This window comes from Prenolepis imparis, unplaced genomic scaffold (genome assembly GCF_030444845.1).
Source record: "Prenolepis imparis isolate NDT839.2.m4 unplaced genomic scaffold, iyPreImpa1.0 SCAF_21, whole genome shotgun sequence".
In the NCBI taxonomy this organism is placed as follows: Eukaryota; Metazoa; Arthropoda; class Insecta; order Hymenoptera; family Formicidae; genus Prenolepis; species Prenolepis imparis.
In genome coordinates, this window is record NW_028141179.1 from 24077 (window position 1) to 96165 (window position 72089).

Here is a 72089-nt window from a genome sequence, read left to right on the forward strand (position 1 = left end):
ACCGTACGCGTTGTCAATTGGATAATCGCTCGTATCGAATCTAGCGATATCGTGTTTCATATTTTCATACACGTCTTCGCATTTAATATGGTATATTAAACTGTCGGTGTCAGTGTACATTATTCGGCATCTTTCACGATAGAGCGGTGACATGTACTCGTAGTGAAATTCGTACAGACACACTTTCGATATGTCGAGTATACACATACCAACATAGATTGGTTTGTTAAATTTTACTTCGAGTTTACGTAATTCTACGGCAATTAAATTTTCCGAAAAGATGCTTCTACTGTGAAAATTTGGTTTAGCAATCATCGCCTCTGCACCGTATCGTCCGTCCCACTTTGTCAATAATTTTACATCTACATGATTTCGAACGTTTTCCATCGTTTTGCCAAATACCGCGTTGTTCATCAATTTGTACAAATTTTTCTCAAAATCATTTTTCGCATGTGTTCTAAATTTTGTATTTAGTTCAATGTAATCGCGGAGCCATGCGGATTGAGTGAATTGTAATACGCGATGTATTTTTGTAACGCGAAGGCCGTGACGCGTGCACTGTTGCAGGTTGCGGTAGTGTATGACATAACGCTTCTTATCATATAGCGTTGCGAGAAGCTTATCTTCCCGCTTGCCGGGCGGCTTGTCGCGCGTCGGGCAAAACGGTAGGTCAGTGTGCATGTCGTGAAGATGTTGCGGATATTCTAAATCTACTTCGAGGATATAGCCTGTAGGTGAATCGAGCGCTATTGACGAGATGTCAAAATTAGATACATCGTCGACCCATCGAAAATCGGCATAAGGTAGTGGTTGACACATTGCCCATCCATACAAATTATTTACATCTAAATACATTAAATATGATGATGGTTTCGACGGATCATACGATTGCATGTACTTGTTATTAGCATGGGCGTATCTTCCTGAACATTGACTTAGACCACCGCGTATACCCCGTTCAATAAACATAACCATATCGATATCGGTAAGCAGTTCGAAATTTACGCGTGTATGTTTTAGCATCGCGTCCCATGTATACCCAGGAAGAGTATAATAATACGCAGGATCGAGTCCGTAACTCGCGATGCAAGTGTCGCGAAAGTTTTCAAATATATCTGCCAACAACAAGACATCAGTTTTTAAGTACAGATCGCTGTATTCACCCAAGGTTTGAATGGAGAACTGCTGCCACACGTTGACGGCATGTGCGTAGTCGTTCTCGGATACAGTGTCACTGGTTAAAGAACTGTAAAACGATTCGCGTGGTGGTAAACGCGTGTCCTGCAGCCTGTCCACGCAGTCAATGTACTCGTACGGAAAGACACCTTTTCGCGTTAATAATTCAAAATTGTTGGTGGATAATGCGGAAAAATTGGAACGCAAAATTTTTAACTTATCCTTATTCAAAAAAGATGCCAATTTGTCAAGACTAGCACTGAGAAATTTGTATGAATCGATGAATCGTAATTTCACGAAAGTTTTCCAATCTTTGTCGTCGTCGGTACTATTGACAGTCTTCGTAAATGAAATGTATTTTTCTTTTGTTATTGGAAGCACATCTACGCGTCCTTTATACGCGGTAGCTATTTCTTTTATGATGAAATGTGCGTCATAGCCGGATAGATTATGGAAAACTACAGGAATGACATAAGAGTCTTTGTAGTTTAGATTACAGTTTGAGTGCGCGGAACCCCTGTATCGCCCGGTCAGATGACAATGATCGCGTACGCGTGTATCATCCGGCCCAAACGGTTTTTCGCATATATGACAATGCGTGGCGCTATGAAATTTTTCCCATTCATCTTGCGTTAATTTTGTCATGGGGACATTATCAGACAAAATACCCTTTACACGATGCGCTAAATTTTTAAGTTCTTCGGCGAACCATGAAACGCAATCGATACTACGGCGAGAATTATACGCGGATAACGAGTTGTCGTACGAACATTGCACGTAATACCCAACGCTAAATACCTCGTGATGTTGGGAGTATGACGCATGTTCCGGCGTCTTCTTCAGCACACACTCCAAGTCGGCGTACACCACGAAGGGAAATCGCTCCTTTCTGTTGTAGTTGTCGAAGTCGAGCCACTTGTCTTTATCGCTTGGTAATCGGATAGCGCAGTCGTTCATTTCTCGACAGTCCGCAATGTGAGCCTCCAATTTTTCGCTCAAATTAAAGAAGTGCAAGCATCTGTGAAAAAAAAAATTACAATTTTATTTACAATTTTATTTAAAATTATTATATAGTTTGCAATAAATATACATACCGATCGCAGATATATTTTTGACCATTGTGTTTGCTCAGTTGCGTGCTGACAAGCCGAGATAGATTTTTTATATACGCGAAATGCCCAACGCTGTCGTCCTCCTCCACATACAGCATATTTACATGTTTTTCTCTCTTCCGATCGGTGAGCTGTATCGGAAGAATAGATAATTCCTTCTTCCTCTCAATGCCGTAGACGTTGATTGAGATGTTATTTGCCAGTTCAAACTTTTTAATTTGGTTTAACGTCATCGGAAACTCAATGTCCTGAAGATTTAACACTGTCGTATAGTGTGGATATGACGATGTTCTCTCACTATATTTTGCAACTGGATGCAGAGCGGCCACCACTGACCATGCGAAACATGCATTGTCTTTAGACTGCACGTTCACCACTGCTCTCTTCGTCACAATTTCTCGCGGCAAGTTTAAATAACACCCAGCACGCATAGGATTGCACTTGTTGACGTTGACCGTAAGATCAAGGATTCGTGACAATGCCCATCCGCTATCACGTTCCTGAAACTCTTCGAGAGACGCCAATGTGGATTCGATGACATGCCGCTCATACCACTCGTGTAAATCGGACGTGCGAAAGAGTTCATAATTTCGCGTGTTAATGCTTTTGTTGGAGCGCATATCACCTGTCACAAACTCACCGTTGAACACGGTATTTACTTTTGCACAGTTGTGTATTTTTATAACATCTTGCACTTGCTCGAGAACTACACTACTAGCGTCTTCCAAAAATTGTCGCGGTTCGATATAGTCTGCGTTAATCACCGCACCTGTCAATATCCGATTTTCGAACGCGGTATCGATCTCTCGCCAAACGAGTCTTCCCGTGTTATTATCGCCACTGTAATTACCACCACTGGGTATAAACTGTCTCTGCAATCGAGTCTTTGCACCCTCGAGTCGCGCGATTCTAGCAACCAAAGATTGTCTATATCCAATCGAGAGTCGCGGACGCTTGACACGACTGCGTTCTTCGAGCAAATTGATAAATTCCTCGCAGAGCAGCGCCCATTCAAAATATTCGCCCAAGGTGGTGACTTGGCGGGACCGCTCCAACAGGTCGCGTTCGTTCTGCTCGATGTTTTCCATTATTTCTTTTATTCACTATTATACCACTAACACTTCTAATACAAGAAAGTAACCACTAAACTTTTTTCACCGCTGCATCTATGCGCTTTCAAATCGTACTATGGTTTGACGCGCTCTCATCCTCCTTATATATATTTCACCTAATTCTATCTTCTTTTCTAACATTTGGCGTATCTCAAAAGATAGTTTCCCGAGATATCGGTTTTATGGATAGAGGAGTAAGGACACAAGCTGCCGAACGTTGGCGCCGATACGTTGCATTCTTCCTTAAAAAATATTAAGGAAGATGTTTCGCTCTCGTTTTTATGGGAGATTTTCCGCGAGGGTACAAGCTGCCGAACGTCAACGCAAATAGGTAGAGGCCTATTAAATCACGTTTAGACATGTTCGTCGCAGCGTCGGCTTAAAATCTTCATTCCTTTCCTAATGATAAAATGTCCATAAAATGAAAAACATAGTTTTAATGAACTCTAGAACGCTCCGTTGACGAGCAGCCGGACATCGGCGCTTCCGTAATAAAATTATATTAACGAGGGTACAAAATTGTTAATCATCGGCGCTTGTTCTTTTTGGGAAAATGTCTAAGACCCCTCATAAAAAAGTCGTAAAGATACCATCTATAAATATTGCACTCAGAAAACTCCCCCTCCTTTGTCGAAACATCCCCCTCCACCCGCGTGACGTCAGCCCCCGCGCCCACGAGATACCCCCACCCCGCGTGATGTCATACCCCTCGCCACGGAGAACCCCCCGCGCCCCGCACCCCCCTCAGAGCCCCATGGGTTAGAACTCTCATAGTATACCTACTTACATTAAATTGTTCGGCGATATCGAGTCCTCCCGCGCTCTGCGCTACCGCGCTCACGAGACCCTAAATATCCTCGTGAGACAAGTCGCGCACCGGACGAAAAGATAAACCCGCGGGACCGTGCGATAAATTCGGCGAATCGAACGATAATCCAACATAATCGCTCGGTTCACTCGAATTTGTCGCATACGCGTGAATTTCTCGAAACGCGTTCTAAGGAACGATAAATATCCCCGCCTTCGGGTAGCGGACGTATCGCGAAACTCGCTTCTCTGCCGATTACCCCGAATCTTCTAAATCGACGCGCATTTTCCCTAAGCAAAGTTATATAATTAAAATTATCGCTAACCTGATGTTGCTGTTGTCGCGCCTGCTGTTGCGATTGTCTATGCTGCTCCTCTTCCACCTCCTCATCACTCTCTTCCGCCTCCGACGAAATATTATCCTGTTCATGCTCTTTCCTCGCGATTTCTTCTCCATTATTCTGCGAGTGCGATAATAATACTCTCTCAGGCGCGTCGCTTTGCTCACTTCCTCTACCACCTCCATCACTTTGTACTATTAAAAAAAGAAAATTGTTAAATCGAATATACATTATATAAAATACTAAGATATTTTCTTTTCTTTTATGCTCGAATTTAATCTTCGCGCAACTGCTAGCGTTATAATACAACGAGATAACTCACCTTTTGGTGGTAATCGGTGTATCTCGAGCAACGCTTCCCGCTCCCCGCCGCTAATATTCCGGAGAATAGTTAACCGACAAGCGACGAATTGCTAAAAATTTAAATCCGTTTAAGATTAAATTCGAACATAAAAATTTGAAAAAAGTAAAATAACTCCGTTACCTTCTACACAAGGATCGTATTCATCTTCTTCGTCCTCCTCGTAATTTTCTTCCTCCATTTGTTCTTCCTCTTCATAATTTTCCTCTTCCTCCTCCTCGTCTTGGTGCTCGTATTCCTCCGGTTCCTCTTCCCGCTCCATTTCTACTATTTTAACATTTGAAATTTTGTTATAAAAATAATATATAATATATAATTTAAAAGTTTTATATTGCTTTGTATTTAAATTTTTGCAGAGCTATGTAAACTTATATTTTCTAAATATCGTCTTACCTTGTGTATACAACCTCGCTATCCGCTGAGCTCACAGCAGTTATAGAAGCGGCGTCATCGTCGTCGACATTATTATTATTATTAATAATATCATCTTCGTCATCTAAAATAATATATTTATATATTATATTAAGATTACTAATTTTTTATATTTAAAAAAATATTTTATTATTTTTAAAAAATGTTAACTTACCAGATATATCGATAACAGCAATCGGCAAGTTTTCCGGCGGGTGTATTCGTGCTCTTCCTGAAAATATTTAATTTTTTATCAGTAACTGTAATTTTACGAATAATTATTATATATGTTTAACGTTTGTAAACTTACGCGAAGGTCCTGCCTCGGGCTCTTCTTCCGCTCTACGCCTTCGGGTGGGGTGTACTGTCGCTAATTTTACAGGAGTGTTCCTCGCTACGAATAATTAATAACGATTAAAAATTTAGGCTTATAATATAATTACTGTTTCATATTTTTTCTCATCGAAAGGAATAAAATAATTACCTGTTAATTGTTTTCTTTGATAATCCGCCAGTAGATAGGCTGCATATCCACCTACATCCTCTTCTTCGTGTTGAAAAGCCTCACGCATTAATATTATTTCAGCGGCGGCGTTTAATAATTCTCTATCGCCGCCGAAATGCCCCAATCTATATAATACTCCAAGTAACGAATTGGAGATCAAGCCCGCGAATTTTCTAAAAATATTATAATTATTACACGGCTCTTCCATCAGCCGTGATAAATACGACGCGGCATTTATCGTCGGCGACAAATTCGCGGCCAAAGTTATGCATTCAGAAATTAACTTTTTCTGAGCTGCCATTTTTTATTTGCACTTAACGTTTGCACTCACAACACTAACGCGATACGTCGAAACGTGTACGTCCACGAGACTGAGTAGCTAGGACGATGTCAAACTCAAAATGCGGATTTTCTATTACGCTTCGGAGAATTTATACTTTATATCCACGCCCACCAAAAGAATGAAGGCGTCGAAAAATTCAACATTTTTTTCGTTTATATTTTAAAAGAGTGGGAGTTTCGGAAAAATTTTCAATTCTCCCGCTAGCGCTTATTTTGTTTTTCGAAAAGGAGGCGGTCATAGAGCATACGCACATTTCTTAGTCTACTTTACTTACCTATCGAATGGTGCTTTTCTTAACAACTAGGCGTGGCTGAAAAGATTTTTAGTTATTTAATTGGCAAACGTCGATTTTCTTTCCGACGAATATTCTAGATGGTGTTTGAGTTTTACAACTATTTTCCTAGCCGGGTCGGGGAAAATCATAAAATCATTTTCTCTTATTTCTTCAGATACAAAAAATAGTTGTATAGAGTATAAGCCTGCTTTTTTTTTATCCCATCATATAATGTTACGAGGTCTAAATCGCCGATCTTGCTTTTTCTTGTCCGCAAACATTTATTTTACTTTTTATTACAGGGTTTATTACAGAGGATTATTACACGCTATTCTTCGACCTAATCCGGCGTTTTTGAATTCGCAAATCCTTATTACTATATTTTAGAGCAAAAAATATTTTCAAATCAAATATAATCTCTCACGAGTTTTCTTTTTGTTTAAACATAATTCGATTTTACATAAAAAATTAATTTTCCGTTTATTCACTTACGTACACAAATTTGTTGTCCTCTTCTCTCGTGTTACGCGATCTCAAATCTCATCTCTAGAAATTTCTAAATGTTTCTAGAAGTTTTTTATTTACACAGGACTGAACATGAAAAATCCTGATTTTTCACATATAAATTGTCTTCCCCACTTTGATTTTTTAAATTTTTGCGAGAGAGGGAGATTGGCAATATAAGCACGTCGACAAATCGCTCTTCCGTATTCATTCGAATTCGAGCATACGAAAACATAAGTTTGTGCTACGAAGAAAGAATTCCACGTGATTTCGCCATTTTGCTGCGTGTCGTGACTATTCGTGTGATTTTACAAGTGAAAACAATGGCCACACGTAAGGAAGTAACTAATTTTAAATCTGAACGCGATCGCAATATTCGCAAGACGGATAATAACGACAACATCGACATCGATAACGCTGGAAGAAATGAGCAACGTTATTTATTGTTATCTACAACGTATGGACTTAATTCTTCGCACACTAAGAAGATACACATTGGTTTGCAATCGAGGAACGACGGCAGTGGCTTCGTACCGATTGTTAAATTATCAGGCAATTATGCCGATGGAATTTGCTTCGACGTCGACACGTGGCAGAAGTTTCAAGCCAATATGGAGCATATGAATCTATACTTGAATGAGACTCAAAAGATTAAACCTGATCCCATTATTATCGAGAATATTTCGATCAACTTCACTACTGCTTACGGAGCGAGGGCTGTACTAGTGACATACAAGGAAAACAAGGATTATGTTGCGAATGATAAGGTGGAAGAAGAATCGCAGCCGGCGTTGAAGAAACGAAAAACTTACTCCGTTGCGATAGTGATGCAGAAAACTACTTTCCTAGGCTTGGAAAATATTAGAAAATGCGTGGATGCGCATTTGACGCAGTTAGTTTCTATAGTCGATACTGTTAATGTAACTGCAAGATATTTAATTAACGAAATAGAATTAAAACTTCCCTTGTCTTACATTGATCGTGAAATTATAAAACTTACTGTCAAAGGCAATTATCAGGAAATTGCACGTAATGTACAAACGCAAATAAATGACTTAACATTTTTAGACGTTTACTTTGACATTGTATTTGTAGAATTACTTTCGCTTCGATTTAATGAAATTGTTCGTATTATTTTGCTAAAACGAGAATCTTAATTTTATAAAAAACAAAAATTATTATCAATAATAAATGAAATTGTTTCTATCTTCAATCAGAACATTTTCTTTTATCCTCCCTATAATATTGCCTCCTTGTGTCTACTGCGAGCGTAGAACATTGCGACGTAAATCATAGTTTGATCCTCGAACGTTAAACGAGCTTATCTTTTCCGTCACGAGTGAGCGGCATGGAGAGCACCGCGTACATCTATCTATATAAGTTCCGTCCGTCTGTCTGTCTGACCGCGAACTACTTTCACATTTGTGGACCGATTTTCTCGAAATTGGTACCAAAGTGTTGCAAATTTTTCGGGGATTGCTACTAATGTGGTTTTTTTTAGTTTCTACCCACCCACGCACACCCACCCACGCATTCACGCATTTATTGACCGATTTTCACGAAATTGGTACCAAAATTTCGCAAATTTTTCGGGGATGGCTACTATGTTGTTTTTTTTAACTTTTGCCCACCCACTCACCCACCCACGCACCCACCCACATATTCACATATTCATTGACAGATTTTTATATAATCTATATATAAAGTACCTTTGTGGTTTTTTTTTAAGTTTTATATCCCCATTCATCCACCCACGCAGCAGTTCATCAATTCATATATTTGTTGACAGATTTTCTCGAAATTGGTGTATTCACATGTTCATTGACAGATTTTTATATAATCTATCTATATATATAAGTACCTTTGTGGTTTTTTTTTAAGTTTTATATCCCCATTCATCCACCCACGCAGCAATCCATCAATTCATATATTTGTTGACCGATTTTATCAAAATTGATATTAAATTTTTTAAAAATTTTTGGGGCTGACTACTGTTTTTTTAAAATTTTTATACTACGATCAACCCACCCACGCATCTACCCACGCATTCAAAAATATATTTACTGATTTTATAGAAATTGTTAAGAAAATTTTCCAAAATTTTTGGAGGATGGCTATTATGTGGTTTTTTTAAGTTTTGCTCAAATGCACCCATCCATCTATATATATAAGTTCCGTCCGTCTGTCTGTCTGACCGCGAACTACTTCCACATTTGTGGACCGATCTTCTCGAAATTGGTACCAAAGTGTTGCAAATTTTTCGGGGATTGCTACTAATGTGGTTTTTTTTTAGTTTCTACCCACCCACGCACACCCACCCACGCATTCACGCATTTATTGACCGATTTTCACGAAATTGGTACCACAATTTTGCAAATTTTTCGAGGATCGTTAATTTGTGGTTTTTTAAAGGTTTTTTTAAGTTTACACCCACCCACGTACACCCATCCACGCATTCACGCATTTATTGACCGATTTTCACGGAATTGGTACCAAAATTTCGCAAATTTTTCGGGGATGGCTACTATGTTGTTTTTTTTAACTTTTGCCTCACCCACCCACGCACCCATCCACGTATTCACATATTCATTGACAGATTTTTATATAATCTATATATAAAGTACCTTTGTGGTTTTTTTTAAGTTTTATATCCCTACTCATCCACCCACGCAGCAATTCATCAATTCATATATTTGTTGACAGATTTTCTCGAAATTGGTGTATTCACATGTTCATTGACAGATTTTTATATAATCTATATATATATAAGTACCTTTGTGGTTCTTTTAAGTTTTATATCCCCACTCATTCACCCACGCAGCAATCCATCAATTCATATATTTGTTGACCGATTTTATCAAAATTGATATTAAATTTTTTAAAAATTTTTGGGGCTGACTACTGTTTTTTTTAAATTTTTATACTACGATCAACCCACTCACGCATCTACCCACGCATTCAAAAATATATTTACTGATTTTATAGAAATTGTTAAGAAAATTTTCCAAATTTTTCGAGGATGGCTATTATGTGGTTTTTTTAAGTTTTGCTCAAATGCACCCATCCATCAACTCATATATTTGTTGACCGATTTTATAGAAATTGGTACCAAAATTTTTAAATTTTTTCGGGAATGGCGAAAATGATGGTTTTTTAAAGTTTAAAACCCCAAATCACACACCCACCCACGCGCGCCCGCATTTATGGACTGATTTTCACCAAATTGGTATCAAAATATTTAAAATTATTATGTTTGCGATGATCGATGAAAAATTTTGATTTTTATAAAATTTTAATTTTAAAAAAATATGTATATTTTTTTGAAGATTTCTACATCATTGTGTTTAGAATTTTCCAAAACATTGAAATATAAAATTTTATTAAATACATGAAATACATGAAATACATGAATATGCAACTTTCATTAATAAACATGTGGTCTCCGACGACGCCTGTCGACGCCAGTAACTTTATTATTTTTCCTTCACAAAAAATGCAATCACAAAAGATGCTCGAAATGGCGACCTCCTAATTCAATGCAGGCATTACACCGCCGCACCATACTTTGCCGAACTCGTTCGAAAATGCCTGGTGTATGCTGGACGACCTCACAAGCATTGAAGATCCTCGCAGTCAGGTCCTCTACTGTTTCTACAGGAGTGGCGTACACTAGGCTCTTTACATGACCCCAAAGGAAAAAATCCAGAGAAGTCAAGTCTGGGGAGCGAGGTGGCCATGCAACTGGACCTCCTTTGCCTATCCAGCGACCAGGGTAGGTTTGATCAAGATAGTCCCGCACTGCTCGGGAGAAATGGGCCGGCGCACCATCGTGCTGATACCACATCTGATTACGTACAAACAACATCACATCTTCGATTAACTCAGGCAGGATTTCGCGGAGGAACTGCAAGTAATTGTTCCCGTTCAGGCGAGGTGGCAACACGAACGGGCCGATCAATTGATCACCTAAGATTGCAGCCCAAATGTTTACAGAAAACCGTTGCTGATGGGTCCTGATGTGTTTCGCGTGAGGATTCTCGTCATTCCAAAGATGGCTGTTACGGCTGTTGAAGAGGCCATCCTTTGTGACTTGCGCTTCGTCAGAGAACAAAACCATGCTACCAAAATGTGGATTGTCTACGAGGCGATTAAGGTACCACTGACAGAAATTCACACGAAGCGGGAAGTCAGCTGGGCCCATTGCTTGCACCTTCTGTAGATGGTAGGGGTGTAATTGTTGTTCGTGTACGACTTTCCAGACAGTATTGTGGGCGACTCCCATAGCATGGCCGATGGCGCGAGTGCTAGTGGACGGTTCATTTTCAAATCTTTCCAGAATATCCTCCTCAAAATCAACAGTCCGGACAAGTCTTCTTGCTCCGGTGTCTAATCTGTTCACCGTCATCGTTCCCAGTTCCCGCAAGCGACGATCGATGGCTGCAAATGTTTTCCGACAGGGGTGTCGCCGATTAGGAAATCTCTCACGGTAGATCCTTTCAGCAAGTCTTGTATTGCAGCGAGCCTCACCGAACACAAGATGCATGTCTGTCATCTCCGCAAATGTAAACATGTCGATTTAATTTCCGAAACAAAACGCTGAACTGAGATCAGTGTGGACTAGGCGTTCGCTGCTTTGCGTCGCAGAGATGCCAGTTTCGAGACGCTGCCACCACGAACACAAGGAAAGAGCCTCGTATGTGTGCGCAGGCGCCGCTGAGCGCGGAGCGCCATCTCTGCTTTGCAGTCGTGCATCGTTGACAGGCGTCGTCGGAGACTACATGTTTATTAATAAAAGTTGCATATTTTCACCTACCCTACAACCCCTCAACGGTTGGCACCGGAGTTCCCGAACACCCTGTATATAAGTAGCTGGTTTCACATATTAAATGTCATCATTGATCAAACGAATACAAATCAATTTGAAAATACAATCATGGAAGAAAATAATATACCGAAAGAAATAGAAAAAGAAATTGAAGAATTTCTAAATGGTAAATATAAATAATAATTAATTTATTTAAATAAAATAATATTTTTTTTTTAATTTGTTAATTGTTTTATTTAAATTAATATATTATCACATTAACATATAATCTAATATATTTTTTAATTAAAAAATTTCAGTAATTGAAGATGATCAAATAAATACAAATGAATTTGAAAATTCAATTGTGGAAGAAAATAATATACCGAAAGAAATAGAAAATGTTCTGATAAATAAAACAAATGGATTTGAAATTAAAAATATAACGATGAATCAATTAAATATATCAACAGAAATTGAAGAATTTCAAAATGGTAAAAATATAAACAATAATTAATTTATTTAAATAAAATATTTTTTTATAAATTTGTCAATCGTTTTATTTAAATTAATATTATTACATATATATAAAGATATAACCTAATCTATATATATAAATAAAAAATTTCAGTACTTGAAGATGGGCTAGATCATGTATTAATAATGCCATTAGAAGAATTTGATATTTAATAAAAATTATATATTAAAAATTTTTATTTGTTAATTATTATTTAATAAAATTCGCTGCTTTTTAAATTTCTATACGCTAATTTAATTATTTTTTCAAAATTAATAGAATAAATATTACAACTTTTGTTTGAGATATGCCCAAATATAATATTAATAATTAAATTTTCTACAATTTGCAATATGGGATACGTAACAATAACAGTAATATTATATGTAAAAATTATAGTTTACAAAACTTAATTTAAAAAAATTAATAAACTAACATCATAAATAATAAAAATAACAAACAATAATAAAACTAAAAAACTAATAAATAAATAATAAAAAAAATAATATTTATAATATTAATAACAATAAAATATTTATTTAATAATAAATTAATAATAAAAAAATAATATTAATAATATTAATAATAATTTATTTACATAAATAAATAATTATTTATTTATGTAAATAAATTTTTGTTATGTTTTGTGGCGGGAGAGAGAGAGAGGAAGAAGGAGGCTAAAGGGAAAGAAGATATATATCTAACCTAACCATATTATCTTTTTCTCTCTTTCTCTCTTTCTCTCTCTCTCTCTCTCTCTCTCTCTCTCTCTATCTATCTATCTATTTATCTCTCTCTGTCTCTCTTTGAAATTAAAATTTACTTACATTATGCTCACTGGTGTTGCACGCATTTTCGTTTATCTCTTTAGACATCTTGATTAATTAGAAGCCGATTTATACAATTATACGTAGTAATTAGAGATGTGTGACATTAACTACAAAGAACAGTTGAAAGAAATGTGGTACGCATAAAATAATAATATTGAAGATAAATGTTACTATAGTCAAGGCATACAAATTAAAGGTTTATTTACACGAATTGCACACATATGCAAAAACACATACACAAATTTTTCAAAAATTACTTCTTGGTGTAATTTTGTAAAAATCACACCTTAGGGATGAGTTTCGATTTTTTAACGTGAGTCATTTAATAAATTTATCTATAATAAATTGCTGGTTTCAAATTAAATTACGTTAAATGTCATAATGGATAGGTCAAATAAAATAGAAAATGTTATAATAAATAAAATCCGCACAACAAAGAAGGAGTCGAAGGTGTAAAATTTTACGAGAAAGGAAATAGTAATAGACGAAGTTATAACGTTGAAGAGGGAGAGTGAAGGGAGAAACGGTAGATATTTTACATATTTATATATATAGAAATTTGTAATAATTGTGTTTAAATATTTGTAATTAATATTATTTAATAATTACACTTTTATTATATTTTTCTTATATGAAAAAAAGATTTCTAAGATATTAAAAATTCAATTATATAAAAATTATATAAAAAAAATTTATATAAATTATATAAAAATCTATATTATAAAATTATATAAAATAGATATAGATAGATAGAAAAATATATAGAATTATATAAAAAGGCTGCTGTGCGCCTGTAAAAAAAGGCTGCTGTACGCCTATAAAAAAGGCTGCTGTGCGCCTGTAAAAAAAGGCTGCTGTGCCCCTGTAAAAAAAGGCTGCTGTGCGCCTATAAAAAAGGCTGCTGTGCGCCTATAAAAAAAGGCTGCTGTGCGCCTATAAAGAGAGGCTGCTGTGCGCCTATAAAAAGAGGCTGATGTGCGCCTATAAAAAGAGGCTGCTGTGCGTTTATAAAAAAAGGTTGTTGTGCGCATATAAAAAAAGGCTGCGGTGCGCCTATATAAAGAATTAATATAAAACATAATAAGCACGAAAAAGAAAAGATTCAAGAAAATCGATGAACTAATGAATAAATAATTCTTGGTCATACAGAAAGACAAATAATATTTTATATATATAGAATAATATATATATAGATTATTACGGCACTTATATAGCTCTATATAGATAGATATAATTTTTTTATATAAAATTAGGCAATAACATATATTTGAGAACATATATTCAAAAATTACTATTATACATATTTAAAAAATACTCTATTGTTATTTAACAATTCGTATAATATACCTACGTATACGTCGTATACGACGTAGACAAGTATGCCTCAAAAGAGAAAAGGCGGAAATTTGCATAAAGTGAGTCGCGAAAGCAAGCGCTTACGACAAATACGAATAATTGAGAGTTTTGAGGAAAGGTCTCAACGACTTGAAGCTAATGTTCAAAGAAATTCTCAGGAGAGTATCAATGAAAATGATAACGCAAGGTCTCAACGACTCGAAGCTGATGCTCAGAGACATGCTCAGCAAAGGACCCACGAAAATGATGACGCAAAGTCTCAACGACTCGAAGCTGATGCCCAGAGACATGCTCAGCAGAGGGCCGACGAAAATGATGACGCAAGGTCTCAACAACTTGAAGCTGATGCCCAGAGACATGCTCAAGGAAGACAAAAAGCTAAACAATTAAATCATTACATTGCGCTAATTGCCAAGGACCATGAAATAAATGTGCCAGTTTATACACTTGGCCAAATGAATGTAGAATGCCAATTTTGCAAATCATTAAACTTTGCATGTGAAAAATCTAAAGATGGAAAATTCACATATTGTTGTCAAAAAGGCAAGCTTCAATTAAAGCCAATAATATGTCCTGATTTTCTTAAAAAATTATATAATGGAAATGATTATAAATCAAAAAATTTTATGAATAATATTCGTTCATATAACAGCGCTTTAGCTATGGCTTCAATGGGTGCGCCGGGAAATAGAAATCCATTGGATGTTGTGAACAATGCTCCTTATTGCTTAAAGATTCATGGGCAATATCATCATTTAACTTCAACAGCAATGCGCCCAGCGGATGGGCAAGCTCCGCGATTTGCACAGCTTTACTTTTTAGATACAGAAGAAGCTGTAAATCATAGAATGAATAACAAAGCTGTGAGAACTTCCAATTGCCAAATACAACTCCAATAAATATTTACGTAACAGAGTATAATGTGGATGAAGAAAGAATACGTGGTGATTATTTATTATCGACACTAAATGCTGAGCAAAAGCACGTGTACGATATAGTCATGCGAGCAATTGAAAATGAAAATGAAACTCAGAGGTTATTTTTTATTGACGGGTTTGCAGGAAGTGGTAAAACATACCTATTTAACACATTTTTAAGTGTTATTCGAGGAAGAAACGAAATAATTCTTCCATGTGCTTCAACTGGAATTGCAGCCACACTTCTGAAAGGAGGAAGAACTTATCACTCTCTGTTTAAGCTTTCAATCCCAATTGATGATGGAGCTAAATCAAATATTAGAGGAAATTCTCAAGGTGCACGAGAATTGATTAATGCCAAATTAATCATATGGGATGAAGTGAGCATGACTGTTGGACATGCTTTAACAGCAGTTGATAAACTTTTAAAGGATTTGATGAAGAATCCTCGACCATTTGGAGGAAAAGTAATTTTATTTGCAGGAGATTTCAGACAAAATCTCCCAGTAGTGCCTCATGCACAAAAAGCAGCTATAAATGAATCGATTGTAAAATACAATCCTATATGGAGGAACGTAACTCAAGTTAAATTAAAACAAAATATGAGAATTGCGGAAGAAAAAGAATTTTCAAATTGGCTAATGCAACTCGGAGATGATAAATTATCAAATAAGGATGGACTACATCTCGATACAATTGAAATCCCCAAAGATTTTATATCAAAAGAATCTCTTATTAATGAAATTTTTGGTGATAGAATCACCATGGAACGGATTAGAGAAAATCCAGATCGAGCGATACTTTGTCCTAAAAATGAGGATACTTTTAAAATTAATGACACAATCCTTGTCAAATGGAAGGAGAGGAAAAGGAATATCTCTCAATTGACTTTATTGTAAGTGATGATCCACAGGAGCAATTAAATTTTCCAACAGAGTTTTTGAACTCTCTGACACCTTCTGGAATGCCAGTTCATCGACTTAAAATAAAAGTCAGTGCTATAATAATCCTATTAAGAAATTTAAATACTAAGAAAGGACTTTGTAATGGAACAAGATTTATTGTAACTAATTTGAAAAATAATCTAATTTATGCGGAGGTTCTAACTGGTCCTGCTCGAGGACAAATTGTCATCATTCCAAGGATAGATTTAAACAAGTGATTTGGAATTGCCATACAGTTTGTATGAATTAAATTGTATTATCCTTATGTATCCAAGAGTTGTGCGAATTGTCAAATCCCAGCCATTTCACGTAAACCTCGTCACCCCTCCTGCGCAGTACTTTCTCCACGAGATATACGTCCGGATAATTCGCGCTATGCAACTCGTGCTCGTAAAACGCTCCAGCGACAGATGTTTTGCGATAGTCCTCGAGTAGATAGGTTACGGGATTAGTATGCTGCACTTTAACAATCTTAAAAACTTCCGTCGTCCAATTTGGCGTGTAACTCTTCTCGAAAAGTTTCTTGTACTTGCTAACGCGTACCGGGTCACCTACTTTGAATTTCGCCGGAGCGGCAATCTTTATGTTACTATATACTGTTTTTAAAAGTTTATCAGCGATCGCGGGGGTGACGTCGACGGGTCGCATGCTGATTGTTCGGTGCTTGCGCGCGTTATAATCCGATACGAGCCGCGGCAACGCGTCGATCCACTTGTAAGTTCCATTCAGCGTAAGCATCTTCCACATGTCGTTCTTCAGCATGCGATTGAATCGCTCGACGACCGATGCCTTCAATACCGAATATGTAGAATAGTGATTGATGTTATGTTTCCGTATAAGCCGTTGCACGTCGGCGTTATAAAATTCTTTCCCCATATCGGTTTGCATATTTCTCGGGGATCTCTTGCTATCTCGAATTATCTCGGCGATAGCGTCAGCCGTCTCGCTTCCACCTTTACTCTTGAGTGGTATGGCCCACGCGTACTTGCTCAACACATCGATGATGGTGAGTATGTAGTGATAACCTTTGTTGAAACGAGAATACGGACGCATCTCGACGATGTCGGCTTGCCACAGATCATCGTATCCCCGCACTATGACGTGTCTTCGGGGAAAATTTTTTCTCGCCGGCGCGTGCACTTCGTTCACCAACTGCCGTCTCTCCAAACTATGTTGTTTCATCGCTTCGTCGGTTTTTCTCGATCGCCGTTTGTCGCTGCTTGTTTTAACGCTCATTTCCGTTCTTGACCCGTTCGTAGCCGTTTCTAACCCGTTCGTAGCCGTTCTTGATCCGTTCTTGAGCCGTTCTTGAGCCGTTCTTGAGCCGTTCTTGCGTTGTTTACTTCCGTTCTTGACCCATTCGAAAATCGTTCTTGATTCGTTCGCAGCCTTGTTCACAGTCGTTTCTAACCCGTTCGTAGCCTCTCCTGACCCGTTCGCAGCCGTTACTGACCCGTTCGCAGCCCTGCTTAAGTTGTTTGTAGCCTTGTATGTAGTCTTTAATGACTTGTTCGTAGCCTCGTTCGCAACCCTGCTTGAGTTGTTCGTACCCTCGTTCGCAGCTGTTGCTAGGCCGTTCACTACCACTACCACTCATTGTAGTTAGATAGCAGTTCGATAATCCTTCGTAGCCGTTCGATAATTGTTCGTAGCCGTTCGATAACCGTTCGATAGCCGCTCCTAACCCGTTCACTGCTTTTCATTCAAGTTGATAGCCGTTTCTGAGTTAGCGTTAGCCGCGCGTTGAAGTTCGTTTATCACAATCTGTATTGCCCGCACATCCTTCTCGAACGAAGTCAGCTTCTCATCTGATTCTTTCTGTTGATTCATCAATCTTTTAACGCAGGATTCCACATACAGTTTGTTGACGGCATCGGTGTCAGCTTCAGGTTGCGCTACACGACGAATCTTGCGCGATCTTGCATCATAGTCTGTAGCGACACGACACAGCGTTTCCGCGCACGTAACTTTTCATCAATCTATCCCAATGATCGCTTGTGCCGGTTGCATCATTTCTTGGTTCGAATAATCCAAATTTGTTGATAGGCATTTTTTTTTTTCTCCCGATACAAGTGACGCTGATCGACTGATTAGATTTGTCGACACCATTCAATTTATAATAATGCCTGCTTCGCGAAGTTCCTCGATGATCGACAGGATTTCATTGTCGTGAGCGTTGTGGCCAGCTCGGCGCGAAGCGTCCAGCAATCGTACCCGATCCACTAGCTCGTTGGGGTCATCCCAGTGTATGTAATCGATTTTATTGTCGGTTAGTGCCATCGCGTGAGGCATGAATACTCCCTTTCCAGATTTTTTCTTTTCAATCGATATCAATGGTGCGATTATATGTTTGTACTTGTATCCCCTGTTGCTTCGTAATTGGCCTTGTGTGTCATAATTGCGTTTATGTGCGTTCGTCGCCAATAATATGCTCTTGTACTTATACATATCATCCTCCGTGTAAATGTCATCATCGGGAATTCTCTTGAAGATCAATTCGTATAATCCTGGTGTACCAATGTACTTCACTTCGTCTATAATTATAGAGTCATGTTTGTCAATGTCGAATCGTTTGTTACCGAGACGCATTTCATCCTTGTCGAAATAGACACCGTACACGTGATCGATTTTCCTTTCTTTGTCGCCACCGAGGAGAGTGCTCATGTACTCTTGTCCCAGTGGTCCCAAGTGCTGTCGCAACATTTCTTGATCTTCCAGCGTTTGTAATGTGTTTCGAACAAACGATGTTTCGAGCGTGCTGCCCGAGGTTTCGAAAACATTTTCGTTTGCTAGTGTTATCATAGGTTGTACGATTCTCGTTGTCGCGAACGGTGTAGAGCTTATCATCAGTTCATCCAATAAAGCATTCGATGTACGCGGTGTCGATGAGCGATTCGGGTTTGACCGTTTCCTCTTTTTCGGTGTCGCATCATCCTTCTCCTCTTCCTCCTCCTCCTCCTCCTCCTCCTTGTACCGCTTGATGGGTAAGATTTTAATCTTTGCGGTACTTTCCGGCTCGTTTTTCATCGCGATCGAGTTGTCGATAATCTTTTGTAGCGGCTCAATAATAGGTCTAAAATGGGTCTTGACCGCGATATCGTCATCGATCTTACCGGTCTTCAAAGCGCGATGTTTCTTGCGGATTGCTTCACTCGTTTTCGCAATCTCCTTCGCTATCTTTTCACGTTCGCGAATATTATCGTTCTCAGCCATGTCGGTAGAGTGTCGAACGCTCGTGTTTCACCTCTCTCGACAGAACATCGGCAACGACTAATTGTTTTGCGGTATCGCGAACACGTTAAATCCGTTTCTGTATCGACCGTTCGTAAGCGAGCTATCCTTATCTATCACTAGAAATCCATACTTTTGCTGCCAACAAGTACGACATAATTCACTGAAATCCTCATATGACATGTCGGTATTCACGTGATCGTTGTACACATGTTTCAAGTTGGTACCGTCCTGTTTAAACATGATTAGCAGGTTTGCGTTGTCGCGTATAAGATGTTTCGGTATTCTTGCGTATGTCTGACAGAGATAGAAGCAGTCGACGTTCGAGTGGCGTCCCATTGAAAAGTACTCTCTTATCGTATTTTGTTTGTCACACGCCACGTCATCGAAAACGAAAATCGAGTTTGGACATGCTTCGCTCGGTGGAATGACGTCACTGTTATTGGAGAATGTAAAATAGCCGATTTCATCGATCGACGTCAACAAATTCTCCAGATACCGATATTTTAGCTGTTGCAGCGACTTTGAGTACACGTACACGTTTTCAAAGCGGACGCCGTGCGGGCTTTCTATCAAACTAATCAACACGTTAGTTTTACCGCAATTCGAGGGGCCGCAAACGATTGCGCGTATAGTAGTCGGCAGTATCGTACCGTGTCTACGCATCTCCGCGTTGTCCCCCATCGATCGTAATCTGGCGTCGTAATTCGTCACGCGTATCGCGAAAGGTTGTCGCACGAAATTCATGTTCACACTCCTGACTGGATCGAACGTCTGCCTATTTATAGCTGCGCGGAACTGCGAATTGCTCAGTAACGAAAAAATGTTTGTCTTGCTATCAAGCCCTTACGATATTTGTAATTTGAGCGCCGAACAGCTACAATTTGTGTCGAAAACAGTTTTATTGCGAATGTGCGGCAATTACGTTCACTGCGTGTGGGACAAGCTTCCGGAACATATAAAGGCGGATTTGGAGGTTCAAACTTATCGCCGCTGTTTCGAACATTACAATCGACCGTGGCAGCGAACGCACATTGACGGTCCAGCACCGATGATAAAAGATTGCAGCGAATGTCAACGAAAATAGGTAGAAGCCTATTAAATCAGGCGATAAATGCACTTCCGATCGAATTCCATATCCCCGGCTATCAGTTTTGCGGTCCGGGCACGCGACTACAAAAGCGATTAGCCAGAGGCGATCGAGGTATCAACCCATTGGACGCGGCGTGCCGTGAACACGATATAGCGTACTCTCGAAGCAACGATCTCATCGAGAGACACGCGGCAGATAGGATACTCGCCAAAGAAGCGCAAACTCGCATCGTTGCGAGAGATTCGACTCTCGGTGAGAGAGCCGCCGCCACAGCTGTCTGGGCAGCGATGAAAGCCAAGACGAAGTTCGGTATGGGCCTGAAGACGACAAAGATGAAGACGAAGAAAAAGATGGCGAAGAAACGAATACTTCCGGTAGCGAAACGTGGGGGTGTATTACCGATTCTACCAATGTTGGGTGCGCTCGGATCTCTGGTCGGTGGAGCGGCTGGTGTAGCGAAGATGGTGAACGACGGAAAAGCTGCACAACGTCAGTTGCAAGAGATGCTACGTCACAATCGCGCCATGGAAGGTCACGGATTGTATCTCGCTCCATACAAACACGGACGAGGAGTTTCAACGAGAAAAAAGGGGAAAAAAAAAAAAAAACGTCAAAGAGACGCTAAAAATGCCTCAGGGCGTAACTACCAACATACAATTGCTACAACTGGCAAAACGTATGCACATTCCGTATTTTAGAGGTGTTTTCATGCGTGATTCATTACCAATCGGTGGTATATATCGAAACGAGAGCGGCATCGTAAATTTGGATAACGCTAAAGGATCGGGTACTCATTGGGTAGCGTATACAAAGAGGGGGGATCGCGCTATATATTTTACAGTTTCGGCAATCTTCGACCACCGAATGAATTGGTGCGATATTTAAATGTGACAAAGATACAATACAATTACACACCTGTTCAAACTTACAATCAAAGCATCTGTGGACAATTGTGTTTACAGTTTCTCCGAGCGGTCGATGCACATGAATTTAAAGACTGACATTACGCTATTTAACTCAGTATTCGTTTAACAGTTTTGTCAACATGTCTATGACATTCACACTGACTGGAAAGAGTAGTGTTCTCGCGGTAAACTACTTTCCCACCGTAGATTTGAGCGACGATGAATACGAGCTAGGTCTAGCGGATTTTGAGACTTATCATACGATATCGAACGTGAATTCCTCGAATAATAAATTTTACTTTGGCAAAGATGACGCGGAAATTACGATTCCCGAGGGATCGTACGAGCTGCAAGCGATACATGAGTTTTTGAAACATGCAATTTCACGAAAACGTCCGCGACACGCTGTTCGTGACGATGATAAAAAACACGCTGACACCATGCATATTCGGACGAATGAGGACGGTGACTTTGAAGATGGAGAATATCCGATAGTGCTCCGCGCTAATTATAATACGATGAGGAGCGAGATGAAATGCGCCTACAGAATGAATTTTAGCAAGCCTAACAACATTGGATCGCTGCTAGGATTCTCGAACCGTATACTGCAGCCGCGAAAATGGTACAAGTCGGACATGCCGATTAATATTATCAACGTGAACATTATCCGCGTAGAATGTAATGTGACCGCGACGTATACAGCAACGGCAAACTCGTTCATACGATACATGAATTTTCACCGAGGGAACCACCTGGATATAAGATATCGGAAACACCAGCTCACATCATTTACCTGCCGATCATCGTGCGGAGGATTTAACGTTACGCGTTGTCGACCAGGACAGACGATTGCTCGATTTTCGAGGAGAAGAGATCACCATTAGATTGCACGTACGACGACGACAGCGATAACGTACGTGTGTGGTGTATGAGATGCTCGTGTTGAACGGATCGAAAGACACGAGAAATAACACAATCTTTACGGAGCCAGCGACAAGAACAACAACGTCGACATTCACTAATATCCAATCATCCGGTTGCACTAAGAAAAAGAAACTGAACGCATCAAACGTTGCGTTTTTACAATCTTTGGGATTCGCGGTGCGAAACATCTGAACAATGACCGACATCCTCAACATTGGAGACGAGCCAATCTTCGACGATCGCATCGTCAAGATCGAGACTCACACGTACAACCCGTTCGCTAACACAACATTCGGACACAGTGATGAGATAAGAATACTCATACAACAACAGGATCTGTATACGTTGCCGTATGAAAGCTTCCTATACATCAAGGGAGAACTAAAGATAAATAAACCAGCCGAAGGATCTGCTGTGATACTGGGAAATAATTGTGTCGCATTCATGTTCGATGAGATTCGATACGAACTCGATGGCGTGGAGATTGATCGCAACAGAAACGTGGGAATAACAAGTTTGCTCAAAAACTATGTAACGATATCATCTGATAGAAGCGTGATTATGAGAAACGCCGGCTGGACTGATCCGACTACTGCAAATGGAAACTTCAATTTTTGCGTACCGCTCTACATGTTATTGGGATTTTGCGAGGATTACAGACGAGTGGTGATGAACGCTCGTCATGAGTTAATCTTAATACGATCGCGCAACGACAACAATTGTCTGGTTGGAGATTCGACGCTGGAGCCTGTGATCAACATATTCAAGATACAATGGCGAATGCCACATGTGTTATTGAGCGAGATTAAGAAGCTGTCGATGCTGCGCGCTCTGGAAAGCGGACATTACCTCAGCATGGGTTTTCGCTCGTGGGATCTGTATGAGTATCCGCTATTGCAGCGTACAACCAAGCATTCATGGGCCATTAAGACAGCGACTCAGCTGGAGAAGCCACGATATGTTATCTTCGCTCTGCAGACAGGTCGGAAAAACATCATGTCTGAAGATATGAGTCGATTCGACGATTGCAAGATGACCAATGTGAAACTCTATCTGAACTCGGAATGTTATCCGTACGACGATATGAATCTGGATTTCGATAAAAACAGATGGTCGATTCTGTACGATACGTATGCGCGTTTCTGCAAGAACTATTATGGATACGAGTATCTCGAGCCGAGTCTCACCGTCTCAATGTTTCTACGTAACGGTCCGTTCGTGATCATCGATTGTTCTCGACAAAACGAATCGGTCAAGAGCGCAACCGTGGATGTGAGATTGGAGTTCGAGTGTAAGGAGAATGTGCCGATGAATACCACTGCGTACTGTCTCATCATACACGATCGCGTGATCCAGTACAACCCGTTGACCAATGTTGTGCGCAAAATCACTTAAACGCATCAACAATTTAGAGAGAGGGGGAAGCATAGCAGAATATAAATCAAAGTGTTATGAGATGGTTGTCATTCTTCTTTTTTAACTGATACATCGAAGAGAAAGAGATCTCGTCATGTCCGTACCAACGTTTATGGTCTACAGGGGTTTATCCTCAATAAACAATTCATTGTAAAGGAAGCGGCAATCCTGAGAAGAGGATTTATTTTGTCACATTATTTTTTCGCATGTCCTGTACCATGGAGTGTACTCATAAAATCGGAGAGACACCAAGCCTCATGGTTGACTCGAAATCATCATGGATTGCAATGGGAAGATGGAAACGTTCCATACAGCATGGCTCAGCGTTTGATTACAACAGCTATCGTTGGTGGACCACATGAAGAAGAAGAAGAATCCATTCTCGTATATGTAAAAGGACTTGAGAAGCGAGAATGGTTAGCCGATATATTGGATGATGCGGGAAACGGTTTCATTATTGAGATCTTGGATGCTGATTACGATGATATCGAGTCTCTAAATAATCTAGATGTTAAAAACACTATGCGATGTGGAAAACATGTTAAGAATTGCGCATTACAAAATGTATTCAAAATATTTAACTGGTGGTCGCAACGCCAGAAAGAATTGCAAGATTTGGAAAAATAAAATATTTAAACATTAATGTGTTTTATCTCTTATTCCCCTTCCCCAATCCTTTCCTCACGAATCGTTTCTAAGAATTCTTTTTATCCGAGCGCCGTTTCCCCTTCTCCTAAATTTCATAGCGCCAATAGTATTCTAGAATCTCCCACCATATTTACCCCACTACTTTTTAAAATAAGCGTCACGTATATTCTTAATTTTATACGATCAGTGTAGCGTTAACCGTTCATACTGGTGGTTCACTTTTAAAATCTGGAAATATGTACTACGCTAAAAGAAGCAGTGGCTCCGGCAGACGTGTGAATAATTACGTCCCGAGTCGTGATGACACTCCATCGTTTGAGAATAAATGTGACGAGTAAGTTTAACTTTTTCTATTTTTCTATTTTTATGTCTTTATATTTTTACAAATTGTATTATTTTTCAAACTAATTTCATTTTTACAGCATTTCGTTGGAGCGTCGTGCGGTTCGTATACTAGGCAGACGATACGCATTGACAGCTACGGAATTTAAATTCCTCGAAATTGGTATCAAAGTGGATCCACCGAGTTACGTGGAAATCGCCATAGGAGATCATCGAGGAAAGGAACTGATACTATCTCTCGAAGCGTGGAAAGGACTCTACGAGCAACGTCACAATATTCAGAATCTGCTTCGAAACGATTTTAAAGATGCCTACAGTTTTATAAGCGTTGGACCGTTAACAGTGCGAGTTCGTACGATTAACGACGCCAAGTTAATAAGTCTTGAATCTTCAAATGTATGCATGATGATGATCGAATCGACGTTACACCGTATGTTCGATCTCGATCCATGCATTGATGTAACTTTTGACCGATTGGTTAAAATTACCAATACAGTCGATATCAAGTTTACGCAATTTTCAAATATTGCGTCCAATGTAACGAATCCTAAAGAAGTATCAAATGTAATACGCGCTAGCGACGCCTTCAACAAGCATCAGCTCATCGATTGCGAGCTGACAGCTTTAGTTTTTTAATCCATAATATGTAAGAAAAAAAAAAAAAAATATTTAAAAGAAGAATAAAGAGTTTTTAAGTCTAAATTATGATGTAATTTCTTTGCATGCATTTCCATTCCCAATCTTTCTCCCACCCGTAAGCAGTCCCAGCTCTCATACGTAGCTCGTTGCTTGGTCCTTGCGGGGGATGACGTCATGCGGGGAAGAGGGAACGCCAGGCTAGAGACCGAGAGGCTAGGGACTGAGAGGCTAGGGACCATGAGAGAGAGATGACGCGAGGCGTAGCGAGGAGAGAGAGAGAGATGACGTGAGGCGCAGCGAGGAGAGAGAGATGACGCGAGGCGCAGCGAGGAGAGATAGATAGAGAGAGAGAGAGATAGCGTGAGACGCAGCGAGGAGAGAGATAGCGTGAGGCGCACGCGAGAGAGAATTTTTTTTTTAATAATATTTTAATATATAATTATTTTATAATAATATTAATATAATAATTCTTTTATAATAATATTCTTAATATAGATAGAAAGAGGAATTATTCTAAAATAAACTATATATTTTTTTTAATATTTAAAACAGAGCTGTCCACGTTTTGCACTTTTCGGCCGATTTCCGAGGCTCACCGCCTAGCGGCCCCCACTTACGGTCGAGACCTTAGCAACTACGGTTATCGGGCCAACCGGGTAACGCGTTGCTAAGGTCTCGAGCGTAAGTGGGGGCCGCTAGGCGGTGAGCCTCGGAAATTGGCCGAAAAGTGCAAAACGTGGACAGCTCTGATTTAAAATAATTTTTATTCTTAAAATGAGTATGCGTAATATTTATAATTTTGTGTGTGTGTGTGTGTGTGTGTATGAATGTGAATTTAAAATTTAAAATATAAGAATATAATAATATAATATGAATATAAAGATAAGAATATAAACACTAAGAATATAAAGATAAGAATATAAACACTAAGAATATAAAGATAAGAATATAAATATAAGAATATAAAGATAAGAATATAAATATTATAATATATAAAAATTTTTAATGCGTCGGCGGCAAGCGGAGGAGCAGCGGCTGAGCAGTGGTGGCGGCAACGGTGGTGAGGTGGTCGGGCGGCTGTGCCGACGATGGTGGGGGTGGCAAGACGACGGCCGTGGGACTACTGCGAGGGGCCCCTTCTGTGACAGAAAAAAAAAAAATTTTTATTAATTATTTTAACAATTTTTAAATTAAAAAGAAATACTTACAACACATCTCTTGCTTGAGGTTTTTGCACATCAAGTTCGCGATTTCTTAAATAATGCACAATCGAAGTCACTGGAATGTTCTTCAATCTTTCCTGAGACGCCATCTTCACTTTCAGAATTCTCACTTTAAGTGTCCCAGCACAATCTCCCAAAGTTTATTGTGTGCAAATAGGGCACATATTGCATGGAATTATTATATACAATGGATTTCTACAATTGCAGCACGATCGACTCTCCACTGCGTCGTGTAATTGAATCACATGCTTCCGAACAGAATACATGTGTCCGAAGTCTTGAATAGAGATCATACTCGTACATGTAGTACATAGAGCTTGATCAGTACCCGTCGAATAAAAAAAGTATATTGTACAAACTTTTGTACGTCCGTTTAGCGCAAGGATTTGTGAATTGTCTACTACCTTGTCGTCAATATCCGTAAGGTCCTCACTGCAATTACTAATATAATTACTGTCATCCGACAGCGCGTGATCTTCGTCAGACGACTCGTCTAATATCGCTTCGAAATTATTATCATTTTCCATTTTTTTTTTCTCACTATTATGCTACTAACACTTCGCACAGGACACTTAGCTCTTTACTATATGAATACTGACAAGGAGATGACGCCAATTGGAAAATCGCTTTTCCAACGAGTCATGGTGCGTTCGATAGCTTGTAGCTAGCTAACGAAAACCCTAAAGGCGTTTGCGCCAATGGGCCTTTGTTTAGTAGAAATTACGAGACAAAGTTAGAGTCACGCAGCTACGTTTCTCATAAGCAAGGATACTATGATCCTTTTCGAGTGAGCGGCGTGGCTGCGAAGACTAAGGCTCTCGTTCATTGTTTTTTGCGCCGGCGGCGAAGGTTCGAATCCCGCTGACGACTGCTTCGCTTCCTTTTTTTTTTTTTCAATATTGGACATTAAAAAAATACTATATTATTATTTATTTATTATTTTTTATTTATTTATTTTTTTTACATAAAAATAAGTACATTTTTAAATGTTTGAACGCAATAAAAAACACAAATCATGTGAGTTGATTATTTTTTTCATGCAACTTATATCAAAATAAAATATGTAAACTTTAATCGTCTATATTATAAAAAATTTCCATTGCTTCGCAATGTCGTGGATGAAAATCAATATAAAAACATTTGAAACATAAAATTTTGTCACACCACGAACATTTTATAAAGGAATTATATTGTCCACATTCGCATTTTTTATTAACAATAATAGGGGGAAAGCATATTTGATTTACATTTAAAAAGATGTTTCTATTGTCAGCTAACTTTGCAGCATACCATGCGTATTGAAGCATATTTTTAAATTTTGGTGCTGATAATAAATAATGAATTATTGATTGTATGCGAATTGCATCAGTACGAGTATTTAATTGTTTGCTTTCGTCGCTTGCAATGACATCTGGACAATTTTGTATTTTTTTAATTATAATTTTTACTTGTCTGTAAAAATATACATCACATGGCTGACAAATCGGAGTACATTTTGGTGGTATAATTTGCAAATTACATGTTGGTTTATTATTTTTGTTGCGGAATATTTCGTTATATGTTTGGATGTTTTTTTGTCCTCCCCAGGAATCAACAATAAATAAAAACAAATTATCCCGGACATACGGTTTAACAACATTTTTCAAATACTGTTCGTATAATGACGTTGTTAATTTGCCCGATTTGGAACATACAACGACAACATTTTTACATAATTTTAATAACTCATCTACATCTTTTTTTACACGTACTCCAAAATAATCAGAATATTCTTGCAAACAAACAAATACTTTATTTAATAACTTCCCGGATTTCACGGATATTTCACAGTATAGAAATATCTCAAAAATGACATTATTAGTGGCACTGTCCGTTCTTAGCACTCTTCGCAAAATCTTGCGAAGGGTGAGCCCCCTCACGTCAGGGTGGCGGACAACGAGGGGGGGCTTCTGCGACCTAGGTTTGATATATTTTTATTTGTAGGGATACAAACATAACAAAAAGCGGTACAAACGTCTGCAGACGATTACAAAACAACATTCGTTACAGAATAAAAATATCTTAAAAAATGACACTATTAGCTGTAACATCACTTTTTAAAACTCAGTATTTACACCTGTAGCGGTACAAACGAAATGGAAAGCGGTACAAACGTCTGCAGGCAATTACAAAACAGCATCCGTATACAATATTGAAATATCCCAAAAATGACATTATTAGCTCTAATATCAATTTTGAACATTCGGTATATTTGCACCTGTAAGGGTATAAACAAAACAGAAAGCAATACAAACGTCTGCAGACGGTAACAAAACAGCGCCCGTTTACAGAATTAAAATATCCCAAAAATGACATTATTAGCTCTAATATCAATTTTGAACATTCGGTATATTTACATCTGTAAGGATACAAACAAAACGAAAAGCAATACAAACGTCTGCAGACGGTAACAAAACAGCGTTTACAGAATTAAAATATCTCATAAACTGACACTAGTAGCTGTAACATCAATTTTAAAAATTTTGTATAATTACACCTGTATAGATACGAACAAAATGGAAAGCGGTACAAACGTCTGCAGGCAATTACAAAACAGTACCCGTATACAAAATTGAAATATCCCAAAAATGACATTATTAGCTCTAATATCAATTTTGAACATTCGGTATATTTACACCTGTAAGGGTGCAAACAAAACAGAAAGCAATACAAACATCTGCAGACGGTAACAAAACAGCACCCGTTTACAGAATTAAAATATCTTAAAAAATGACACTATTAGCTGTAACATCAATTTTAAAAATTCTGTATAATTACATCTGTATAGATACGAACAAAATGGAAAGCGGTACAAACGTCTGCAGGCAATTACAAAACAGTACCCGTATACAAAATTGAAATATCCCAAAAATGACATTATTAGTTCTAATATCAATTTTGAACATTCGGTATATTTACACCTGTAAGGGTGCAAACAAAACCGAAAGCAATACAAACGTCTGCAGACGGTAACAAAACAGCACCCGTTTACAGAATTAAAATATCTTAAAAAATGACACTATTAGCTGTAACATCAATTTTTAAAACTCGGTGTATTTACACCTGTACGGGTACAAACAAAACGGAAAGCAATACAAACATCTGCAGACGGTAACAAAACAGCGTTTACAGAATTAAAATTTCTCATAAAATGACATTATTACATAACAGGCTGTAACATCAACTTAAAAAATTCTGTATAATTACACATGTATAGATACGAACAAAATGGAAAGCGGTACAAACGTCTGCAGGCAATTACAAAACAGTACCCGTATACAAAATTGAAATATCTCAAAAATGACATTATTAGCTCTAATATTAATTTTGAACATTCGGTATATTTACACCTATAAGGGTACAAACAAAACGGAAAGCAGTACAAACATCTGCAAATGGTAACAAAACAGCATCCGTTTACAGAATTAAAATTTCTCATAAAATGACATTATTAGCTCTAATATCAATTTTAAAAATTCTGTATACGTATTTACACCTATAAAGATACAAACAAAACGGATAGCGGTACAAACGTCTGCAGGCAATTAAAACAGCACCCGTATACAAAATTGAAATATCCCAAAATTGACATATTAGCTCTAATATCAATTTTGAACATTCGGTATATTTACACCTGTAAGGGTATAAACAAAACAGAAAGCAATACAAACGTCTGCAGACGGTAACAAAACAGCGTTTACAGAATTAAAATTTCTCATAAAATGACATAATTAGCTGTAACATCAATTTTAAAATTCTGTATAATTACACCTGTATAGATACGAACAAAATGGAAAGCGGTACAAACGTCTGCAGGCAATTACAAAATAGCACCCGTATGCAGAATAGAAATATCTCAAAAATGACATTATTAGTGGCACTGTCCGCTCTTAGCACTCTTCGCAAAATCTTGCGAAGGGTGAGCCCCCTCACGTCAGGGTGGCGGACAACGAGGGGGGGCTTCTGCGACCTAGATTTGATATATTTTTATTTGTAGGGATACAAACATAACAAAAAGCGGTACAAACGTCTGCAGACGATTACAAAACAACATTCGTTACAGAATAAAAATATCTTAAAAAATGACACTATTAGCTGTAACATCAATTTTTAAAACTCAGTATTTACACCTGTAGCGGTACAAACGAAATGGAAAGCGGTACAAACGTCTGCAGGCAATTACAAAACAGCACCCGTATACAATATTGAAATATCCCAAAAATGACATCATTAGCCCTAATATCAATTTTGAACATTCGGTATATTTACACCTGTAAGAGTACAAACAAAACGGAAAGCAATACAAACGTCTGCAGACGATAACAAAACAACACTTGTTTACAGAATTAAAATTTCTCAAAAAATGACACGTCTGCAGGCAATTACAAAACAGCACCCGTATACAAAATTGAAATATCCCAAAGTGACATTATTAGCTCTAATATCAATTTTGAACATTCGGTATTATTTACACCTGTAAGGTATAAACAAAACAGAAAGCAATACAAACGTCAGCAGACGGTAACAAAACAGCATTTACAGAATTAAAATTCTCATAAAATGACATTATTAGCTATAACATCAATTTTAAAAATTCTGTATAATTACACCTGTATAGATACGAACAAAATGGAAAGCGGTACAAACGTCTGCAGGCAATTACAAAACAACATTCGTTACAGAATAAAAATATCTTAAAAAATGACACTATTAGCTGTAACATCACTTTTTAAAACTCAGTATTTACACCTGTAGCGGTACAAACGAAATGGAAAGCGGTACAAACGTCTGCAGGCAATTACAAAACAGCACCCGTATACAATATTGAAATATCCCAAAAATGACATTATTAGCTCTAATATCAATTTTGAACATTCGGTATATTTACACCTGTAAGGGTATAAACAAAACAGAAAGCAATAAAAAGCGGTAAAAACGTCTGCAGGCAATTACAAAACAGCACCCGTATACAAAATTGAAATATCCCAAAAATGACATTATTAGCTCTAATATCAATTTTGAACATTCAGTATATTTACACCTGTAAGGGTATAAACAAAACAGAAAGCAATACAAACGTCTGCAGACGGTAACAAAACAGCACCCGTTTACAGAATTAAAATATCCCAAAAATGACATTATTAGCTCTAATATCAATTTTGAACATTCGGTATATTTACATCTGTAAGGATACAAACAAAACGAAAAGCAATACAAACGTCTGCAGACGGTAACAAAACAGCGCCCGTTTACAGAATTAAAATATCTTAAAAAATGGTACTATTAGCTGCAACATCAATTTTTAAAACTCGGTGTATTTATACCTGTAGAGGTACAAACAAAACGGAAAGCAATACAAACGTCTGCAGACGGTAATAAAACAGCGTTTACAGAATTAAAATTTCTCATAAAATGACATTATTAGCTATAACATCAATTATAAAATTCTGTATTTACACCCGTATAGATACGGACAAAATGGAAAGCGGTAAAAACGTCTGCAGGCAATTACAAAACAGCACCCGTATACAAAATTGAAATATCCCAAAAATGACATTATTAGCTCTAATATCAATTTTGAACATTCAGTATATTTACACCTGTAAGGGTATAAACAAAACAGAAAGCAATACAAACGTCTGCAGACGGTAACAAAACAGCACCCGTTTACAGAATTAAAATATCCCAAAAATGACATTATTAGCTCTAATATCAATTTTGAACATTCGGTATATTTACATCTGTAAGGATACAAACAAAACGAAAAGCAATACAAACGTCTGCAGACGGTAACAAAACAGCGTTTACAGAATTGAAATATCTCATAAACTGACACTATTAGCTGTAACATCAATTTTAAAAATTTTGTATAATTACACCTGTATAGATACGAACAAAATGGAAAGCGGTACAAACGTCTGCAGGCAATTACAAAACAGTACCCGTATACAAAATTGAAATATCCCAAAAATGACATTATTAGCTCTAATATCAATTTTGAACATTCGGTATATTTACACCTGTAAGGGTGCAAACAAAACAGAAAGCAATACAAACGTCTGCAGACGGTAACAAAACAGCACCCGTTTACAGAATTAAAATATCTTAAAAAATGACACTATTAGCTGTAACATCAATTTTTAAAACTCGGTGTATTTACACCTGTACGGGTACAAACAAAACGGAAAGCAATACAAACGTCTGCAGACGGTAACAAAACAGCGTTTACAGAATTAAAATTTCTCAAAAAATGACATTATTAGCTGTAACATCAACTTAAAAAATTCTGTATAATTATGTTACGTCCTGTGGACTGCACGATTCTTTTCTCCTCCCCGATTTACGCAGATTCGCGTTCCGCGAACATATTAATTATAAGACCGAAATTAGTTGTAAGAATTAAACGGAGAAAGACAGTGATTGTGAAACAACTCGACCGGTGAGATTACGAAACCTACACTTTGATCAATAAGTCATAGGTAATGTTGAAATATCACGATCGACACACGCTATCAGTAGACCAAAGATCGGAATTAGGAAAGAACTCTTCATACAAGGAAGCAATACGTTGCGCAAAGGGGATTAAACACCGAACGTATGACTATGAGTCACAAGAAAAGAGGACGCCCTTTGCCCTATAGGAAGGGCAGACGAATAGTATAAAAGCAGCGAATCTTCCAAGAACGTTCTACTATTAATTCCGCCTACGTCGTGGCAGTTACACACTTCTGGATCCTCGCATTAAACATATATTGTGGCCATCGGGGCTCAACAACCAGCTACCAGTCAACCTACACCTTCGCCCACACCACTCGAAGGAACCATCGATCCTGAGGATCAACCTATAGCTGCCAACCCGCTCACCAAATAATATACAGCCAACAGTGAGTACTTTCATTCTTCTACGATCACGGAAGTGAATAAATCCCCGGAATCGCGACTAAACTTAATAAGTAGTGGAAATCGCTGCCCGTCGAGCATTGAAACGCGCTCTCCGATTGAAACGGGACGATTAAAAGCCAACGCGAATCCTCAACCGCCTCATAGCACATCAACGTTACACACACACTCATATATAATTGTTTATACATGTCCACAAATTCAAATGTCTAATTCTCCGAATATTATTAAGATTTTATTTTTTTGAATAAATGATAATTATTTACATTACGCGAATTTAAAGTCTTATTTAAACCCCTGCGTTCCTTCATATATCCCCCGAGATCGCACAAGGTCCTATCCCGCGTAAAAGGGATTTAATTCCCTTACCGAAAAGGACCGACGAACGGATCCCTGAAATAAGCCAGGTAAAAGCGACTATCCAGTCGTTGACCTGCAAAAGGGCCAGATAGTCCGTTCGACCCGAAATCACTCCGATTTCGGGAAAACGCTGTTACGACCTTTCCTTCGTGCAGGCCAGGACGTAACATACGTTTAATTGGGGGCTCGTCCGGGATTGAAATGTGCGATCTTTGGGAATAGGAATGAGTAAAGGGACTAGAAGCACAACAGACAAAGACGAAATAGATGAACTTTACAAGACCGCGTTAGAAACACCACACAGAACACGTGAATCTAAATCAAAATTCACAGCATCTACGCCTCGACACGTACATTTTTTAGGAGATCCTAATTTAACCGAAATAAGTGAATTACCCGACGAATCCGACCAAGTCGAATTTATTGACTCAAAAAATCAGATTTTCAAAATTAATATCGATAATTCTAACGGCGAATCCGGAGGTCCATCAATAAACATGGCTAACGCTAATCCTTTCGCCACTTTAAAATACGCGGTCGAAGCCGTTCCCTTTTTTGACGGTAGTAACACCCCACTAAATTATTTTATTGAGGGATGCGAGGAAGCAAAATCTATGCTCCCTAAAGAGGCAGAGTGTCAATTCGCTAAAATTATAAGAACGCGAATAGTGGGGGAAGCGCGTCGTACTATACAAGATCAAGATTTTAATACCGTAGCTGCATTAACAACGTATTTGAAGAAAATTTACGGTCCCTCCAAAAATGTCTATCAATTACAAGGAGAATTAGGTTGCGTTTATCAGAAAAATAATGAAGATGTCGTCACTTACGCGAATCGGGTTAAACTTCTCGGAAAACAAATACTAGAGGCATATCGAAGCTCAGGGAACGCCATGCCTGAACAGGATATAAAAGCTACTATAGAAACAGATATGTGTAAATGCTTTATTAGAGGACTAAAACCCGAAATAGAACAAAGAATAGCGCGAGACTTAAACGTACAGGAAACCGTGGCCGACGCGTTAAAAATAGAAAGAGAGCTTCAACAAATGACAGATTTACGACAAGGCGCTAAATCAAGTCAAAATTCACCGCTACCTGTTAATCTATCTCGAGAAGTCTGCCAAATCTGTTATAAAGAAGGGCATGCAGCAAGTAGTTGTCGAAAGCTCACTCAACTTTCACCACAAAATCAAAATCCTTTCGGAAACACCGGAACGGAAATTTTAATCTGTCAAATTTGTAAAAAACGCGGGCATAGCGCAGATAAATGTCGGTTACGCGACCCACGATCTCGACAATCAATTAACGTAATTCAGGAAAAGGTCATTACTTGTCAATTATGCTCTAAGATTGGTCATAATGCAAAATCATGTCGACAGAATAACTTTAATCAACAAACAAATAAATCTTTAGTAATTTGCCAATGGTGCGATAAATCCGGTCACTCGGCTAATAATTGTTGGAAGAAACAAAATGAACGCAATACTAATATCGTGTGTCAAACTTGTAACAATTATGGCCATATCTCTAGAAATTGCCGCTCTAAAATCAATCCAATACCAACACATAAAGACAATTTATTCTGCCGATATTGCAAAGAACAGGGCCATCTTCTCGATACATGTCAATTACGAATTACGAGTAACAATCGCCGCAAAGAAAAAGAGCAGGGAAACTACAACGGACCCTCGACATCGGGTGTAAAATCGGGGGCCGAGCGAACATCACACCCATCCGTGCAGCGGCAAGCCAAGTAAATAACTACGAACCCGAAATCAGGCCTGTAACTGTAAGCCTCGACAAACATAGTCGCGTGCCTACGGTACAGGTTGAAATCGATAAAATTACCACTCAAATAACCTTTATGTTAGACACGGGATCCGGACCGAATATAATTAAAGAAAATTTTGTGCCCAAAAATACAAGTATTAATTATTCGAATATTTTAAAATTAAATGGCATAAACAATTATCCTGTCTATACCCTAGGAGAAATTACACTAACACTTTTTGAATTACCGGTATTATTTCATATCGTTGCCAACGATTTTCCGATTCCACAATCCGGAATATTAGTAAATGATTTCTTCAAACAAACTTTTTCAAAAATAGATTACGCTCAAGGACATTTAGATATTTCCGGAATTAATGTGCCCTTTTTCTCCCCGGAAACCATAATAGTATCTCCAAGATCAGAATCGCTATTTTTTGTGAGGATAGAGAACCCTGAGATTAAAATAGGATATATACCGAAATTAAAAATAGAACATGGAATTTTCCTAGGAGATACTATCGTAGAAACTATTTCTGGAAAAGCATATCTAAATGTCATAAGCACTCTAGATGAAGAAATAGAAGTTCGCGTACCGACACTCCGTTTAAAACCACTGAACGAACTATTTAACGACGATATCGAAATTATTGATAACAAGAAAGAGGGGTCAGATAACGACCAGACTAACGTTAACACGGACCATGAAGATAAAGATACGATGATATTTAGAGACAATGAGGATGAATTTTCAATAATGATTCAAGGAAAGAACAAAATTAAAAGTAAGAGAGGGAATAAAAATTATTTAAACGAAAATTATAATAATCCAAAAATCCTTGGAGAGGGAAGTTACCAAACCTCTCCTGAAAATTATAATAATCCAGAAATCCTTGGAGAGGGAAGTTACCAAACCTCTCCTGAAAATCATGATAAATCAAAAATCCTTGGAGAGGGAAGTTACCAAACCTCTCCTGAAAATTATAATAAATCAAAAATCCTTGGAGAGGGAAGTTACCAAACCTCTCCTGAAAATTATAATAATCCAGAAATCCTTGGAGAGGGAAGTTACCAAACCTCTCCTGAAAATTATAATAAATCGAAAATCCTTGGAGAGGGAAGTTACCAAACCTCTCCTGAAAATTATAATAAATCAAAAATCCTTGGAGAGGGAAGTTACCAAACCTCTCCTGAAAATTATAATGATCCAGAAATTATTGGAGAAGAAAGTTATAAAAATCTCCCAAAAGAAAAAATTCCTAGAATTTCGAAGGAAAAATGTCAAACCTTGTCAGAAAATTCTAGCTCCGTCGATTCCGAAGAGGGAAGTTACCAAACCTCATTTCATAATTCGACACAACCTTTTTCCAAAAATTCAAAGGATCGTTTATCCCTTCCAAAACTTACATTTCCAAAAACTGGATTATCTGTTAGAAATAATGAAAATGAATTAGAAACCTCTCAAGTTACAATGGAAAATCTTCTAAAAGAAGCTCAAGAATATAATAAAGATATTGAAAAAATAAATAATAAAACAGTCAAGAATAAAAAAGGACCGTCTCCAAAAATCTCAGCATCCTTATTTGACAAATCTCAAGAAATTATAAAAAATTTCCCACGAAAACGAAAATTAAATCATAAAGAAAAACACCAAATTAATGTAGAAAATATCGATCTACATAACTGCCTAGTAGTTTCCGAACAACCAAAGGAAACTCGATTTACTCAAATTATGGAATTACTGCGGTTAGAACATCTAAATAAAGAAGAACAAGAGAACGTATTAAAATTAATAACAAACAGTCAAGATCGATTTCATATTCCTGGAGAAAAACTGACCGCTACTCATGTTTTACAACATCAAATAACCACTATAGACGATCGACCGATTAACACTCGTCAGTATAGATTCCCGCAATTACACAAAGAAGAAATAAACAAGCAGGTAGAAGAACTGTTAGAAGGAAGCATCGTAAAACCGTCTCAATCACCTTATAATACGCCCATATGGATCGTGCCAAAGAAAGAAGACTCGAAGGGAAACAAACGCTGGAGAATGGTTCTCGATTTTCGAGCGTTAAACGACAAAACTATCGGTGACGCTTATCCATTACCCAACATCGTAGATATATTGGATCAATTAGGAGGAGCACAGTACTTCTCAGTATGCGATCTAGCTTCCGGATTCCATCAAATAAAAATGGATCCTGCCGACAGTCATAAAACAGCATTTACCACTCCTTTCGGTCATTATGAATTCGACCGAATGCCTTTCGGATTAAAAAATGCACCTGCTACCTTTCAACGATTAATGGACCTAGTATTGACTGGATTACAAGGCGAGGAATTATTTGTCTATATGGACGACATTGTTATTTATGCTACCTCTCTAGAAGAACATGAACGAAAATATAACGCATTAATAGAGCGACTTCGTAAAGCCAACTTAAAATTACAACCAGGCAAATGTGAATTTCTAAAAAATGAAGTAACATATTTAGGACACGTAATTAGCAAAGATGGAGTAAAACCTGATCAAAAAAAATTAGAAGCAGTACAACAATTTCCGAGACCCAAAACACCGAAGAATATTAAACAATTTTTGGGACTTGCAGGTTATTATAGACGATTCATACCGAACTTTTCTAAATTTGCAAAACCACTTACTTCTTTACTGAAAAACGACACCCGCTTTGAATGGACAGCCGTACAAGAAGAATCATTCGAAATTTTAAAACAAAAATTATGTGAAGAACCTGTATTGCAATATCCTAACTTTTCGAAACCATTTATCTTAACCACAGACGCATCAGGAATAGCAGTAGGAGGAATATTATCACAGGGAGAAATAAATAAAGACCGACCGATCGCGTACGCTTCTAGAACCCTCACCGATAACGAAATAAAATATGACACATACGAAAAGGAAGCTTTAGCTATAGTATATTGCGTCAAACATTTTCGACCGTATTTATATGGGAGAAAATTTACATTAGTCACCGATCATAAACCATTATTATGGTTTAAAAATGCTCAAGACGCAAACATGCGAATATTACGCTGGAGACTAAAATTAGCCGAATACGATTACGATGTCGTATATAAGGCAGGAATAACTAACGTAAATGCAGACGCATTATCAAGAAATCCAATAAATCTAGAAGAAATCGATTGTAAACTAATAAAAGAAAGAAAAACCTTAAATCCAAACAACCCCGCAGATGCAGAAATAATTTCAAAACTGTTAGAAGAATCAGATAGCGAAGAAGAAGAAGAGGAAGACGATTTTCATTTATATCTCTCAGATAACGAAGAACCCATACCTGAAGCTAATTTTGTCAAAAACAATAACGATTCTATACCTTTTACACTCGAAGAAATAAATGAACCGACCGTAATACAAACTACAGAAAAAGTATTAATACACGATCCACCTAAACAAGACAGAATACAGACAAGAAGCCAAACTGCAGGACAAGGTAATAAACAAAAAACCACTAAGGAAGAAGATAATATTGAACAAAACAAAGAAAAAAACGACACATCAGACAAGGACCTCGACACCGAAGAGGAAGAAGAAGACGAAGAAGACATTATAAATCAAAATCTAAAGGCAAGGAAAGCGAAACCCAGAATTATCGAAAATAAAATAATTAAAAGCAACATCATAGATTCTCGCGAATTATTATTCCTACGAAAAGATAACGTAGCATATTTTGTCGACACCCAAGGAAATCCTTTAGACTCAGGATCTCAGAAACTTTTCGAGCGAAACGAACTACCAAATTTAGGATCTCTTACCTTGGGCGAAGCCAAGGCCATAAAATACAAACACTACTATCATATCGCGCTACCTGTTAACGATGAACAACGAGTAGGCCCTACGGCAACTCTAGATCACATCTTAAAAACCTTGAAAGATTTAAATAACGTTATCAAAAATTTAAAATTAGAAACAATTAGCATTGCAAAAACCGATTTCATTAATAACGTTCCCTGGAACAATATCAAGGTACAACTACAATTGATATTTATTAACTCAACTACGAAAATAATTATTTGCAATGGACAAATTAAATATCCACCGAAGGATTTGCGTTCTGTCATAATCGACGAAATGCATTGCTCACCAACAGGAGGACACCGCGGAGTAACCAAAACATATAATAGAATTAAACACAATTATTATTGGGAAAATTTGAAATCAGACGTTCAAAAACACATACAACAATGTTTACAATGTCAACTGAAAAAACTCGTTCGAGTTAAAACAAAACAACCAATGATAATCACAGACACGCCTGGCACTTCGCTTGATAAAGTAGCTATGGATATCGTAGGCCCACTACCTAAGACCGAAAGAGGCAACGAATATATCTTAACACTACAAGATCAGCTAACAAAATATTGTATGGGGATACCGCTACCTGACCAAACCTCAGAAACCATTGCGGAAGCCTTTGTAGACCGTTTTATTTGCGTGCTCGGAGCGCCAAAAGCTATACTTACAGATCAAGGAAGAAATTTTATTAGCGATTTAATGAAGAAAATTGCCAAATTATTCAAAATACGAAAATTTCGCACAACAGCTTTTCATCCTCAATCAAACGGATCATTGGAGAGATCACATCACGCACTCAGCGAATACTTAAAACAATACGCAAACGAGCAAAAACAATGGGACAGATGGATCGGATTAGCTATGTTCAATTATAATACTAGCGTACACGAAGCCACAAAACACACTCCGTACGAACTAGTTTTCGGAAAAATAGCACGAGTTCCGTCAAATGAACTTCTTCCATCTGAAGATAAATTAGCAAATTATGAAGACTATTTAATAAATCTTGTCACACAACTTCACACGATTCAACGTAATGCTCGCGAAAACGTAGTAACAGCAAAAGTCAAATCAAAAAAATATTACGACAAAAAATTAAACCCTCAGACCTTTAAACCCGGAGATCAGGTATTCTTGTTAAAAGGACCGAAACCAGGTAAATTCGGAGACCAGTATACCGGACCTCATGAAATTTTAGAGATATTAAATAAAAATAATGTAAAAATCAAAATAAAGAAAAACAGCCGCATAGTACATCCTAACCGTTTACGAATATCGCACATCAAACCAATATCTAATAATAAATAACCAACTTTCAGATGGACCCTCGACTCAGGAGATTAACCGCACTATTAATTATTCTATTGCAATATTTACCTCACACTATTGGAATAATAGGATACGACTGCGGTTCATCATCTGCTAATCTGACAACGTTATCCTTGCTAAATACCGAAGAATGCGATATACCTCAGAGGAAAATAAATTCAACTCAAATTTACGTACAACTATTGCAGATCAATGAATTCGAAGCCGTTCAAGTCGTACAATGTAAAATCGAAATTGATAGACTAATCAAAAAGTGCGGAATGTTTTCTCACACCTTGGATGTACTTAACGGGAAATACTCATACATAGAGGAAATAAACCGCGAAACCTGTAAACGAATGCATAATCAAGGAGACTATCGAATGGGAACCACATATATAACGGGAATAAAATCAAATTCAACAACGGCACGTCCAATAACCTTGGCCGGTCACGTTGACAACGACGGCTCATGTTATGGAGGAGCGTACTCCACCCCTACGGAACATGGGCAGAAGTTGTCGTAATAGGAACTGTAACAATTACATTACAAGATTATACCGCCGACGTACGAATAAATACCAACAGAGTACAACTTAGATCAGGCGTCACGTGCGAATTCAGTTCAACACATTGCGTGGACGTTGAAGGAGGAGATACCTACTGGGAAACTATACCCGTAGGTCCTTGCAAGTTCAATAACTACGGCATATTATATGAGGGATACGCTCATAAAATAGTCGACAACGAACAACATCAAACGGTTTATTCTCTCACCACACAAGAAGCGATATTCGCTCTTACCAGCAAAGGAAAGCAAGAAGTTTGCGGATACTCTCTCGTACGAACAGAACATCCTAAACTAATGATTTTCGAAACAGTACTCGGAACCGTCATCTTTAAAAAACAATCACGCATCTCAAACCTTGATATCTTTACGTACATGAATTCGAAGTTCGTCTACGTAGAGAAGCACATCCGTACACAAATCAATCAACTTTATCATGATATTTTACTTCAACAATGTAACCTGGAGCAACGCATGCTACAAAACGCCTTAGCCATAGCCACACAATCTCCTGATATCTTCGCGTATCACTTGATGAAAGGTCCCGGTTATATGGCCCTACAAGCCGGCGAAGTAATACACATAGTAAAATGCGTACCTGTCGAAGTTACACTCGCTCAAACAGACCGTTGTTTCAATCAATTACCCGTACTCCGGGAAAATCGAACATATTATTTAACACCACAAACTCACATATTATTACGACAAGGTACACAAACTACGTGTAATACGTTAGCACCCGCCATGTATCAGTTGGGAGATTCCTGGTATAAATTTATGCCGAGACCGGTGGATACCATACCGCCCATTATCATGAAACCTTTAACCAAACCAGTATGGAAATACATCAGCCCAGGATCATTGGCTACTAGCGGCATATATTCAGAAACGGACTTAAAGGACCTAAGAGACCATATAATGTTCCCAGCTGAACGACCTGCAGTTCTTAACTCTTTGGCAAGAGGAATAATGGGCAGAACAATCTCTCTAGAAGAAGGGTCGATTTCCAACTTATTAGACGCAAAAACTATAGAAAAAATAGCAATATCCGCTTGGCAAAAATTCTGGAGTAAATTTTTAATTTTTGGAAATTTTAGCGCGGGACTGTTAGGAATATACATGGCCATTAGGGTCGTGAAATTAATATTAGATACCATAGTCCATGGCTACGCCCTACACACCGTATATGGGTGGTCCTTATACCTGATAGGGGCCCTATGGGACTCCCTGACCAACCTATTATTGCACTTAAAAATGAGACGATCAATGAAATCGAAACCAACCGCCCCAGACAGTGAAACGCTTGAACTCCATAATGGTGAAGATAATACAACGACAACAGTCTATCCCCTCCTCCCCAGAAGAGAAGATAACACTTACTCCTTCGAACTCAAGGAAACCAAATATTGAACCACTAATACCTTACATCTTATCAGCTTTATAAAAAAAAAAATAAAAAAATAATAACAATCAACACCGTACAACTGTTGGAAAAACCAACGTTAATATAATTAAAATTTTTCTTTTCTACAGAGAAAAATGGATATTCAATTTTTAAGAACCGATCTCCTCACACGCAACCGCCTAGAAGCGACTGTAATAAAAGTAAAGTCACCACACCTCTTTTGGATACAACTCCAAAACAGCGCAAAGGACCTAGAGGACTTAGAAGAAGAATTAAAATTCAGAATGGACAGAAAATCCTCATACCTCCATTTATGGCCGAATGCCATGCAAATAAACCTAGACGTCGCAATTAAAGAAGGCGACAGTTGGAAACGAGGATTTATTAAAACAATAAACGAAGATAACAATTAAAGTCATCCTAGGAGATTGGGGACGACTCGTACAGCGACGCATGTGCGACGTATTCATACTCGAGGACAAATTCAAAGAATTGACTTGGCAAGCGCTTCTCTGTGGATTAGCACACACAGAACCCGTCGAAGAAACCAAAACATGGCCAATACTAACTCGAAAAATATGTCAGACAATGCTCGAAGGCAATAAAGGATGGATAAACATAATTAACCCCCCACGGGATGGAGTGGCCTTCGTAAAATTAGAAATACAATCAAGAAACAACATCTTTCCCAATTCTGTATACAACGTCAGGGACACTCTGATTCAAATGGGACTCGCAAAAATCAGCGCTCAAGCCGATGCTAATGTTAATCCATCCATATAAATAAATATATACATCCTATAAAATTACAACATAATATAATCCACTCTTACTATCAATTATATATTTAAAATCATAAGGCATACCGCCGGATTTCTCTATACATAGACAACAATTTCATTACCACTTTAACATATTAAATATAATATCTACTACAGAAATGGAGATCCAGTACATCGAAACGGAGTTCCTGACTCGCAGCCGCCTAGAAGTGACAATACTGAGAGCGGATTCACCACTCCTCTTCTGGGCACAATTAAAAAACGGCGAAGCAAACCTCCAAGAGATGGAAGAGGAGCTCAAGTTTCGAATGGACAGGAGAGCAAAATCGTTATATATTTTACCCGAAAACCTGAAAGCAGAAATGGAGGTCGCAATCAAAGAAAAAGAAACGTGGAAACGCGGCTTCATCAGAAGGATCAACAAAACTACCTGGATGGTCCAGGTAGTACTAGGCGACTGGGGCAGGACAACCTGGTACCACGCGAACGATGTCTACATCCTAGAAGATAGATTCAAAGAATTGCCATGGCAGGCCATTATCTGCGGGTTAGCCTATACCAAGGCCCCCACCAACAAAACCACTTGGCCCAGGAGGACACGCCACTTATGTCAACTCCTTCTAGAAAAACAACAAGGATGGATTAACATCATACATCCCTTGAGACAAGGAGCGGCACTCGTAAAACTACATATGAAAACCGACAGCGAATTCAACAGAGCATACAACATTAGAGACGTGCTTGTCAAACTAGGACATGCAGAGCTGCACACAAAAATCACAGCCGACGTCGAACCCGCCGTATAAATAAAAACATATATATATACGCATATATATACGCAAATATATTCATCCGTAATCTTAAATTAAACTATTGTATTTTCTTTATAACCTCGTATACTCTATATTACTATTCATATATTATATTTCGTTAAATACCTTCTCTTTATACATATATATATATAAAAAATTTTTTATATAGTCTCAAATACATAAAATATTGTCTTTTTATCTCTAGATTAAAATAAGTTATATTTTGTAACTTCAGTAGTAAGAAGAGAGAAGGAATTTACCTATATACATATATATATCTATAACCAACACGTATACACCAATATTTTAGTTTAATATTCTTCGTAATCGTGAACGTGGAATCATTTTCCATTCTATAGAAAAACTACCTGATCGTCAGTTCCAGTATAACAATGCCAATATATCATCAACTCCAATGGACTCCTGAAATAACAGAAGAAATACGGCAAGGACCCATCGACGGCGTGAGACCACAAGATCACCCTGAAACTTATTTAAAATTGATGGAAATCCGATGTGTCATACAAGCACGGGGGAACATCTATCAAAATACTGAAGACCACTCTAAAATCTGCCAAGAATGTTATAATGAAATACCAACCCAGGAGGAGTATATGACACTACCACCCCACAATCTAGTCCATAAGGACTCAGCAGACAACCAAACAAACTGCACTAAGTGCGAAATAATAATCGTACTAATAAAACCTGCAGAAGAATGTATCGAATGTATAGAAGAATTTCTATACGTCAACTACGAACACCTGGTAGACGGATGGGGCCAAGCTGTGTTTCCCAGAAGGAGAGAAGAACAATAAAAGGAAAAAGATTCCACGCGCACCTTACCAGTAATAAAATAAAATTAAAAAAAAAATATAATAAAAAAAAAAATGTAAGAAAAGAACGAAAGAATAAGGAAGGGGTTTTGGTGGTCGCCTTTTTCTTTCCTCCTTTTCAAAAAAAGGAGATACATGTTAACTAAAGGAAGCACAATTAACCAACAGGTTAAATGTGGTTCTTTCTACCGATATTCGTAAATCGCGGCAAGAAAAGAATCGAAAATTTTTTATTTCTTTTTTGCAAATGTTGTGTTACACCCCCAACATTTGTCTAAGACGGGGGGTGTTACGTCCTGTGGACTGCACGATTCTTTTCTCCTCCCCGATTTACGCAGATTCGCGTTCCGCGAACATATTAATTATAAGACCGAAATTAGTTATAAGAATTAAACGGAGAAAGACAGTGATTGTGAAACAACTCGACCGGTGAGATTACGAAACCTACACTTTGATCAATAAGTCATAGGAAATATCACGATCGACACACGCTATCAGTAGACCAAAGATCGGAATTAGGAAAGAACTCTTCATACAAGGAAGCAATACGTTGCGCAAAGGGGATTAAACACCGAACGTATGACTATGAGTCACAAGAAAAGAGGACGCCCTTTGCCCTATAGGAAGGGCAGACGAATAGTATAAAAGCAGCGAATCTTCCAAGAACGTTCTACTATTAATTCCGCCTACGTCGTGGCAGTTACACACTTCTGGATCCTCGCATTAAACATATATTGTGGCCATCGGGGCTCAACAACCAGCTACCAGTCAACCTACACCTTCGCCCACACCACTCGAAGGAACCATCGATCCTGAGGATCAACCTATAGCTGCCAACCCGCTCACCAAATAATATACAGCCAACAGTGAGTACTTTCATTCTTCTACGATCACGGAAGTGAATAAATCCCCGGAATCGCGACTAAACTTAATAAGTAGTGGAAATCGCTGCCCGTCGAGCATTGAAACGCGCTCTCCGATTGAAACGGGACGATTAAAAGCCAACGCGAATCCTCAACCGCCTCATAGCACATCAACGTTACACACACACTCATATATAATTGTTTATACATGTCCACAAATTCAAATGTCTAATTCTCCGAATATTATTAAGATTTTATTTTTTTGAATAAATGATAATTATTTACATTACGCGAATTTAAAGTCTTATTTAAACCCCTGCGTTCCTTCATATATCCCCCGAGATCGCACAAGGTCCTATCCCGCGTAAAAGGGATTTAATTCCCTTACCGAAAAGGACCGACGAACGGACCCCTGAAATAAGCCAGGTAAAAGCGACTATCCAGTCGTTGACCTGCAAAAGGGCCAGATAGTCCGTTCGACCCGAAATCACTCCGATTTCGGGAAAACGCTGTTACGACCTTTCCTTCGTGCAGGCCAGGACGTAACAATTACACCTGTATAGTTACGAACAAAATGGAAAGCGGTACAAACGTCTGCAGGCAATTACAAAACAGCACCCGTATACAAAATTGCAATATCCCAAAAATGACATTATTAGCTCTAATATCAATTTTGAACATTCGGTATATTTACACCTGTAAGGGTATAAACAAAACAGAAAGCAATACAAACGTCTGCAGACGGTAACAAAACAGCACCCGTTTACAGAATTAAAATATCTTAAAAAATGACACTATTAGCTGTAACATCAATTTTAAAAATTTTGTATAATTACACCTGTATAGATACGAACAAAATGGAAAGCGGTACAAACGTCTGCAGGCAATTACAAAACAGTACCCGTATACAAAATTGAAATATCCCAAAAATGACATTATTAGCTCTAATATCAATTTTGAACATTCGGTATATTTACACCTGTAAGGGTGCAAACAAAACCGAAAGCAATACAAACGTCTGCAGACGGTAACAAAACAGCACCCGTTTACAGAATTAAAATATCTTAAAAAATGACACTATTAGCTGTAACATCAATTTTAAAAATTTTGTATAATTACACCTGTATAGATACGAACAAAATGGAAAGCGGTACAAACGTCTGCAGGCAATTACAAAACAGTACCCGTATACAAAATTGAAATATCCCAAAAATGACATTATTAGCTCTAATATCAATTTTGAACATTCGGTATATTTACACCTGTAAGGGTGCAAACAAAACCGAAAGCAATACAAACGCAGACGGTAACAAAACAGCACCCGTTTACAGAATTAAAATATCTTAAAAAATGACACTATTAGCTGTAACATCAATTTTTAAAACTCGGTGTATTTACACCTGTACGGGTACAAACAAAACGGAAAGCAATACAAACGTCTGCAGACGGTAACAAAACAGCGTTTACAGAATTAAAATTTCTCATAAAATGACATTATTAGCTGTAACATCAACATAAAAAATTCTGTATAATTACACATGTATAGATACGAACAAAATGGAAAGCGGTACAAACGTCTGCAGGCAATTACAAAACAGTACCCGTATACAAAATTGAAATATCTCAAAAATGACATTATTAGCTCTAATATTAATTTTGAACATTCGGTATATTTACACCTGTAAGGGTACAAACAAAACGGAAAGCAGTACAAACATCTGCAAATGGTAACAAAACAGCATCCGTTTACAGAATTAAAATTTCTCATAAAATGACATTATTAGCTCTAATATCAATTTCAAAAATTCTGTATACGTATTTACACCTATAAAGATACAAACAAAACGGATAGCGGTACAAACGTCTGCAGGCAATTAAAACAGCACCCGTATACAAAATTGAAATATCCCAAAATTGACATATTAGCTCTAATATCAATTTTGAACATTCGGTATATTTACACCTGTAAGGGTATAAACAAAACAGAAAGCAATACAAACGTCTGCAGACGGTAACAAAACAGCGTTTACAGAATTAAAATTTCTCATAAAATGACATAATTAGCTGTAACATCAATTTTAAAATTCTGTATAATTACACCTGTATAGATACGAACAAAATGGAAAGCGGTACAAACGTCTGCAGGCAATTACAAAATAGCACCCGTATGCAGAATAGAAATATCTCAAAAATGACATTATTAGTGGCACTGTCCGCTCTTAGCACTCTTCGTAAAATCTTGCGAAGGGTGAGCCCCCTCACGTCAGGGTGGCGGACAACGAGGGGGGGCTTCTGCGACCTAGATTTGATATATTTTTATTTGTAGGGATACAAACATAACAAAAAGCGGTACAAACGTCTGCAGCCGATTACAAAACAACATTCGTTACAGAATAAAAATATCTTAAAAAATGACACTATTAGCTGTAACATCAATTTTTAAAACTCAGTATTTACACCTGTAGCGGTACAAACGAAATGGAAAGCGGTACAAACGTCTGCAGGCAATTACAAAACAGCACCCGTATACAATATTGAAATATCCCAAAAATGACATCATTAGCCCTAATATCAATTTTGAACATTCGGTATATTTACACCTGTAAGAGTACAAACAAAACGGAAAGCAATACAAACGTCTGCAGACGATAACAAAACAACACTTGTTTACAGAATTAAAATTTCTCAAAAAATGACACGTCTGCAGGCAATTACAAAACAGCACCCGTATACAAAATTGAAATATCCCAAAGTGACATTATTAGCTCTAATATCAATTTTGAACATTCGGTATTATTTACACCTGTAAGGTATAAACAAAACAGAAAGCAATACAAACGTCAGCAGACGGTAACAAAACAGCGTTTACAGAATTAAAATTCTCATAAAATGACATTATTAGCTATAACATCAATTTTAAAAATTCTGGATAATTACACCTGTATAGATACGAACAAAATGGAAAGCGGTACAAACGTCTGCAGGCAATTACAAAACAGCACCCGTATGCAGAATTGAAATATCCCAAAAATGACATTATTAGTGAACCAATCTGGCTCCGAACGACGAAGGGCCGCGGACATAAAGCCTACAAGGCTTTTCTGTGCGTCTTTGTCTGTTTCAGCAAAAAAGCGGTACAAACGTCTGCAGGCAATTACAAAACAATACGCGTATACAAAATTGAAATATCCCAAAAATGACATTATTAGCTCTAATATCAATTTTGAACATTCGGTATATTTACACCTGTAAGGGTATAAACAAAACAGAAAGCAATACAAACGTCTGCAGACGGTAACAAAACAGCACCCGTTTACAGAATTAAAATATCTTAAAAAATGACACTATTAGCTGTAACATCAATTTTTAAAACTCGGTGTATTTACACCTGTAGAGGTACAAACAAAACGGAAAGCAATACAAACGTCTGCAGACGGTAACAAAACAGCGTTTACAGAATTAAAATTTCTCATAAAATGACATTATTAGCTATAACATCAATTTTAAAAATTCTGTATATTTACACCTATAAAAATACAAATAAAACGGATAGCGGTACAAACGTCTGCAGGCAATTAAAACAGCATCCGTATACAAAATTGAAATATCCCAAAAATGACATATTAGCTCTAATATCAATTTTGAACATTCGGCATATTTACACCTGTAAGGGTATAAACAAAACAGAAAGCAATACAAACGTCTGCAGACGGTAACAAAACAGCGTTTACAGAATTAAAATTTCTCATAAAATGACATAATTAGCTGTAACATCAATTTTAAAATTCTGTATAATTACACCTGTATAGATACGAACAAAATGGAAAGCGGTACAAACGTCTGCAGGCAATTACAATATAGCACCCGTATGCAGAATAGAAATATCTCAAAAATGACATTATTAGTGGCACTGTCCGTTCTTAGCACTCTTCGCAAAATCTTGCGAAGGGTGAGCCCCCTCACGTCAGGGTGGCGGACAACGAGGGGGGGCTTCTGCGACCTAGGTTTGATATATTTTTATTTGTAGGGATACAAACATAACAAAAAGCGATACAAACGTCTGCAGACGATTACAAAACAACATTCGTTACAGAATAAAAATATCTTAAAAAATGACACTATTAGCTGTAACATCACTTTTTAAAACTCAGTATTTACACCTGTAGCGGTACAAACGAAATGGAAAGCGGTACAAACGTCTGCAGGCAATTACAAAACAGCACCCGTATACAATATTGAAATATCCCAAAAATGACATTATTAGCTCTAATATCAATTTTGAACATTCGGTATATTTACACCTGTAAGGGTATAAACAAAACAGAAAGCAATACAAACGTCTGCAGACGGTAACAAAACAGCGCCCGTTTACAGAATTAAAATATCTTAAAAAATGGTACTATTAGCTGCAACATCAATTTTTAAAACTCGGTGTATTTACACCTGTAGAGGTACAAACAAAACGGAAAGCAATACAAACGTCTGCAGACGGTAATAAAACAGCGTTTACAGAATTAAAATTTCTCATAAAATGACATTATTAGCTATAACATCAATTATAAAATTCTGTATAATTACACCCGTATAGATACGGACAAAATGGAAAGCGGTAAAAACGTCTGCAGGCAATTACAAAACAGCACCCGTATACAAAATTGAAATATCCCAAAAATGACATTATTAGCTCTAATATCAATTTTGAACATTCGGTATATTTACACCTGTAAGGGTATAAACAAAACAGAAAGCAATACAAACGTCTGCAGACGGTAACAAAACAGCACCCGTTTACAGAATTAAAATATCCCAAAAATGACATTATTAGCTCTAATATCAATTTTGAACATTCGGTATATTTACATCTGTAAGGATACAAACAAAACGAAAAGCAATACAAACGTCTGCAGACGGTAACAAAACAGCGTTTACAGAATTGAAATATCTCATAAACTGACACTATTAGCTGTAACATCAATTTTAAAAATTTTGTATAATTACACCTGTATAGATACGAACAAAATGGAAAGCGGTACAAACGTCTGCAGGCAATTACAAAACAGTACCCGTATACAAAATTGAAATATCTCAAAAATGACATTATTAGCTCTAATATTAATTTTGAACATTCGGTATATTTACACCTGTAAGGGTACAAACAAAACGGAAAGCAGTACAAACATCTGCAAATGGTAACAAAACAGCATCCGTTTACAGAATTAAAATTTCTCATAAAATGACATTATTAGCTCTAATATCAATTTCAAAAATTCTGTATACGTATTTACACCTATAAAGATACAAACAAAACGGATAGCGGTACAAACGTCTGCAGGCAATTAAAACAGCACCCGTATACAAAATTGAAATATCCCAAAATTGACATATTAGCTCTAATATCAATTTTGAACATTCGGTATATTTACACCTGTAAGGGTATAAACAAAACAGAAAGCAATACAAACGTCAACAAAACAGCGTTTACAGAATTAAAATTTCTCATAAAATGACATAATTAGCTGTAACATCAATTTTAAAATTCTGTATAATTACACCTGTATAGATACGAACAAAATGGAAAGCGGTACAAACGTCTGCAGGCAATTACAAAATAGCACCCGTATGCAGAATAGAAATATCTCAAAAATGACATTATTAGTGGCACTGTCCGCTCTTAGCACTCTTCGTAAAATCTTGCGAAGGGTGAGCCCCCTCACGTCAGGGTGGCGGACAACGAGGGGGGGCTTCTGCGACCTAGATTTGATATATTTTTATTTGTAGGGATACAAACATAACAAAAAGCGGTACAAACGTCTGCAGCCGATTACAAAACAACATTCGTTACAGAATAAAAATATCTTAAAAAATGACACTATTAGCTGTAACATCAATTTTTAAAACTCAGTATTTACACCTGTAGCGGTACAAACGAAATGGAAAGCGGTACAAACGTCTGCAGGCAATTACAAAACAGCACCCGTATACAATATTGAAATATCCCAAAAATGACATCATTAGCCCTAATATCAATTTTGAACATTCGGTATATTTACACCTGTAAGAGTACAAACAAAACGGAAAGCAATACAAACGTCTGCAGACGATAACAAAACAACACTTGTTTACAGAATTAAAATTTCTCAAAAAATGACACGTCTGCAGGCAATTACAAAACAGCACCCGTATACAAAATTGAAATATCCCAAAGTGACATTATTAGCTCTAATATCAATTTTGAACATTCGGTATTATTTACACCTGTAAGGTATAAACAAAACAGAAAGCAATACAAACGTCAGCAGACGGTAACAAAACAGCGTTTACAGAATTAAAATTCTCATAAAATGACATTATTAGCTATAACATCAATTTTAAAAATTCTGGATAATTACACCTGTATAGATACGAACAAAATGGAAAGCGGTACAAACGTCTGCAGGCAATTACAAAACAGCACCCGTATGCAGAATTGAAATATCCCAAAAATGACATTATTAGTGAACCAATCTGGCTCCGAACGACGAAGGGCCGCGGACATAAAGCCTACAAGGCTTTTCTGTGCGTCTTTGTCTGTTTCAGCAAAAAAGCGGTACAAACGTCTGCAGGCAATTACAAAACAGTACGCGTATACAAAATTGAAATATCCCAAAAATGACATTATTAGCTCTAATATCAATTTTGAACATTCGGTATATTTACACCTGTAAGGGTATAAACAAAACAGAAAGCAATACAAACGTCTGCAGACGGTAACAAAACAGCACCCGTTTACAGAATTAAAATATCTTAAAAAATGACACTATTAGCTGTAACATCAATTTTTAAAACTCGGTGTATTTACACCTGTAGAGGTACAAACAAAACGGAAAGCAATACAAACGTCTGCAGACGGTAACAAAACAGCGTTTACAGAATTAAAATTTCTCATAAAATGACATTATTAGCTATAACATCAATTTTAAAAATTCTGTATATTTACACCTATAAAAATACAAATAAAACGGATAGCGGTACAAACGTCTGCAGGCAATTAAAACAGCATCCGTATACAAAATTGAAATATCCCAAAAATGACATATTAGCTCTAATATCAATTTTGAACATTCGGCATATTTACACCTGTAAGGGTATAAACAAAACAGAAAGCAATACAAACGTCTGCAGACGGTAACAAAACAGCGTTTACAGAATTAAAATTTCTCATAAAATGACATAATTAGCTGTAACATCAATTTTAAAATTCTGTATAATTACACCTGTATAGATACGAACAAAATGGAAAGCGGTACAAACGTCTGCAGGCAATTACAAAATAGCACCCGTATGCAGAATAGAAATATCTCAAAAATGACATTATTAGTGGCACTGTCCGTTCTTAGCACTCTTCGCAAAATCTTGCGAAGGGTGAGCCCCCTCACGTCAGGGTGGCGGACAACGAGGGGGGGCTTCTGCGACCTAGGTTTGATATATTTTTATTTGTAGGGATACAAACATAACAAAAAGCGATACAAACGTCTGCAGACGATTACAAAACAACATTCGTTACAGAATAAAAATATCTTAAAAAATGACACTATTAGCTGTAACATCACTTTTTAAAACTCAGTATTTACACCTGTAGCGGTACAAACGAAATGGAAAGCGGTACAAACGTCTGCAGGCAATTACAAAACAGCACCCGTATACAATATTGAAATATCCCAAAAATGACATTATTAGCTCTAATATCAATTTTGAACATTCGGTATATTTACACCTGTAAGGGTATAAACAAAACAGAAAGCAATACAAACGTCTGCAGACGGTAACAAAACAGCGCCCGTTTACAGAATTAAAATATCTTAAAAAATGGTACTATTAGCTGCAACATCAATTTTTAAAACTCGGTGTATTTACACCTGTAGAGGTACAAACAAAACGGAAAGCAATACAAACGTCTGCAGACGGTAATAAAATAGCGTTTACAGAATTAAAATTTCTCATAAAATGACATTATTAGCTATAACATCAATTATAAAATTCTGTATAATTACACCCGTATAGATACGGACAAAATGGAAAGCGGTACAAACGTCTGCAGGCAATTACAAAACAGCACCCGTATACAATATTGAAATATCCCAAAAATGACATTATTAGCTCTAATATCAATTTTGAACATTCGGTATATTTACACCTGTAAGGGTATAAACAAAACAGAAAGCAATACAAACGTCTGCAGACGGTAACAAAACAGCGCCCGTTTACAGAATTAAAATATCTTAAAAAATGGTACTATTAGCTGCAACATCAATTTTTAAAACTCGGTGTATTTACACCTGTAGAGGTACAAACAAAACGGAAAGCAATACAAACGTCTGCAGACGGTAATAAAACAGCGTTTACAGAATTAAAATTTCTCATAAAATGACATTATTAGCTATAACATCAATTATAAAATTCTGTATAATTACACCCGTATAGATACGGACAAAATGGAAAGCGGTAAAAACGTCTGCAGGCAATTACAAAACAGCACCCGTATACAAAATTGAAATATCCCAAAAATGACATTATTAGCTCTAATATCAATTTTGAACATTCGGTATATTTACACCTGTAAGGGTATAAACAAAACAGAAAGCAATACAAACGTCTGCAGACGGTAACAAAACAGCACCCGTTTACAGAATTAAAATATCCCAAAAATGACATTATTAGCTCTAATATCAATTTTGAACATTCGGTATATTTACATCTGTAAGGATACAAACAAAACGAAAAGCAATACAAACGTCTGCAGACGGTAACAAAACAGCGTTTACAGAATTGAAATATCTCATAAACTGACTATTAGCTGTAACATCAATTTTAAAAATTTTGTATAATTACACCTGTATAGATACGAACAAAATGGAAAGCGGTACAAACGTCTGCAGGCAATTACAAAACAGTACCCGTATACAAAATTGAAATATCCCAAAAATGACATTATTAGCTCTAATATCAATTTTGAACATTCGGTATATTTACACCTGTAAGGGTGCAAACAAAACAGAAAGCAATACAAACGTCTGCAGACGGTAACAAAACAGCACCCGTTTACAGAATTAAAATATCTTAAAAAATGACACTATTAGCTGTAACATCAATTTTTAAAACTCGGTGTATTTACACCTGTACGGGTACAAACAAAACGGAAAGCAATACAAACGTCTGCAGACGGTAACAAAACAGCGTTTACAGAATTAAAATATCTTAAAAAATGACACTATTAGCTGTAACATCAATTTTTTAAACTCGGTGTATTTACACCTGTACGGGTACAAACAAAACGGAAAGCAATACAAACGTCTGCAGACGGTAACAAAACAGCGTTTACAGAATTAAAATTTCTCATAAAATGACATTATTATCTGTAACATCAAACTTAAAAAATTCTGTATAATTACATCTGTAAAGGTACAAACGAAACGGAAAGCGGTACAAATGTCTGCAGGCAATTACAAAACAGCACCCGTATGCAGAATTGAAATATCCCAAAAATGACATTATTAGTGGACCAATCTGGCTCCGAACGACGAAGGGCCGCGGACATAAAGCCTAGGCTTTTCTCTGCGTCTTTGTCTGTTTCAGCAAAAAAGCGGTACAAACGTCTGCAGGCAATTACAAAACAGTACGCGTATACAAAATTGAAATATCCCAAAAATGACATTATTAGCTCTAATATCAATTTTGAACATTCGGTATATTTACACCTGTAAGGGTATAAACAAAACAGAAAGCAATACAAACGTCTGCAGACGGTAACAAAACAGCACCCGTTTACAGAATTAAAATATCTTAAAAAATGACACTATTAGCTGTAACATCAATTTTTAAAACTCGGTGTATTTACACCTGTAGAGGTACAAACAAAACGGAAAGCAATACAAACGTCTGCAGACGGTAACAAAACAGCGTTTACAGAATTAAAATTTCTCATAAAATGACATTATTAGCTATAACATCAATTTTAAAAATTCTGTATATTTACACCTATAAAAATACAAACAAAACGGATAGCGGTACAAACGTCTGCAGGCAATTAAAACAGCATCCATATACAAAATTGAAATATCCCAAAAATGACATATTAGCTCTAATATCAATTTTGAACATTCGGTATATTTACACCTGTAAGGGTATAAACAAAACAGAAAGCAATACAAACGTCTGCAGACGGTAACAAAACAGCACCCGTTTACAGAATTAAAATATCTTAAAAAATGACACTATTAGCTGTAACATCAATTTTAAAAATTTTGTATAATTACACCTGTATAGATACGAACAAAATGGAAAGCGGTACAAACGTCTGCAGGCAATTACAAAACAGTACCCGTATACAAAATTGAAATATCCCAAAAATGACATTATTAGCTCTAATATCAATTTTGAACATTCGGTATATTTACACCTGTAAGGGTGCAAACAAAATCGAAAGCAATACAAACGTCTGCAGACGGTAACAAAACAGCACCTGTTTATAGAATTAAAATATCTTAAAAAATGACACTATTAGCTGTAACATCAATTTTAAAAATTTTGTATAATTACACCTGTATAGATACGAACAAAATGGAAAGCGGTACAAACGTCTGCAGGCAATTACAAAACAGTACCCGTATACAAAATTGAAATATCCCAAAAATGACATTATTAGCTCTAATATCAATTTTGAACATTCGGTATATTTACACCTGTAAGGGTGCAAACAAAACCGAAAGCAATACAAACGTCTGCAGACGGTAACAAAACAGCACCCGTTTACAGAATTAAAATATCTTAAAAAATGACACTATTAGCTGTAACATCAATTTTTAAAACTCGGTGTATTTACACCTGTACGGGTACAAACAAAACGGAAAGCAATACAAACGTCTGCAGACCCTAACAAAACAGCGTTTACAGAATTAAAATTTCTCATAAAATGACATTATTAGCTGTAACATCAACTTAAAAATTTCTGTATAATTACACATGTATAGATACGAACAAAATGGAAAGCGGTACAAACGTCTGCAGGCAATTACAAAACAGTACCCGTATACAAAATTGAAATATCTCAAAAATGACATTATTAGCTCTAATATTAATTTTGAACATTCGGTATATTTACACCTATAAGGGTACAAACAAAACGGAAAGCAGTACAAACATCTGCAAATGGTAACAAAACAGCATCCGTTTACAGAATTAAAATTTCTCATAAAATGACATTATTAGCTCTAATATCAATTTTAAAAATTCTGTATACGTATTTACACCTATAAAGATACAAACAAAACGGATAGCGGTACAAACGTCTGCAGGCAATTAAAACAGCACCCGTATACAAAATTGAAATATCCCAAAATTGACATATTAGCTCTAATATCAATTTTGAACATTCGGTATATTTACACCTGTAAGGGTATAAACAAAACAGAAAGCAATACAAACGTCTGCAGACGGTAACAAAACAGCGTTTACAGAATTAAAATTTCTCATAAAATGACATAATTAGCTGTAACATCAATTTTAAAATTCTGTATAATTACACCTGTATAGATACGAACAAAATGGAAAGCGGTACAAACGTCTGCAGGCAATTACAAAATAGCACCCGTATGCAGAATAGAAATATCTCAAAAATGACATTATTAGTGGCACTGTCCGCTCTTAGCACTCTTCGCAAAATCTTGCGAAGGGTGAGCCCCCTCACGTCAGGGTGGCGGACAACGAGGGGGGGCTTCTGCGACCTAGATTTGATATATTTTTATTTGTAGGGATACAAACATAACAAAAAGCGGTACAAACGTCTGCAGACGATTACAAAACAACATTCGTTACAGAATAAAAATATCTTAAAAAATGACACTATTAGCTGTAACATCAATTTTTAAAACTCAGTATTTACACCTGTAGCGGTACAAACGAAATGGAAAGCGGTACAAACGTCTGCAGGCAATTACAAAACAGCACCCGTATACAATATTGAAATATCCCAAAAATGACATCATTAGCCCTAATATCAATTTTGAACATTCGGTATATTTACACCTGTAAGAGTACAAACAAAACGGAAAGCAATACAAACGTCTGCAGACGATAACAAAACAACATTTGTTTACAGAATTAAAATTTCTCAAAAAATGACACGTCTGCAGGCAATTACAAAACAGCACCCGTATACAAAATTGAAATATCCCAAAGTGACATTATTAGCTCTAATATCAATTTTGAACATTCGGTATTATTTACACCTGTAAGGTATAAACAAAACAGAAAGCAATACAAACGTCAGCAGACGGTAACAAAACAGCGTTTACAGAATTAAAATTCTCATAAAATGACATTATTAGCTATAACATCAATTTTAAAAATTCTGTATAATTACACCTGTATAGATACGAACAAAATGGAAAGCGGTACAAACGTCTGCAGGCAATTACAATATAGCACCCGTATGCAGAATAGAAATATCTCAAAAATGACATTATTAGTGGCACTGTCCGTTCTTAGCACTCTTCGCAAAATCTTGCGAAGGGTGAGCCCCCTCACGTCAGGGTGGCGGACAACGAGGGGGGGCTTCTGCGACCTAGGTTTGATATATTTTTATTTGTAGGGATACAAACATAACAAAAAGCGATACAAACGTCTGCAGACGATTACAAAACAACATTCGTTACAGAATAAAAATATCTTAAAAAATGACACTATTAGCTGTAACATCACTTTTTAAAACTCAGTATTTACACCTGTAGCGGTACAAACGAAATGGAAAGCGGTACAAACGTCTGCAGGCAATTACAAAACAGCACCCGTATACAATATTGAAATATCCCAAAAATGACATTATTAGCTCTAATATCAATTTTGAACATTCGGTATATTTACACCTGTAAGGGTATAAACAAAACAGAAAGCAATACAAACGTCTGCAGACGGTAACAAAACAGCGCCCGTTTACAGAATTAAAATATCTTAAAAAATGGTACTATTAGCTGCAACATCAATTTTTAAAACTCGGTGTATTTACACCTGTAGAGGTACAAACAAAACGGAAAGCAATACAAACGTCTGCAGACGGTAATAAAACAGCGTTTACAGAATTAAAATTTCTCATAAAATGACATTATTAGCTATAACATCAATTATAAAATTCTGTATAATTACACCCGTATAGATACGGACAAAATGGAAAGCGGTAAAAACGTCTGCAGGCAATTACAAAACAGCACCCGTATACAAAATTGAAATATCCCAAAAATGACATTATTAGCTCTAATATCAATTTTGAACATTCGGTATATTTACACCTGTAAGGGTATAAACAAAACAGAAAGCAATACAAACGTCTGCAGACGGTAACAAAACAGCACCCGTTTACAGAATTAAAATATCCCAAAAATGACATTATTAGCTCTAATATCAATTTTGAACATTCGGTATATTTACATCTGTAAGGATACAAACAAAACGAAAAGCAATACAAACGTCTGCAGACGGTAACAAAACAGCGTTTACAGAATTGAAATATCTCATAAACTGACACTATTAGCTGTAACATCAATTTTAAAAATTTTGTATAATTACACCTGTATAGATACGAACAAAATGGAAAGCGGTACAAACGTCTGCAGGCAATTACAAAACAGTACCCGTATACAAAATTGAAATATCTCAAAAATGACATTATTAGCTCTAATATTAATTTTGAACATTCGGTATATTTACACCTGTAAGGGTACAAACAAAACGGAAAGCAGTACAAACATCTGCAAATGGTAACAAAACAGCATCCGTTTACAGAATTAAAATTTCTCATAAAATGACATTATTAGCTCTAATATCAATTTCAAAAATTCTGTATACGTATTTACACCTATAAAGATACAAACAAAACGGATAGCGGTACAAACGTCTGCAGGCAATTAAAACAGCACCCGTATACAAAATTGAAATATCCCAAAATTGACATATTAGCTCTAATATCAATTTTGAACATTCGGTATATTTACACCTGTAAGGGTATAAACAAAACAGAAAGCAATACAAACGTCAACAAAACAGCGTTTACAGAATTAAAATTTCTCATAAAATGACATAATTAGCTGTAACATCAATTTTAAAATTCTGTATAATTACACCTGTATAGATACGAACAAAATGGAAAGCGGTACAAACGTCTGCAGGCAATTACAAAATAGCACCCGTATGCAGAATAGAAATATCTCAAAAATGACATTATTAGTGGCACTGTCCGCTCTTAGCACTCTTCGTAAAATCTTGCGAAGGGTGAGCCCCCTCACGTCAGGGTGGCGGACAACGAGGGGGGGCTTCTGCGACCTAGATTTGATATATTTTTATTTGTAGGGATACAAACATAACAAAAAGCGGTACAAACCTCTGCAGCCGATTACAAAACAACATTCGTTACAGAATAAAAATATCTTAAAAAATGACACTATTAGCTGTAACATCAATTTTTAAAACTCAGTATTTACACCTGTAGCGGTACAAACGAAATGGAAAGCGGTACAAACGTCTGCAGGCAATTACAAAACAGCACCCGTATACAATATTGAAATATCCCAAAAATGACATCATTAGCCCTAATATCAATTTTGAACATTCGGTATATTTACACCTGTAAGAGTACAAACAAAACGGAAAGCAATACAAACGTCTGCAGACGATAACAAAACAACACTTGTTTACAGAATTAAAATTTCTCAAAAAATGACACGTCTGCAGGCAATTACAAAACAGCACCCGTATACAAAATTGAAATATCCCAAAGTGACATTATTAGCTCTAATATCAATTTTGAACATTCGGTATTATTTACACCTGTAAGGTATAAACAAAACAGAAAGCAATACAAACGTCAGCAGACGGTAACAAAACAGCGTTTACAGAATTAAAATTCTCATAAAATGACATTATTAGCTATAACATCAATTTTAAAAATTCTGGATAATTACACCTGTATAGATACGAACAAAATGAAAAGCGGTACAAACGTCTGCAGGCAATTACAAAACAGCACCCGTATGCAGAATTGAAATATCCCAAAAATGACATTATTAGTGAACCAATCTGGCTCCGAACGACGAAGGGCCGCGGACATAAAGCCTACAAGGCTTTTCTGTGCGTCTTTGTCTGTTTCAGCAAAAAAGCGGTACAAACGTCTGCAGGCAATTACAAAACAGTACGCGTATACAAAATTGAAATATCCCAAAAATGACATTATTAGCTCTAATATCAATTTTGAACATTCGGTATATTTACACCTGTAAGGGTATAAACAAAACAGAAAGCAATACAAACGTCTGCAGACGGTAACAAAACAGCACCCGTTTACAGAATTAAAATATCTTAAAAAATGACACTATTAGCTGTAACATCAATTTTTAAAACTCGGTGTATTTACACCTGTAGAGGTACAAACAAAACGGAAAGCAATACAAACGTCTGCAGACGGTAACAAAACAGCGTTTACAGAATTAAAATTTCTCATAAAATGACATTATTAGCTATAACATCAATTTTAAAAATTCTGTATATTTACACCTATAAAAATACAAATAAAACGGATAGCGGTACAAACGTCTGCAGGCAATTAAAACAGCATCCGTATACAAAATTGAAATATCCCAAAAATGACATATTAGCTCTAATATCAATTTTGAACATTCGGCATATTTACACCTGTAAGGGTATAAACAAAACAGAAAGCAATACAAACGTCTGCAGACGGTAACAAAACAGCGTTTACAGAATTAAAATTTCTCATAAAATGACATAATTAGCTGTAACATCAATTTTAAAATTCTGTATAATTACACCTGTATAGATACGAACAAAATGGAAAGCGGTACAAACGTCTGCAGGCAATTACAAAATAGCACCCGTATGCAGAATAGAAATATCTCAAAAATGACATTATTAGTGGCACTGTCCGTTCTTAGCACTCTTCGCAAAATCTTGCGAAGGGTGAGCCCCCTCACGTCAGGGTGGCGGACAACGAGGGGGGGCTTCTGCGACCTAGGTTTGATATATTTTTATTTGTAGGGATACAAACATAACAAAAAGCGATACAAACGTCTGCAGACGATTACAAAACAACATTCGTTACAGAATAAAAATATCTTAAAAAATGACACTATTAGCTGTAACATCACTTTTTAAAACTCAGTATTTACACCTGTAGCGGTACAAACGAAATGGAAAGCGGTACAAACGTCTGCAGGCAATTACAAAACAGCACCCGTATACAATATTGAAATATCCCAAAAATGACATTATTAGCTCTAATATCAATTTTGAACATTCGGTATATTTACACCTGTAAGGGTATAAACAAAACAGAAAGCAATACAAACGTCTGCAGACGGTAACAAAACAGCGCCCGTTTACAGAATTAAAATATCTTAAAAAATGGTACTATTAGCTGCAACATCAATTTTTAAAACTCGGTGTATTTACACCTGTAGAGGTACAAACAAAACGGAAAGCAATACAAACGTCTGCAGACGGTAATAAAATAGCGTTTACAGAATTAAAATTTCTCATAAAATGACATTATTAGCTATAACATCAATTATAAAATTCTGTATAATTACACCCGTATAGATACGGACAAAATGGAAAGCGGTACAAACGTCTGCAGGCAATTACAAAACAGCACCCGTATACAATATTGAAATATCCCAAAAATGACATTATTAGCTCTAATATCAATTTTGAACATTCGGTATATTTACACCTGTAAGGGTATAAACAAAACAGAAAGCAATACAAACGTCTGCAGACGGTAACAAAACAGCGCCCGTTTACAGAATTAAAATATCTTAAAAAATGGTACTATTAGCTGCAACATCAATTTTTAAAACTCGGTGTATTTACACCTGTAGAGGTACAAACAAAACGGAAAGCAATACAAACGTCTGCAGACGGTAATAAAACAGCGTTTACAGAATTAAAATTTCTCATAAAATGACATTATTAGCTATAACATCAATTATAAAATTCTGTATAATTACACCTGTAAGGGTATAAACAAAACAGAAAGCAATACAAACGTCTGCAGACGGTAACAAAACAGCACCCGTATACAAAATTGAAATATCCCAAAAATGACATTATTAGCTCTAATATCAATTTTGAACATTCGGTATATTTACATCTGTAAGGATACAAACAAAACGAAAAGCAATACAAACGTCTGCAGACGGTAACAAAACAGCGTTTACAGAATTGAAATATCTCATAAACTGACTATTAGCTGTAACATCAATTTTAAAAATTTTGTATAATTACACCTGTATAGATACGAACAAAATGGAAAGCGGTACAAACGTCTGCAGGCAATTACAAAACAGTACCCGTATACAAAATTGAAATATCCCAAAAATGACATTATTAGCTCTAATATCAATTTTGAACATTCGGTATATTTACACCTGTAAGGGTGCAAACAAAACAGAAAGCAATACAAACGTCTGCAGACGGTAACAAAACAGCACCCGTTTACAGAATTAAAATATCTTAAAAAATGACACTATTAGCTGTAACATCAATTTTTAAAACTCGGTGTATTTACACCTGTACGGGTACAAACAAAACGGAAAGCAATACAAACGTCTGCAGACGGTAACAAAACAGCGTTTACAGAATTAAAATATCTTAAAAAATGACACTATTAGCTGTAACATCAATTTTTTAAACTCGGTGTATTTACACCTGTACGGGTACAAACAAAACGGAAAGCAATACAAACGTCTGCAGACGGTAACAAAACAGCATTTACAGAATTAAAATTTCTCATAAAATGACATTATTATCTGTAACATCAAACTTAAAAAATTCTGTATAATTACATCTGTAAAGGTACAAACGAAACGGAAAGCGGTACAAATGTCTGCAGGCAATTACAAAACAGCACCCGTATGCAGAATTGAAATATCCCAAAAATGACATTATTAGTGGACCAATCTGGCTCCGAACGACGAAGGGCCGCGGACATAAAGCCTAGGCTTTTCTCTGCGTCTTTGTCTGTTTCAGCAAAAAAGCGGTACAAACGTCTGCAGGCAATTACAAAACAGTACGCGTATACAAAATTGAAATATCCCAAAAATGACATTATTAGCTCTAATATCAATTTTGAACATTCGGTATATTTACACCTGTAAGGGTATAAACAAAACAGAAAGCAATACAAACGTCTGCAGACGGTAACAAAACAGCACCCGTTTACAGAATTAAAATATCCCAAAAATGACATTATTAGCTCTAATATCAATTTTGAACATTCGGTATATTTACATCTGTAAGGATACAAACAAAACGAAAAGCAATACAAACGTCTGCAGACGGTAACAAAACAGCGTTTACAGAATTGAAATATCTCATAAACTGACACTATTAGCTGTAACATCAATTTTAAAAATTTTGTATAATTACACCTGTATAGATACGAACAAAATGGAAAGCGGTACAAACGTCTGCAGGCAATTACAAAACAGTACCCGTATACAAAATTGAAATATCTCAAAAATGACATTATTAGCTCTAATATTAATTTTGAACATTCGGTATATTTACACCTGTAAGGGTACAAACAAAACGGAAAGCAGTACAAACATCTGCAAATGGTAACAAAACAGCATCCGTTTACAGAATTAAAATTTCTCATAAAATGACATTATTAGCTCTAATATCAATTTCAAAAATTCTGTATACGTATTTACACCTATAAAGATACAAACAAAACGGATAGCGGTACAAACGTCTGCAGGCAATTAAAACAGCACCCGTATACAAAATTGAAATATCCCAAAATTGACATATTAGCTCTAATATCAATTTTGAACATTCGGTATATTTACACCTGTAAGGGTATAAACAAAACAGAAAGCAATACAAACGTCAACAAAACAGCGTTTACAGAATTAAAATTTCTCATAAAATGACATAATTAGCTGTAACATCAATTTTAAAATTCTGTATAATTACACCTGTATAGATACGAACAAAATGGAAAGCGGTACAAACGTCTGCAGGCAATTACAAAATAGCACCCGTATGCAGAATAGAAATATCTCAAAAATGACATTATTAGTGGCACTGTCCGCTCTTAGCACTCTTCGTAAAATCTTGCGAAGGGTGAGCCCCCTCACGTCAGGGTGGCGGACAACGAGGGGGGGCTTCTGCGACCTAGATTTGATATATTTTTATTTGTAGGGATACAAACATAACAAAAAGCGGTACAAACCTCTGCAGCCGATTACAAAACAACATTCGTTACAGAATAAAAATATCTTAAAAAATGACACTATTAGCTGTAACATCAATTTTTAAAACTCAGTATTTACACCTGTAGCGGTACAAACGAAATGGAAAGCGGTACAAACGTCTGCAGGCAATTACAAAACAGCACCCGTATACAATATTGAAATATCCCAAAAATGACATCATTAGCCCTAATATCAATTTTGAACATTCGGTATATTTACACCTGTAAGAGTACAAACAAAACGGAAAGCAATACAAACGTCTGCAGACGATAACAAAACAACACTTGTTTACAGAATTAAAATTTCTCAAAAAATGACACGTCTGCAGGCAATTACAAAACAGCACCCGTATACAAAATTGAAATATCCCAAAGTGACATTATTAGCTCTAATATCAATTTTGAACATTCGGTATTATTTACACCTGTAAGGTATAAACAAAACAGAAAGCAATACAAACGTCAGCAGACGGTAACAAAACAGCGTTTACAGAATTAAAATTCTCATAAAATGACATTATTAGCTATAACATCAATTTTAAAAATTCTGGATAATTACACCTGTATAGATACGAACAAAATGAAAAGCGGTACAAACGTCTGCAGGCAATTACAAAACAGCACCCGTATGCAGAATTGAAATATCCCAAAAATGACATTATTAGTGAACCAATCTGGCTCCGAACGACGAAGGGCCGCGGACATAAAGCCTACAAGGCTTTTCTGTGCGTCTTTGTCTGTTTCAGCAAAAAAGCGGTACAAACGTCTGCAGGCAATTACAAAACAGTACGCGTATACAAAATTGAAATATCCCAAAAATGACATTATTAGCTCTAATATCAATTTTGAACATTCGGTATATTTACACCTGTAAGGGTATAAACAAAACAGAAAGCAATACAAACGTCTGCAGACGGTAACAAAACAGCACCCGTTTACAGAATTAAAATATCTTAAAAAATGACACTATTAGCTGTAACATCAATTTTTAAAACTCGGTGTATTTACACCTGTAGAGGTACAAACAAAACGGAAAGCAATACAAACGTCTGCAGACGGTAACAAAACAGCGTTTACAGAATTAAAATTTCTCATAAAATGACATTATTAGCTATAACATCAATTTTAAAAATTCTGTATATTTACACCTATAAAAATACAAATAAAACGGATAGCGGTACAAACGTCTGCAGGCAATTAAAACAGCATCCGTATACAAAATTGAAATATCCCAAAAATGACATATTAGCTCTAATATCAATTTTGAACATTCGGCATATTTACACCTGTAAGGGTATAAACAAAACAGAAAGCAATACAAACGTCTGCAGACGGTAACAAAACAGCGTTTACAGAATTAAAATTTCTCATAAAATGACATAATTAGCTGTAACATCAATTTTAAAATTCTGTATAATTACACCTGTATAGATACGAACAAAATGGAAAGCGGTACAAACGTCTGCAGGCAATTACAAAATAGCACCCGTATGCAGAATAGAAATATCTCAAAAATGACATTATTAGTGGCACTGTCCGTTCTTAGCACTCTTCGCAAAATCTTGCGAAGGGTGAGCCCCCTCACGTCAGGGTGGCGGACAACGAGGGGGGGCTTCTGCGACCTAGGTTTGATATATTTTTATTTGTAGGGATACAAACATAACAAAAAGCGATACAAACGTCTGCAGACGATTACAAAACAACATTCGTTACAGAATAAAAATATCTTAAAAAATGACACTATTAGCTGTAACATCACTTTTTAAAACTCAGTATTTACACCTGTAGCGGTACAAACGAAATGGAAAGCGGTACAAACGTCTGCAGGCAATTACAAAACAGCACCCGTATACAATATTGAAATATCCCAAAAATGACATTATTAGCTCTAATATCAATTTTGAACATTCGGTATATTTACACCTGTAAGGGTATAAACAAAACAGAAAGCAATACAAACGTCTGCAGACGGTAACAAAACAGCGCCCGTTTACAGAATTAAAATATCTTAAAAAATGGTACTATTAGCTGCAACATCAATTTTTAAAACTCGGTGTATTTACACCTGTAGAGGTACAAACAAAACGGAAAGCAATACAAACGTCTGCAGACGGTAATAAAATAGCGTTTACAGAATTAAAATTTCTCATAAAATGACATTATTAGCTATAACATCAATTATAAAATTCTGTATAATTACACCCGTATAGATACGGACAAAATGGAAAGCGGTACAAACGTCTGCAGGCAATTACAAAACAGCACCCGTATACAATATTGAAATATCCCAAAAATGACATTATTAGCTCTAATATCAATTTTGAACATTCGGTATATTTACACCTGTAAGGGTATAAACAAAACAGAAAGCAATACAAACGTCTGCAGACGGTAACAAAACAGCGCCCGTTTACAGAATTAAAATATCTTAAAAAATGGTACTATTAGCTGCAACATCAATTTTTAAAACTCGGTGTATTTACACCTGTAGAGGTACAAACAAAACGGAAAGCAATACAAACGTCTGCAGACGGTAATAAAACAGCGTTTACAGAATTAAAATTTCTCATAAAATGACATTATTAGCTATAACATCAATTATAAAATTCTGTATAATTACACCTGTAAGGGTATAAACAAAACAGAAAGCAATACAAACGTCTGCAGACGGTAACAAAACAGCACCCGTATACAAAATTGAAATATCCCAAAAATGACATTATTAGCTCTAATATCAATTTTGAACATTCGGTATATTTACATCTGTAAGGATACAAACAAAACGAAAAGCAATACAAACGTCTGCAGACGGTAACAAAACAGCGTTTACAGAATTGAAATATCTCATAAACTGACTATTAGCTGTAACATCAATTTTAAAAATTTTGTATAATTACACCTGTATAGATACGAACAAAATGGAAAGCGGTACAAACGTCTGCAGGCAATTACAAAACAGTACCCGTATACAAAATTGAAATATCCCAAAAATGACATTATTAGCTCTAATATCAATTTTGAACATTCGGTATATTTACACCTGTAAGGGTGCAAACAAAACAGAAAGCAATACAAACGTCTGCAGACGGTAACAAAACAGCACCCGTTTACAGAATTAAAATATCTTAAAAAATGACACTATTAGCTGTAACATCAATTTTTAAAACTCGGTGTATTTACACCTGTACGGGTACAAACAAAACGGAAAGCAATACAAACGTCTGCAGACGGTAACAAAACAGCGTTTACAGAATTAAAATATCTTAAAAAATGACACTATTAGCTGTAACATCAATTTTTTAAACTCGGTGTATTTACACCTGTACGGGTACAAACAAAACGGAAAGCAATACAAACGTCTGCAGACGGTAACAAAACAGCATTTACAGAATTAAAATTTCTCATAAAATGACATTATTATCTGTAACATCAAACTTAAAAAATTCTGTATAATTACATCTGTAAAGGTACAAACGAAACGGAAAGCGGTACAAATGTCTGCAGGCAATTACAAAACAGCACCCGTATGCAGAATTGAAATATCCCAAAAATGACATTATTAGTGGACCAATCTGGCTCCGAACGACGAAGGGCCGCGGACATAAAGCCTAGGCTTTTCTCTGCGTCTTTGTCTGTTTCAGCAAAAAAGCGGTACAAACGTCTGCAGGCAATTACAAAACAGTACGCGTATACAAAATTGAAATATCCCAAAAATGACATTATTAGCTCTAATATCAATTTTGAACATTCGGTATATTTACACCTGTAAGGGTATAAACAAAACAGAAAGCAATACAAACGTCTGCAGACGGTAACAAAACAGCACCCGTTTACAGAATTAAAATATCTTAAAAAATGACACTATTAGCTGTAACATCAATTTTTAAAACTCGGTGTATTTACACCTGTAGAGGTACAAACAAAACGGAAAGCAATACAAACGTCTGCAGACGGTAACAAAACAGCGTTTACAGAATTAAAATTTCTCATAAAATGACATTATTAGCTATAACATCAATTTTAAAAATTCTGTATATTTACACCTATAAAAATACAAACAAAACGGATAGCGGTACAAACGTCTGCAGGCAATTAAAACAGCATCCATATACAAAATTGAAATATCCCAAAAATGACATATTAGCTCTAATATCAATTTTGAACATTCGGTATATTTACACCTGTAAGGGTATAAACAAAACAGAAAGCAATACAAACGTCTGCAGACGGTAACAAAACAGCACCCGTTTACAGAATTAAAATATCTTAAAAAATGACACTATTAGCTGTAACATCAATTTTAAAAATTTTGTATAATTACACCTGTATAGATACGAACAAAATGGAAAGCGGTACAAACGTCTGCAGGCAATTACAAAACAGTACCCGTATACAAAATTGAAATATCCCAAAAATGACATTATTAGCTCTAATATCAATTTTGAACATTCGGTATATTTACACCTGTAAGGGTGCAAACAAAATCGAAAGCAATACAAACGTCTGCAGACGGTAACAAAACAGCACCTGTTTATAGAATTAAAATATCTTAAAAAATGACACTATTAGCTGTAACATCAATTTTTAAAACTCGGTGTATTTACACCTGTACGGGTACAAACAAAACGGAAAGCAATACAAACGTCTGCAGACCCTAACAAAACAGCGTTTACAGAATTAAAATTTCTCATAAAATGACATTATTAGCTGTAACATCAACTTAAAAATTTCTGTATAATTACACATGTATAGATACGAACAAAATGGAAAGCGGTACAAACGTCTGCAGGCAATTACAAAACAGTACCCGTATACAAAATTGAAATATCTCAAAAATGACATTATTAGCTCTAATATTAATTTTGAACATTCGGTATATTTATACCTATAAGGGTACAAACAAAACGGAAAGCAGTACAAACATCTGCAAATGGTAACAAAACAGCATCCGTTTACAGAATTAAAATTTCTCATAAAATGACATTATTAGCTCTAATATCAATTTTAAAAATTCTGTATACGTATTTACACCTATAAAGATACAAACAAAACGGATAGCGGTACAAACGTCTGCAGGCAATTAAAACAGCACCCGTATACAAAATTGAAATATCCCAAAATTGACATATTAGCTCTAATATCAATTTTGAACATTCGGTATATTTACACCTGTAAGGGTATAAACAAAACAGAAAGCAATACAAACGTCTGCAGACGGTAACAAAACAGCGTTTACAGAATTAAAATTTCTCATAAAATGACATAATTAGCTGTAACATCAATTTTAAAATTCTGTATAATTACACCTGTATAGATACGAACAAAATGGAAAGCGGTACAAACGTCTGCAGGCAATTACAAAATAGCACCCGTATGCAGAATAGAAATATCTCAAAAATGACATTATTAGTGGCACTGTCCGCTCTTAGCACTCTTCGCAAAATCTTGCGAAGGGTGAGCCCCCTCACGTCAGGGTGGCGGACAACGAGGGGGGGCTTCTGCGACCTAGATTTGATATATTTTTATTTGTAGGGATACAAACATAACAAAAAGCGGTACAAACGTCTGCAGACGATTACAAAACAACATTCGTTACAGAATAAAAATATCTTAAAAAATGACACTATTAGCTGTAACATCAATTTTTAAAACTCAGTATTTACACCTGTAGCGGTACAAACGAAATGGAAAGCGGTACAAACGTCTGCAGGCAATTACAAAACAGCACCCGTATACAATATTGAAATATCCCAAAAATGACATCATTAGCCCTAATATCAATTTTGAACATTCGGTATATTTACACCTGTAAGAGTACAAACAAAACGGAAAGCAATACAAACGTCTGCAGACGATAACAAAACAACATTTGTTTACAGAATTAAAATTTCTCAAAAAATGACACGTCTGCAGGCAATTACAAAACAGCACCCGTATACAAAATTGAAATATCCCAAAGTGACATTATTAGCTCTAATATCAATTTTGAACATTCGGTATTATTTACACCTGTAAGGTATAAACAAAACAGAAAGCAATACAAACGTCAGCAGACGGTAACAAAACAGCGTTTACAGAATTAAAATTCTCATAAAATGACATTATTAGCTATAACATCAATTTTAAAAATTCTGTATAATTACACCTGTATAGATACGAACAAAATGGAAAGCGGTACAAACGTCTGCAGGCAATTACAAAACAGCGCCCGTATGCAGAATTGAAATATACCAAAAATGACATTATTAGTGGACCAATCTGGCTCCGAACGACGAAGGGCCGCGGACATAAAGCCTACAAGGCTTTTCTGTGCGTCTTTGTCTGTTTCAGCAAAAAAGCGGTACAAACGTCTGCAGGCAATTACAAAACAGTACGCGTATACAAAATTGAAATATCCCAAAAATGACATTATTAGCTCTAATATCAATTTTGAACATTCGGTATATTTACACCTGTAAGGGTATAAACAAAACAGAAAGCAATACAAACGTCTGCAGACGGTAACAAAACAGCACCCGTTTACAGAATTAAAATATCTTAAAAAATGACACTATTAGCTGTAACATC

At 36.4% G+C, this 72089-nt stretch overlaps 3 protein-coding genes across 3 annotated transcripts in view; 2 read left to right on the forward strand and 1 right to left on the reverse strand.

The window, feature by feature from the left end:
- The window catches only part of LOC145946781 (uncharacterized), a 745-nt gene extending 369 nt beyond the window's left edge, over positions 1–376 (reverse strand). Inside the window, exon 1 of the mRNA XM_083056540.1 lies at positions 1–376. This exon is cut by the window's left edge and continues 369 nt beyond it. Coding sequence (XP_082912666.1) covers positions 1–315 — 315 coding nt within the window. The 5' untranslated portion in view covers positions 316–376.
- Positions 377–33402: 33026 nt separating this feature from the next.
- Positions 33403–44517, forward strand: LOC145946783 (uncharacterized). Its single transcript, XM_083056541.1, has 2 exons — positions 33403–33658; positions 43868–44517. Exon 2 carries the CDS (start codon positions 43870–43872, stop codon positions 44515–44517), a length of 648 nt encoding a protein of 215 aa, XP_082912667.1. The 5' UTR covers positions 33403–33658; positions 43868–43869.
- Positions 41470–42946, forward strand: LOC145946776 (uncharacterized). Its single transcript, XM_083056534.1, has one exon. It carries the CDS (start codon positions 41822–41824, stop codon positions 42932–42934), a length of 1113 nt encoding a protein of 370 aa, XP_082912660.1. The 5' UTR covers positions 41470–41821; the 3' UTR covers positions 42935–42946.
- Positions 44518–72089: the final 27572 nt, after the last annotated feature.

Coding starts and splice junctions, on each gene's coding strand:
- LOC145946776 (XM_083056534.1), top strand. CDS start 41,822: ATGATTTTCGAAACAGTACTCGGAACCGTCATCTTTAAAAAACAATCA.
- LOC145946783 (XM_083056541.1), top strand. CDS start 43,870: ATGGAGATCCAGTACATCGAAACGGAGTTCCTGACTCGCAGCCGCCTA.